Source organism: Pipistrellus hanaki, assembly GCF_964339955.1.
Source record: "Pipistrellus hanaki genome assembly, chromosome: 17".
Taxonomy (NCBI): Eukaryota; Metazoa; Chordata; class Mammalia; order Chiroptera; family Vespertilionidae; genus Pipistrellus; species Pipistrellus hanaki.
Window position 1 is genome coordinate 30,132,425 of NC_140519.1, and position 72,089 is coordinate 30,204,513.

The 72,089-nt window shown below is 39.4% G+C and overlaps 2 protein-coding genes across 2 annotated transcripts; one reads left to right on the plus strand and one right to left on the minus strand.

The window, feature by feature from the left end:
- Positions 1-15,607: 15,607 nt before the first annotated feature.
- On the minus strand, positions 15,608-15,873 carry LOC311611795 (cytochrome c oxidase subunit 6B1-like; the record flags this gene model as incomplete). Its single annotated transcript, XM_084864283.1, has 1 exon — positions 15,608-15,873. Exon 1 carries the CDS (start codon positions 15,866-15,868, stop codon positions 15,608-15,610), a length of 261 nt encoding a protein of 86 aa, XP_084720409.1. The 5' UTR covers positions 15,869-15,873.
- Positions 15,874-22,071: 6,198 nt separating this feature from the next.
- RAD21 (RAD21 cohesin complex component) lies at positions 22,072-50,218 on the plus strand. The gene is made up of 14 exons (XM_084864989.1): positions 22,072-22,282; positions 29,333-29,507; positions 34,378-34,507; positions 35,786-35,885; positions 37,691-37,797; positions 38,936-39,142; positions 39,518-39,640; positions 40,023-40,148; positions 42,599-42,822; positions 43,997-44,153; positions 44,472-44,620; positions 46,611-46,760; positions 47,849-47,932; positions 48,534-50,218. Exons 2-14 carry the CDS (start codon positions 29,364-29,366, stop codon positions 48,723-48,725), a joined length of 1,893 nt encoding a protein of 630 aa, XP_084721115.1. The 5' UTR covers positions 22,072-22,282; positions 29,333-29,363; the 3' UTR covers positions 48,726-50,218.
- The last annotated feature ends 21,871 nt before the right edge of the window (positions 50,219-72,089 follow it).

Below are 72,089 nucleotides of genomic sequence, written 5' to 3' on the forward strand. Positions count from 1 at the left end.
GTATCTCTCTCTCATCAATCTTTCTCTCTCCTCCCCCCATCTTTCACTCTTTCTTAAAATCAATGGAAAAATACCCTTGGATGGGGACTACAGTAACAAAACAAAAAAATCATTTTAATTAAATTTGATTTCAAAATAAATTTGAAGTCTTGGGATACCTCAAAAATAATAATAATTTTCATTGGTGTAATGAATTATGTTTCCTATAAGTGATTGATAAGAAGTAGGTTACAAGACTCACTGTTCTTGGATGCCAGACATGTAGGAATAGGACAAGCCTAGGAATCCAGTGCCGTTGGTCAAATATTTGAGGTCAAGAGTCCCTTTATGTCACTAGTCCCTCCCTCCTTCCATGACAAATGCTGAAGCCTGTTAGACTCAGCTCTCACGGTTCCATCTTCAGAACATTGTGTTGGCCTTTAAAGCAAAGTGTTGGTGACTCCTGGTTTACATAGAACAGAGACCCAGCCTCTCTGAGAGAATTGTAGGTGAAAAGTACTCAAACTTGTTTGAGGGGCAATATAACATTGAAACCATGATCTCCCAAAACTACTTTGAAAGACATACAGACACACACATGAAGGGGGAACCCAAAAGACTGATATGTTGGGAGGCAGGGGAAGAGAGATTCAACAGAGGATCCTCAGATGTTGGGTTGATTTAGACATTTCATAAATGTATGACTTGGAGCCAGTTCCTTCTCTGAGCCTTAGTTTCCCTCATAAAATGGGGATTGTAGTCACCAACTTAGGCAGACTGTGATGGCTAATTGAGACATTACCCACGTAGCAGAACGCTTGGCACATTGTAAGCGCGTTGGCATCCTTTGCACATCTTTATACCCACCTCCACTTCATTCCCTAGGATAAATTTCTAGAAATGCGATTTCTGGTCAGGATACCATCTTTGAATATAACATGAATGATCGTTCATATTTTCTCAGTAAAACTAATTAATTTAGTGATTTAATGATTTTTTTGTTTGTTTGTTTGTTTTTCCCCCACCCCTTTGTTCTTTTTTAGGAAGAGGTCAGTCTCCCTTTTGTTCTTCCCTTTCAGTGGGAGTCAGCTTTCCTATTTGCTTTTAAGAATGTACCTTGGAAACTTGTCATTTCGGTTCCCTCCCACTAGCCCCAGAGTATTCAAGTGCCTTCACTGCCAGAGCCCTCCCATCTGGCTCCTGGAATTATTCTAGAAAATTCCACCAACCTTTGCACATAGTGGGATTTTAGAGTTCCTGAGACTGCGGGAAGTAAATCCTGTTCTTTACTCTGAGAAAGATTATTTGCATTTTATAACTAGAAAATAAGACTTATTATATAGTTTTTCCAAGTCTTAAAACTAGGGAAGAGTATGTGAATGTATGCATGCATGTGGGTATGTGTGTGTGCGTGTGTGTGTGTGTGTGTGAGTGTGTGTGTGTGTAATGATGTGCCAATGTAGGCTCATCACTTGTAACACATGTACCACACTACGACAAGGTATTGATAGTGGAGGCTGTGCACAGGCAGGGTAGGGAATACATGGGAACTCTCTGTGCTTTCCACTTGGCTTGCTGTGAACATAAAACTGCTCTAAAACCCGAAGTCTATTTTTTAAGTGAATAATAATACTCTGTCATTGTGGGATACCCTTTCACATCCCGAGTGGTTCAGGGTCCCAGTTCAGGGTTCGGGTTCTGGAGAAAGGCAGCCCACAAAGGAAAAGAGACTAGAAGAAATTTAATTTGACGATATGGGGGGCCAGGCGGTAGTCCAACTCTAGTGGGAGAACTACTCACTTCCCTGGCCCTGCTATCTCTTTTATTGAGGCAGTGGGGAAAACACTCATAGGCTTAGGCAGGAAATAACAGAAATTTACATAGGACAAACAGAGGTGGAGGCTGCTTCAGCTAACAATGTCTCAACTAAGGGGTGAGTGGTTAGAGCAATTAATGTTGTTGACAGCCTTCCTGGCTTCCTGTCCACATCTCTCTATTAGTGAAACAGTAATTGGTTTCCAGCATGTCATAAGTTTTAAGAAGAACTGAATGACATAAGTGTAGGCCAAGCTTTTAGCACAACACCAAACAGGTAATAACTGCTCAAGCCATGTTTATCGTTGTTGTTGGAGAAAATATAAACAAAGGCAGGAATTGCTTAATCTGTATATCTCCATTCCCTATAATAATAAAATGATCTAAATGCTTGTGTAAACAAAAGAGGAGGGGAGGAAGGTACCATGTGGAGAACATACTAGGAATTAAACCCAGGTACACCCTGCCTTTAAAAGCTTCCGTCATTGAACTAGTTCTTTTCTCAACAGACATGTATTACCCACCTACAATGTGTGAGGCCTCATGGCTGGTGCTGGCAATATAGAGATGAGTGGCACCCAATAGCCCAGAAGGCAGGGCACCTATGAACAAGTTACGTTTGGTCAAGAGTCACAGGGAGGGGAGTCTACATAAGATCTTATTTACCATTTTAAAATATCTGACTCCCAATAATTTAATTTGCCTTCTTTCTCTTCAGATGGATTCCAAGAAGAGGAGCTTCGTGACAATTCAGCCGATCTCCTATTGTCATTCTTCAAATGGAGACATGTTAGCTGCAGCTCGGGGTAAGAAAGAATTTAAATTTGCTGGCTTGAAGTTAAGTCTAATTATAGTTGTGAATTGAAATCTTTCTTTATCTGGAACTCAACTCTGCCTATTCACCTTGCCTTAGATTTAGAAGGCAGTTCCTCTTTTTTATTTGACGTTCACATTTTTCCTCAACCCATGTAATTTATTTTTATGATTGGCATCTTGGTTAGATTAATTTTTATCATTTACTCTCAGATCTGTTAATACTTACATTATTATTTCCTGCCTTGACATAGTACAATTTATGCTTAATTAATGAAATATCCTACCTAGGCTAAGTGATATTCATAGAAAACTGTAATAAAAGTATCAGAGAAATGAAATATATTGAGTTATATTTAGAAAGTGAATAAAAAAAATGTAGTCAAGAATAGCATTATATTAAATATTCACCTCCTCATTGATAATACCGTTTGATTCTTATTACTATTAAAGACGTCACTACAATATCTTTTAATTAGTATAATAAATTATTTCTACTAGATTCATAATCTCAAGTAGTTATTTAGCAAGACAAAATTTTATTGCATAGTCCAAGAACCATAAATATCTACTGAGAGGTACTTCATAATTAAAATAACTCCTATAAGAATACCTTTGGCTTTTAACTTTGCAATTTAAATGGAAAAGTTCCCATTCTGGGGAAATTTTAAAAATATACGATACAGCTTCTTTATAATGCTGGCACTGGAAGAAAGGTTCACACTTGATTAATAAGCTTTATGTATAGAGAGAGAAAGATACTGTAGTAGAGGAAATCTATTTGAATTTCAGTGGATTCCATATAATATGAGCCACAATTTTGCTTTCTCATTGGACAAACAAACAGAGCCACCTGTTAATTTGCAATAAGAAATACAAGTATCAAGCCAATCACAATGTGCGTATCAGCTAACATGTCACCTTCAAAGAATGAAAAATGTCTAATTAGGAAATCAAACTATGAGATCTTTTTTACCCTACAAGGTACCCCTTGTAGTGAGTGAGGTTTTAAAGCAGGGGTCCTCAAACTTTTTAAAGTGGGGGCCAGATCACGGTCCCTCAGAGAGCTGGAGGGCCGGACTATATGAACTACTAATTCCTACTGTAACACCTCGGCTGCGCTCACTGCCCAAAAAACCTGGCGGGCAGGATCAGACTCCTCTGCGGGCCGCATGTGGCCCGCGGGCCGTAGTTTGAAGACCCCTGTTTTAAAGAGTCCAGTAAGTAATACTGTTTTTCTCCATTCCTGAGCTTGGCACCCACTAAGCCAGGATGACTGACATAAACTCTATTGGAAGGCAAGGCAAGGCTTGGAGGTGCAGCCACAGGAACCTTTTTGTGTTTGTTTTTTAAATATATTTTATTGATATTTTTTTTTTTACAGAGAGAAAGGGAGGGGGATAGAGTTAGAAACATTGATGAGAGAGAAATATTGATCAGCTGCCTCCTGCACACCTCCTACTGGGGATGTGCCCACAACCAAGGTACTTGCCTTTGACCGGAATCAAACCTGGGACCCTTCAGTCCACAGGACGACGCTCTATCCACTGAGCCAAACCTGTTTCTTGCCCCGTGCTTGTCAGTGTTCACAAGCACCCTCTGAGGAGTCACTGTACCGTCCCCATTGTACAGAGGAGGAAACTGAAGCCCAGAGGAGGCAAGTAATCTGCTCATGATCAAACACGTGGGAGATGGTGGGGCTAGAAGTGTGAAGTCAGGCAGTCTGCCTCTAAAGTCTACATTGAGAACACTGTCTGCGTCACTTCGCAGTTTTGTTTTGTTTTTATGTCCGTGGGATTCTAGTGGCTGGAGAACAGAGATATATGCAGGAAACGCCTCTGTTGCCCAGCTGGGTCTCAGCCGTTTTGACAACTGACAGTTCATCGGAGAGACTCACTCCTTTCAGTTTTAGCAAGTCAAGTGAAGCCAGAAATCGTAAGGCTTCCCGATAGAAATTGACCACATGATGAGCACGGCTGTCTGTGACACTGGCCACATGTTTGCAAAGGTTCCCTTCCCTTTACCTGAACTGAACCCACCTCTCCTGTCCACCTCACAACTCTCAGCCCTTCCAGACCCAGTTTAAGAGGACTCAGTTTTAGAGTTCCTGAGATTGCAGGAAGTAAATCCAGTTGCCTAATTTTTAAATATATATATATATTTATTGATTTCAGAGAGGAAGGAAGAGGGAGAGAGTAATAGAAACACCCATGAGAGAGAATCATGGATCAGCTGCCTCCTGCAAGTCCACAATCAGGGATGTGCCCTTGACGGGAATGAACCCTGGGATCTTTCAGTTCGCAGGCTGACGCTCTATCCACTGAGCCAAACTGGCTAGGGCCAGTTGCCTATTTTTAAAAGTCTCTTCTGGCCCTGGCCGGTTTGGGTCAGTGGTTAGAGTGACAGCCTGATCAAGGGCACATACCTTGGGTGCAGGTTCAATTCACAGCTCTGGTTGGGACACATGGGGGAGGCAACCAGTTGATGTGTCTGTCTCACATCAAACTTTCTATTTCTGTGTCTCTCCCTCTCCATTCCACTCTCTCTAAAAAGCAATAGAAAATTATCCTCTGGTGAAGATTAAGAGAAAACAAAACACTTATATTAGAAACCCTTCTCTTTAGTCATCTCTTCTATTGTTCAGAATATATTGCTGGGGTATCATTTTGCTAAGGCAAAATTGATTTCCTCACAGTTTTAATATCTTACAGGTCTTTGGGGTCTTCATATTTTTTAACTAGCCCTTACTGGCTAGAAATGTAATATCAATAATACTTGCATTCCTCCTGTTTTGTTTCAACATGCTCATCTGCCCTGTCATAAATGATCACAGTGCTCAAGGGCACCATTTTCCTGACTTTCAATCTGTAGATAACGAGGGTGGAGCACTCACACTCACAAATTCTCTCTCTGGTAATAGCCTCATAAAATACATACCCGTGATCTCCAGGAATGAGGAGATACTAGTAAATGTGGATTCATTAGCTAGACTGTACTGAACCACATTTTTAAAAAATAAATTGGGGTTGTTTATATATATAAGACCCCATTGAAGGAATTCTTACCCATTTGCAACAGCATGGATGGAACTGGAGAGCATTATGCTAAGTGAAATAAGCCAGTCAGAGAAAGATAAATATCACATGATCTCACTCATTTGTGTAATATAATGAGCAATATAAACTAATGAACAAAAACAGATTCAGAGACAGAGAAGCATTGACCAAACCAGCAAACCTGCCGAAGGCGGTTTGGCTCAGTGGATAGAGCGTCGGTCTGCGGACTGAGGGGCCCCGGGTTCAATTCCGGTCAAGGGCATGTACATTGGTTGTGGGCACATCCCTGGTGTGGGGTGTGCAGGAGGCAGCTGGTCAATGTCTCTCTCTCATTGATGTTTCTAGCTCTCTATCTCTCTCCTCTCTCTTCCTCTCTGTAAAAAATCAATAAAAATATTTTTTTAAAAAGAACTCAGAAACTTTAAACACACACACACACACACACACACACACACACACAAAACAAAACAAACAAAAAAAAACCATTAAACCTCAGATGGAAGGTAGGAGAGGATGGGGATAAGGAAGGGAGATCAACCAAAGGACTTGCATGCATACTGTATAAGCCTAACCAATGGACACAGATACCAGGGGGGTGAGGGCATGAGTAAAGAGGTAGAGAGGCAATGGAGGGGATAAAGACACATATGTAATACCTTAATCAATAAAAAAAAAAAATTTGCCCAAACCTGGTATGGGTCAGAATCCTATTTTGTAATATTATTCCAAACCCTGCCTCTGGGAAGAATTTAGTCCTCCTGATAAAATGCATAAACAATTTTCTCATGAGGTCTAATGGGTTTTAGACTTGCCCTGAAAAACCAGTCATCCATCCTCCCAACTGACTCTCAATCAGTGACTGTTATGAAACATCATCTCCTATTTTTCCAACAGAAATAACCATTCTCCTTTCTTGTGGTGGACATTATGTTTTGTATTAGCTCAATATTCCTAAGTGTATTGAGACTAATTATATGCCCCCAACATGCATGTGGTCTATCTTTGATAATGTTCTGTGTGTACTTGAAAAGAAGGCGTACTCTGTCATTTTTTGTCATGGAAAGCTCTATAAATATCGATTATGTCCATTTTGTCTAATATGTCCTGTAAGGATGATATTTCCTTATTAACTTCCTATTTGGATGATCACTTTGTAAGTTATATAAATTTCTAATCGCTGTTTTTGTATACCTGAAATTAATGCAATATTGCATGTCAACTGTAATTTAAAATTTTTTAAATATGGAAAAAAAAGACCAGTGGTTGCCAGAGGTTAAAATGAGGGAGGGTTGAATAAGAAGAGCACAGAGTATTTTTAGGACAGTGAAAATACTCTGTATGATATCAAAATGATGGATACATGCCACTATACATTTGTCAAAACCCATAGAATATACAACACGAAGAGTGGACTAGAATGTAAACTGTGGACTCTGCGTGATAAAGATGTGTCCGTGTAGGTTCATCTATGGTAACATATGTATCACTCTAGTGGGGATGTTGATAATGGGCGAGTCTATACATGTGTGGGAGCAGGAGATATTCAAGAAATCCCTATAACTTCCTCTTAATTTTGCTATGAACCTCAAACTGCTCTAAACAAATCAAATCTTAAAATGAAAAAGAAAAAAAGTGCTTAGAACAGGGGCTGACAAAGCACTGTATAAATATCAATTGCTATTATTAGGGATAGTATTCAGTTAGAAAAAACACAAGATCAGCCCTGACTGATTTGGCTCAGTGGATAGAGCATCAGCCTACAGACTGAAGGGTCCCAGGCTCTATTCCAGCCAAGGGCATGTACCTTGGTTGCGGGCACATCCCCAGTGGGGGGGGTGTAAAAGGCAGCTGATTGATGATTCTCTCCCATTGATGTTTCTGACTCTCTATCCCCCTCCCTTCCTCTCTGTGAAAAAAATCAATAAAATATATATTTTTTAAAAACACAAGATCAGATGCAAACTAATCCACATGCCTTTGAACCAAGCAAGAAACAAACATCAGTGTGATATCCTGGAGGAAGTCTTAGCTTGAAAGTGACTGTTATTCCTGGTCATGTGCAGCAAAGCCATGAGGATGGGAACAGGCGTGATGGGGTGAGGAAGGAACTTCCCACCACCTTACAACAAACAATTGTCCAGCCCCAAAAGGCGATATGCCCAGGCTGAGAGACCCTGCTCCAATGCCTTCTCTCTCTCAGAGGTCTTCTGTGTAATTTCCTCTTCAACCCACCTCTCACCTGTCCCTTTTAATTCCTAGACTGATACATGACTATCATGACAAAGCAATGGTTTGTTTTGTGTTTTTTTTTTGCAACAAAATCACTTTTGTCTTAGCCACAATCTAGTATTCTCAGAATATGTGTCTTCCTTGGCATGCGGAGTATTTTGTTAAAGGAAGATAAGTGTAAGCTGCTGTTTGAACAGAAATGAGTTTATTTTCTCACCAAAAAGGAGTTGTGTGCTAAAGCCAGCCCACTTGTTATTCTCTACCCTGAAGACACATTTCAGGGATGCATCTGACAGCTTATACGCAGACTTTCTTCAGATGTAATCGCTGCACTAGAATAAAGATGAGGCCTGTTGTAAGAACCCTGTAGAAGGCAGAATTCAGTCACGTAACTCATTAATTCTTGACACAAAAATGTTTGATCAAAGACAGAGCTGTATCTTTCCATTTTTCACGATGATAAAATCTGAAAAGGAAAAGAAAAAACAACAACAACAATGCACCAAAGTAGATAGGACATCTTTGTTAGCACAGAACATTATTTGAAAGCAAGTAGCTTCAAATATATCGGTCCTCTTAAAGCTGTTCTTTCATTAAAAAAAAACAAAAAAAAAAAACACATTTATTCGTTTGAATTCTACCCAAATCTTCATATATCCTAGTTTAAGATACACAATGTAGCAAGTCACAGAATTGCTTAAGAAATCTCTGAAGACATTTCTACTTTGGTGTAAGAGAGCTCATCTCCTCACGCACCTACTCCATCCACACTTATCTTGTTGTTCCTTCCCGTCTCCAGGGAAGCGCCTGTCCCAGACCCCTTGCACTCTCTGTTCCCTCTCTTGGGCACTCCTTCCTTCATCCTCTCACTTCCTTCAGATCTTCTTATGAAATCACTTCCCCAGGAAGCCTTCATAAGGTTATCAAATAATGTGTCAACTAATTATATTGTATTTTTACAAACAGTGGGGTTTTTTAATTAAAGATATTTCATGAATTTTTTTTATTTTTAATATGCCACATTTTTTATTTTTTTATTTTTTTAAATATATTTATTGATTTTTTTTGCCCCCCTCTCTCCCTCCCATACATACCCTCCCTCCCCAGAGTTTTATGTCCATTGGTTGTACTTATATGCTTGTATACAAGTCCTTCGGTTGATCTATTATCTCCCCCAGATCTCCCTCCCCTCCCTGCTGTAATTTGACAGTCTGCTTGTTGCTTTACTGTCTCTATATCTATCTTTTGGTTCATCAGTTTATAATGTTCTTTATTATCCATAAATGAGTGAGGTCATGTGGTGTTTCTCTTTCAATGATTGCTTATTTCACTCAGCATGATGTTCTCCAATTCCATCCAGGTTGCTGCAAATGATGAGAATTCCTTCTTTTTATGGCAGCATAGTATTCCATTGTGTAGATGTACCATAGTTTTTGGATCCAATCATCTGCTGATGGGCACCTAGGCTGTTTCCAAATTCTGGCTATTGTAGATTGTGCTGCTATGAACATAGGGGTGCATATATCCTTTCTGATTGGTGTTTCTAGTTTCTTGGGATATATTCCTAGGAATGGGATTACTGGGTCAAATGGGAGTATTTCATGAATTTTTAAGAATTGGTCCAAAATAAATACAAAAGGAACTGTTCCTTTAACGTTGCAAATTAGATAACGAGAAATTGTCATAGTTATTAAAATAAAAGAGAGACACTCTCTTGGTCATCAAACTCAACACTAAATTGCCTTCTGCTCACATGGAAATTAGATCCTAACAACAAAGAGAATGCCCCTAAAATTGTCAGGTTCATATTATATTTAACATACTAGCTTTTTAGGTTTAAAAGAGAGAGGCGAGAATGGGGGGAAAGGAGAGAAGAGGAGAGATGAAAAATAAAATATTTGCTACCATCAATAGAAATTATATTTTTAAAAGGATTTCATATTAGAGAATTCTTTCTCAAGACACCATTGCACAAGATGTTGCCCTACTTATATAGCACATATGTGTAAACAGGTAATTCCCAGAATATACCAGGAAGACTCAGATCAGAGGAGCTGCTGTGAGTGGTCAGGGGTTGGAAAAAGACCCTTCCCTGTGCAGAGCCAGGCGTGTGTCAGTGAAAAAGGAAACCTTGGGGTGGAGAGGTCACATATTTGGATTTTGCAGGATTTACTAAAGGGCCAGAAATGTGCTTTTTTTTATTTATTAGTCATTGAATTTCACAGCCTGACACATTGCCACACACTTGAATGGGTCAATAAATATTTGACCAACAGTTGGATACCGGTGATGTCTGTTGAGCACAGATGCACATGGGCATAAATGGCTTCAATGGTGAAGCAGTGCCTAGAGCAGTCTGCAAACTCATTAGTCACCAGAGCCAAATATCAACAGTACAATGATTGAAATTTATTTTGAGAGCCACATTTTTTAAACTTAAACTTCTTCTATTGTAACACCACTTCTTCAAAATAGACTCGCCCATGGTATTTTGTGGAAGAGCCACACTAAAGGGCCAAAGAGCCACATGTGGCTCGTGAGCCACAGTTTGCTGACCACTGGCCTAGAGCAACAGGCACCTTGTTCTAACTGAGAAGCAACAGCCAGTATTCTAAGGACAGAGCAGACAGAGGTCACAGATATGGATCTTCGAGGCTTTAAGGAGCTGCTTCCTCCAGATGATTTGTTATGTGGGATAATTAAATGTTTTATTGTTTATTACTGAAGCCACTGTTATTTATTATTCAAATAAGGGGAGAATGTCATTTATTACTTGTAGAAAAAACAACTTTCTTCATTGACATACCCCTAAAAAGAAAAAAATTATCTTTTTTTCTGGGTTCTCAAAAATAGCCCCAGTCTGATTTCAAGGCTCCTTCACCACAGCGTTTCCAGCCCAAATGACAAACAAAATCACCTGTTTGCTGATATTTGCAAGTCTTCACTTAAGGCAGTGGTCGGCAAACTGCGGCTCTTCCACAAAATACCACGTGCGGGCTCGCACGTACAGTGCGATTGAAACTTCGTGGCCCATGCACAGAAGTCGGTTTTCAGCTCTCAAAAGAAATTTCAATTGTTGTACTCTGTTGGCTAATTAGTTTGCTGACCACTCACTTAATGGAACACTTTATTAGTATCTAGAAGACATGACATTGTCTCGTCCTTAATTGTATAGCACCCGCTTTGGGCATTGTCTATGGGTGGACTTCAAGAAAGAATCTCCTGTATGGGTAACTTTTTGGCTCAAAAATTCAGATAATCCTTAACATACCTGTTTTTTAATTTATTATGGATTTCTCTGGTCAGCCATTATTAAGCGTTTATTTTCAAATTAACCGCACTATTGTGCATTGCATAAATCACCATCTCTGAAGTGATTCCTCATCAGTCATCTTTTCCTTAGATCCTTCCCTCAGATTATCAATGTATTGTCTCCAGGTCCAAATCCACCTTTTGTCTTGCTTTGTGATTCCGGAGCAGGACTAAGAAAACATTTGTCAGCTGGCGCAATGTTAGGCTTTGTCAGTAGGGGGCGCAGAAGGGACATTGCCAGAGGAAGGGGCTGCTCTCATGTGTGGTTTTTGCTCTGGCAGAACCTTGACACAAGCAGCATATGGATGGGCACCCAGGGGCACTCATGCTCCAGCAAGTGTTGCCAGCACACCTGCAGAGTCTCAGGAGCACCTCAGAGGCTCTCAAAGGGCTGATTCTCAGTTAGTTCCACTGCGGCCCCAACAGGTGGTTTCCAGCCAACCCTGGCTGGAGGCCCTTCAGCAAATTTCTCTGCCATTAAATAGGCACAGCCAGACCCTCTCTAATAGGGTTTGGATGTCCATGTTGTCCTTTTTCCAAGCCCTTTCTTTCCATGGCTGTTAGCCTCAGCTGTAAAGTTAGTTCTCTTTATTGCTAAATTGTAACCCCCTGTAACTAGTTAACCTGTTAATAATTTATACCTTGGTAGTTAATCCCTGCTGTTAGGTCATTATTAGATACTAATTCTTTATATTGAAATGTTCCGCTCAAATTACTGAGTGGTTTCTGTCTCCTGGCTAGACCCTGAGTGACATATCATCTCTTAGGTCAATCAGGAATTCTGCATAGGGTAGCTTCATTTTACACCAATATCAGGTTACTGACTTTTAAAATAAATCAACCTATCAGTTGTAATGTCAGGCATGAAAAGCCAAATTTGTAAGCTTGGTGATTCAGTTCATTAATGTTAATCAATTATGTATTATTTTGCAAAGGCTCACGAATCAGGAAAATGTCAGTCATTGAATTTTTGTTGTGGTGGCCTTTCTTAAACCCATTAACATCTATATATACAAAAGGCTAATAAGTTTAATGTTCACCCATTGGACTGCTATGATGCACACTGACCACCAGGGGGCAGATGCTCAATGCAGGAAGTGCTGAGCTGCAGTGACTTGGCAGTGGTGGTTCTGGGGTGATACACCCCGAAATCAGCGAGGAGGAATCCTGATTTTTCGCAGGACCATACCATTCCACCTTCAGCTATGGGTTATGTAGTTGCTGGGGCACTTTTGGCCCCAAATCTAGTTTACTGCACACTTGCATTTATGTTCCACACCCTGTAAAACAGCAACTTTGCAGAGTGTCCTGTTGCACTCTGGGTCCCCTCGGCAAATGTCAGAGATCCAGTTTCGGCCTGATCCCGCAGGCCAGGTTAGCCTTCTGAGGCTAACCTGCCAGAAGGACCCTGCTCATTCCCCAGATACTGGGGAGGGACCACAGGAGGTAGGCTCCAGGGTGTGTCCAGCCCATCTCACCCAGTCCCGTCACACTGGCCACCTTCTAATTAACTTCCTTTCAATGTGCACGAATCTGTGCACCAGGTCACTAGTTTATTATAATTGTGCTTCCAAGAAAATATTTTGAATATCAGTCTGAGAAATAAATTGCACACCTAAATAATTCAGTGTTTGGTGAAGTGTCTGGTATTAGAAATGGCCTCTGCTAGTACCTGTAACTTAAAGCTTTGAAATAATTTTTATTTCTGCCCTACCCAGTTTGGCTCAGTGGATAGAGCATCGGCATGCGGACTGAAGGGCCCCAGGTTCTATTCCTGGTCAGGGGCATGTGCCTTGGTTTGGGGCACATCCCCAGTGGGGAGTGTGCAGGAGGCAGCTAATCAATGTTTCTCTCTCGTCAATGTTTCCCTCTCCCTTCCTCTCTGTAAAACATCAATAAAATATATATTTTTTAAAACTACACTTCTTTCAATTCACAAAATTAAATACTGTATCAGAACATTTGAGATTTTTAGCTTCTGTGTTATCCTTTGTCAAGAATGACCCATAATAGAGAAAATATTTGCAAATTATATATCTAATAAGGATCTAATATCCAGAATATATTAAACATACATACAATTCAACAACAAAAGTCAAACAAGCCAATTAAAATGGACAAAGTATTGGAATGGACATTTTCCAAAGAAGATACATACATGGCCACAAAGCACATGAAAGGATACTCAATGTCATTTGTCATTAAAGAAATGCACATCAATACCACATGAGATACAACCTCACACCTCCTGGGATGGATAGAATTAAACACACATACACACACACACACACACACACACACACGCAGAAAATAACTTGTGTTAGGGAGAATTCAGAGAAATTGGAATGCTGATACATTGCTGGTAGGAATGTAAAATGGTGCAGGCATTAGGTAAAGAGTTTGGCTGCTCTGCTCGTCAACAATTAACATACGATTCAGCAAACCCATTCTTAGGTATAAACCCAAAAGAACTGAAAGCAGGTGTTCAAACAAATGTTTGTATGCAAATTTTCAGAGCAACACTTCACAATAGTCAAAAGGTAGAAACAACCCAAATGCCCATCAACTGACGAATGCATGAGCAAAATGTGGCATAGCCACACAGTGGACTAATTTTCAGCTATAGAAAGGGAATGAAGTACAGATACATACTATAATGTAAATGAAGCTATAAAACATTATGCTAAGTTAAAGAATCAGGCAAAAAGGGTCACATATTATATAATTAGATTTGCATAAACTATCCCAAATAGGAAAATCTGTAGTCATTTTCAGGGACTGGAGGGAGGGATAGGGAGTGCCTGATGACCGGATATGGGGTTCACTTTTGGGGTGATGAGAATGTTCTAGATTTAGTAGTGGCATTTGCACAATATTGTGAATGTACTAAACACTACTGAATTGTACACTAAAATGACACAATGGTGAATTTTGTATTCTATATATTTTATCACAGTAAAAAGATTGATTTTGAGAGGGAAGGAATTGGAGTTGGAAAACGTGAACAGTTCTTTTAAGAGTTTTGCTGTATTCCGGGGAACTGAGAAATGGTGCAATAGCTGGAAGAAGATGTAGAGTGAAAGAAAGGTTTTTGAAAATTTTGAAGGTAGTACTAACATATAATATGGATCTGGACAATGCCCAACCAACTGAGCCACACCAACTAAGGCCGAATTAGGGCTTTGTAATCTCATGACCTTTTTTTTTTTAACCCCTCCCCTCTGGTCTCCAAAAGTTTGTTCTCTGTATCTATAAGTCTGTTTTATTTTGTTTGTTCAATTTTTTTTTGTGTTCTTTTGATTGTCCATATCAGTGACATCATATGTATTTGTCTTTTTCTGTCTGAATTATTTCACTTAGCATAATACCCCTTAGGTCCCTCCATGCTGTTACAAATGGTAAGATTTCATTGTTTTTTTTATTGCGTACTAGTATTCCATCATATATATAATTTTTATCCACAAATATTAATGGACACTTGCTTTGCTTACATATTTCTGCGATTGTAAATAATGCTGCAATGACAATGTGAGTACATATATTCTTTCAAACTACTGTTTTGGATTTCTTTTTTTTTTTTTTTTTAATATATTTTATTGATTTTGTACAGAGAGGAAGGGAGAGAGATAGAGAGTCAGAAACATCGATGAGAGAGAGTCATCAATCAGCTGCCTCTTGCACACCCCCTACTGGGGATATGCCCGCAACCAAGGTACATGCCCTTGACCGGAATCGAACCCGGGACCTTCAGTCCCCAAGCCGACGCTCTATCCATTGAGCCAAACCGGTCTCGGCTGTTTTGGATTTCTTCAGATATATTCCCAGAAATGGAATCACTGGGTCATAAGGCAGTTCCTTTTAAGTTTTTGAGGGACCTGCTCACTGTTTTCCATAGTGGTTGCACCAATCTGCATTTCCAACAACAGTGCAGTAAGGTTCCCTTTCTCTACAACTTTGCCAACACTTGTTGTTTATTGATGATAGCTTCCTGACAGATGTGAGGTGGTATCTCATTGTGATTTTGATTTGCGTTTCTCTGATGATTAGTGATGTTGAGCAACTTTTCCTATGTCAATTGGCCATCAGTAGTTTCTCTTTGGAGAAGTGGTTATTCAGGTCTTCTGCCCACTTTTTAATTGAATTGTTAGTTTTTCTATTGTTGAGTAATCTGAATTCTTTATAAATTTTAAAAACTGATTTCTTATCAGAGGTATCCCTGGTCACTATGTTCTCCCATTCAGTAGGCTGTCTTTTCATTTATTTTTATTTTTTTTTGACATTTTTCTAACAAGTATTTATTGTTAGTTAAGCCATAATTCAGGATTCTAGGGTGGGACATACCAAGACACCCCCTCACCTCCCTGGGAGAAGAATGGATGACAGAGGACAGGGGTGCATTCAGTTCAGACCTTCCCAGGAAATGTGCCTTCTGCCCAGCGGTTATCCCAGGCCGAAACCCAGAATATCGGGTACAAAGACTTGTACACATGCCAGTACCATTCACACACAGAGGCATCAGCCCCTTTAGCAGTCATTGCCTGCTCACAGCGGTGGAAGTCCAGGTAGTTCTGCCAATATTTCCTGGTCTGGTTCTGGTTGGGGAAGTGGCTGTCAAAAGGAGCAGTCCCATAGTCCTTGATTTTGGTCTTGATGTCTTCTGCCATGTTGCTGATTCCTAAAGATGCCCCTGAAGCAAGCTCAAGGTGACCTTGTCTTTTCATTTTGTTGGTGGGTTCCCTTGCTATGCAGAAACTTTTTGTTTGTTTGTTTTTTTCTTTTGTTTCCCTTGCCCGAGGAGATATGTTAAAAAAAAATATTGCTAAGAGCAGCATTTTTCAACCGCTGTTCCGCGGCACACTAGTGTGCCTCGAGATGTTGCCTGGTGTGCCGTAGGTGCAGACAAGACAAGAATTTTATAATTTTTCACTATTTTGTTTACTTAATATTTCATAATAAAGTAATTATAAAATACTTTCTTTGTGTTTATTTGATTCCTATTCAAGAGAATTACTTTATATATAGTCAATATAGGCACAGAGTTAAATTTTTTAACATTTTCTAATGGTGGTGTGCCTCGTGATTTTTTTCATGAAACAAGTGTGCCTTTGCCCAAAAAAGGTTGAAAAACACTGGCTAAGAGAAATGACCTAGATTTTACTGCCTATGTTTTACTTCTAGGAGTTTTATGTTTCAGTTCTTACACTTAAGTCTTTAATCTGTTTTTAGTTTATTACTCTATATGTTGTAAGAAGGAGGTCTAGTTTCATTTATTTTTTTTGCATGTACCTGTCCAGTTTTTCTACTGCCACTTATTGAATAGACTGCCTTTACCATACTGCAAGGTTTTATTTTAAATTAGGATTGTTACCGTTTTTTGGTGCATAGGTTTTAAGAGATTAACCCCAACCCTGTTTTCCTCAGTTTGCCCGAATATTTTTGAAAGCATTTTTGCAGAATGAAGGGAATAGTGCATACCATCTGATAACAACATGCCTGCATTCTGGAATGGCTAGAGGCGTTCAGAGGAAACACCATCCATCTGCTTCTCAGTAAACATCCATTATTCTCAAAGATGCATCATTATTACAGAAGAGATGGTGGGCTTAAAAATAGAGGAAAGGCACCAGAATAGGCAGTGACAAAAACTCCCAGCTAAAGAGTTAAAGCTGCTGCCAGCATTGCAATGTCGTTAGCATAAGACAGTGGTCAGCAAACTCATTAGTCAACAGAGCCAAATATCAACAGTACAACAATTGAAATTTCTTTTGAGAGCCAAATTTTTTAAACTTCTTCTAACGTCACTTCTTCAAAATAGACTCACCCAGGCCATGGTATTTTGTGGAAGAGCCACACTCAAGGGGCCAAAGAGCCACATGTGGCTCGAGAGCCGCAGTTTGCCGACCATGGGCATAAGACATTTTCTGAGAAAAGTCCAAGCGATTAACATAGAGCCTGAGCCGGCTTCTGCCTCAGAAGCTTCCCTGGTCTCAACATTGGTTCCTTTGTGTAATTTATTAAATTCATTGGACTGACATTAATTAATAAAATGATATAGGTCTGAAGTATATGGTTCTATAATGTATCACCTGTATATTGTATTCTGTGTTCATGCCCAAAAGTCAAATCCTCTTTCATCACCATATGTTTTATCCCATTTACCCTTTACTACATCCTCCCCGGCAGCCCCCTTCCCTCTGACAACCACCGTACTGCCTATATCTGTGTTTGTTTGCTTGCTTGTCTTGTTTGTTGCTTTCAGTTCTATATCCCACATATGCATAAAATCCGAAGGTTCTTGGCTTATTTTTTCATCTGAATTATTTTGCTTAGCATGATATTCTCAAGACCTATCTATGTCGTTGCAAATGGCAGTATTTCATCTTTTCTGATGGCTGAGTAGTAGTATTCCATTGTAGTGTATGTACCCCATCTTCTGTATCCAGTCATTTATCAAAGGACACTTCTGTTGTTTCCATGTCTACTAAATTTTTTTTTAAATATAGGGTGTCCCAAAAAGTATATACACACACTCGGAATACTTATAAAGGCAGTGTTCATTAAAATACATTTCACTTTCAAAGTTGTGCTGTCAGCTGTTAAAGTGTGCATACATTTTCTGGAACACCCTGTCTTATTTGTGAAGAGCACTCCTATGTTCACTGCAGCATTATTTATGGTGGCCAAGACATCCACCTCCATTTTTAAACTCATAGTCTGATGTGGCCCAGACACCTGTAACCTCTGTGGGCTGCTCCTGGGCCCGCTGATTTTTGTTTGCCGACCCAGAATGCAGCCTTGACAGGGATGTTTGCAACCTCTCTCAGGAGCACAGTGCTAACCCAAACCACATGTGCTTTTGTGTGTGTATGAAATCTACCATTTCCATGGCTTACAAAACCCTCTGTATTAAGAATTGATATTTCAATATTGATGCTGTCCTTAGTCCCTTTCCTCATATCATTTCTGTGTCTGATTATAACATTTGTATTATGATTGTTATTCTTAAAATCCATTTCCTTTTTTTTTTTTCCCAAAAATATCACTATCCCTTTAGGGACAAAGAGACTTTGTCATTAGGAGAGAAGCCAGAACCTATTATTATTTTTTTAATCACTGTCTATTTTCCCCTGCTTAACCCCAAATCTTAAGTAGGCTATTCACTCTTTTTGGACTTTTTAAAATCAACTTTGAAACCTCATGCAACAAATATTTTATATTTTGATGTTTCTTTACTTAAATAATTTTTTTATTCTGGTGTAACATACTTAATTCTCAACATTACTAACATTGAAATATCCCTAAAAAAAACCTGTTTTCCTGGTTTCTCTCTCAACTTAATTCCCTCCTACTTGCTATATATATATTTATGTTCTGTTTTAAAGGTTTGGCAATTTACAGGAGCAAGTCTACAAAATTGTATCAATCTTAAACAGCTCTGCTAGTATTCCTTGGTCATCCCTTTCTTCTCACAAAAACTGTTTTGTCCTACACTCAAGACAGTTGTATTATGAAGTTTCAGACATTGATTGAACTAAATCACACTAGTCATCAAGTTAGTAATCAGAAAAGTAGGCCATTTTCAACTGAAGGAAGATTAAATTTGTAATTGGAGTTTGTCCTGCCATGGTTTCAATCAAACAGATCATGATTATTAAAACTTACAAATACACATTTATTAAATAAGTATTTCCAGGTAACGGACATATTGACTGCAGCTAAATTCTGTAGCAAGGAAGCTTCACTCAACATTTTTGTACAAGGGGATGAATGACTGTTGACAGGATGGGACTTTAAGCCAGAGCAGAATATATACTTTGTTCAAAAGAACCAAATCCAGCAGATTGAGGGGACTAAAGTTGTATGTGAAAAAAATTACATAAAAATGCAATGGTATGAATAACAAATATGTAACTATCAACAAGTGAATCTAAAAACCAAGGGAATTTAAAAACCTGATAAACAATATTAACTTGTGAATATAATAGAGTCAGAGGTATGGAAAGGGAGTAGACTGACAATTCTCAGGGAAAAAAGGGGAGGGGGTGTGGGAAGAGACTGAACATAAACTGTACACCTATGGATGAGGTCAATGGGGGGTGAGGAAAGGGCAGAGGGTGGGGTGGGAACCTGGTGGAGGGGGAAAAAATGAGGAACTTTTGTAATAATATGAACAATAAAGATTTATTTTTTTAAAAAAGTTAAAAAAATAAAAAAATGCAATGGTAAGGAAAAGGGGACATCTGTATAATGCTTTCAACAATAAAGAAAATTTTTTTAATGTATGAAAGGGAAGGTGGGCTTAGATGGAGAGCTATTGGTTAAGATAAATGGTTCGGGAGAAAAGAAGCGATAGTTCCTTGGGAGTTCAGTATTGGAAAAAGAGAGATAGAGATAGAGAGGTAAGGAGATAGAGAGACAGACAGACAGAAAGAGGAAAACTTTTTCAAAGAAGGATTACAAAATGGAAATAGAGCAAAAGTATAGTTAAGAGGAGTATTTGGAATATCCAGGTATTTGCCGATGTTCTTAAAAGTTGAATATCTAATATTTGCCATACCTTGTTGCAAACATTTCATTACTCAGAAGGTAGAAGGAACCAGTCTAACAGTCACAATTTATTGAGTACTCAGTTCCAAGCACTATGCTAAGTGCTTTGTATATATGATCTCATTGAATTCTTTCAACAATCATGAAAAGTATTATCCCTGGTTTTATCGATTAAAAAAAAAATCAAAGTCCAGAAATGTTAGGTAAATTACATGTGGTACAACAGCAGGGAGGAAGAAGAGATGAATTTGAACCCCAAGAGCATATTCACACGAGGAATCTATATGCTTACATGTCTGTTTCCCAGCACATTTCTTTAAGATGTGTCTGCACTCAGAAACTACGACAGAGAAGTAAATTATTTCTCCATCTTTTAAGAAATTACAAAGCAGGCAGTTAAAAATAAAAACTAACACATGATTGGGCTGGATTACAAATATAGGTATCTCCATCAAAAAGGTGACCCCTTACTCTGTTCTGTGGTTAGGAGCATTTTGTCTAGTTCTAAGTTCTATTCTCTGAGAACGGAAATTTATAGAGGAGGATAATGGTGACAATGACAATGAAAATAGTAATAAAGAGAAGTTAGATTATATGAAAATTGCCATTGGCCATTCCAAATGCCTCCACGTGTATTAATTCCTGAATGTTCACAACCACCCTCAGGGGGAAAACCTGAAGCTAAAGCTACTTATAGGCAGTAATGGAGGGGGCCATTCTGTTAAGTCCTGAAATTTGTGTGTAGAGGGGGAACCATTTTTTTACAGTCATAGTATTACCCTAAGTAACACAGAGGATGAGGGAAGACCCATAGATGGACCTGGAGAGCATTGTACTAAGTGAAATAAATTATCAGTCAGAGAAAGATAAATATCACATGATCCCACTCATTCGTGGAATATAATGAACAACATAAACTGATGAAGAAAGAGATCCAGAGACAGAGAAGCATCGATCAGACAAGTCAAACCTCAGAGGGAAGGTGGAGGAGGGTAGGGGTAAAGGGGAGAGATCAACCAAAGGACTTGTATGAATGCATATAAGCCTAACCAATGGATACACTAGGGAGTGAGGGCACGAGTGGGGGTAGGGGACAATAGGTGGATAAGGACATATATGTAATACCTTAATCAATAAAGATAAAAAGAAAAAGAAAGGACATTCTAACTAGTAACACTGTGGGTGTTACTAGTTAGAATGTCCTTTCAACTTAATTACACGGGTAGGTGTTTCAAGTCCAGAGACATTTTTGAAACATAATAAATATTTGAATTAAAAAACAGTGACTTTTGAATTAAGATGTGGGAGTTAGACAAAGGAGAAGGGATGGAGATGCAAGACTGTTCTAAGCACATGGAACAGCAAGTGATCATGGTACCTTTGACAGTTTAAAAGGCAGGGTAGCCCAGTGGTTGAGCGCTGACCTGTGAATCAGGAGGTCAGGGTTAGATTCCCAGATAGGGCTCATTAGATCCCCAGGTGGGGCTCATGTCAGGTTGCGGGCTTGATCCCCAATATGGGGCATGCCTGAGAGAGCTGATCAGTGATTCTCTCTCATCATTGATGTTTCTCTCTCCAACTCCCTTCGTGGTTTTGTTTTGTTTTGTTTTGTTTTGTTTTGAAAGTCAATACAAATATATTTTTTAAAATAAAAGGCAGGGTGACTGAAGTACGTTTGGCAAGAGAGGAAGCTGGAAGCAGAAGGCAGGGGCTAGATGGCTGTGCTATCTTAAGCATTTGGGGTAATAATACCCTAATGCTGTGGAAGACTGTATAAATTCTAGAAGGGGAGGAGAATGAGTCCTGCAGGCCTCCTGAAGGCAGGTGCTCTCTGTTATATTCATCCTAGTGTTCCAGATCCTAGCTCTCACATGATGCAGTTGAGAGATGACCATGTATAAACATAGGTTGACTGGCTGAATGAACCCCTACCTTTTATGGAACTTGTTTAAGGGTTTTAAGTTACCTTCGGCGTTACAGAACCATTAAAGTGAATTTTTGTGTGAGTGGCACACAAAGCTGCACAACGTCCGTCCTTTCCTTTAAAAACAACCGCAAGAATAAAGCCAAGCCAATTAATGACTTTATTTTGCAAGGAATTGCGCGTGCGCCGCTTCCCAGCGCAGCCCACCCTCCGGGACCCTCTGACTAGCCAGAGACTCAATCACCTCTGCGCATGCCCAGTCGGAGGCCGCACCGCTGGGAGGCGGGGTCGAAAGAAAAGGAAACGGCCATTGCGCCTGCGTCGCTCCGTCGGGGCGTGACGTAAGCCGCGCAGGCGCACAGGAACCCTTTTTGACCGTAAACATCCTGCCGATTTGAACCGAGAATTTGGGCGGCAGGAAGAGCCGCGGCGTAACGGCAGCCATCTTGTTTGTTTGAGTGAATCGGAAAGGAGGCGGCGGCTGCGGGGCGGCGGGGGCTGCTGCGAAGCTCGACCTCACAGGGGCGCCCCCCTTTCCCCACCCCTTCCCCGACCCTTTTCCCCTCCCCAGGCCACCCAGCCCGCCCGACTCCCGGCGGAAAGCAAGGTAAGGTCCTCGCCGACCCCTTCTTCCCCTCCCGCTCCCTCCCCCCACCCCTTCGCCGCCGTCTCGCGGTTGGGGAGCTGGACCCTGGTTGGGGGGGGGGGGGGGAGTTGGGAGAAGGCGGCACTCGCCGCGCCGCGGGATGCAGGCCGGGCAGCCGCCCAGGGAGCCCCCGAGCGGCGGCGCCGCCCGCCCGCCCAGGCCCCTGCGCTCCGGCCCGCCCCGGACTGGGACCCGCACGGCCCAGGCCCGCGTCGTCGGCCGTGGGCAACAAGCAGTTCCGGTCCGTTCCCGGACCCCCAGAGCCCTTCCTCCGCGGGCTCCGTGGGGAGCGGCATCGCCCCGAGGAAGCCTAGAGGCGCGGAGGGAGGAGAGTTTGAACGAGCGCGCTCTGGGCGCCGGGCCGCCGCCTCCTCCTCGGGGGAAGATGGCTGGCGGGGCCCGGGCGGCGCGGCGGGCCCGGCGGCCGCGGTGTCAGCGCCGAGGGGCGGCGAGCTGGGCTCCGGGGGTCGGAGACCGGCGGGAGGCTGCAGCTGCTCCCCCCCCCCCTTTTTTTTTTTACACGAAAAATGTAGCGCTGGGAAGTTAGTGCTGGGCAGACCCATAGAAAACGCGAGCTAGGAACTCGGCCGAATTGGTCCTCTCCTTCCCCCTCCTCCCCTTCCCTCCGACTCCTCTGGTGATGGAGGCTGCGGAGCGGGGTAGAGACGCCCTGGGGAGGCGTGTGCCTCTGACCAATGCCTGCTGTCATTCTCCCGGCGGAGAAGGGCTTTGCGAGTGTGTGTGATGCTGGGACCCTGTCGGGTTGTGCTGCCAGGCTCGGGGGCCTTCCACTTGGGAAGGGGGAGATGCTGGAGGGTCTGTCTGGCCGTCTGGCCACCTTAGGGTTCCTTAGGCTGCCTTCAGCGTGCAGAAACGCGCTTGCGTTTTTAAGGGTTTCTGCTCAAGGGTTGTGTGTGTGTCGGCTTCTCTTTGCAAGCGAAAGCTAGTATTTTGCTCGCGTTACACGGTTTGAAATAAGTACTCAATTCGGGGCGGAGCGGATGGAACGGGACCATGTTCCTGTGGTGTGTTTTGTTTTTAATGAATGTAAGTGGCAGTGAGCTGTGGGAGTCGGCGGGATTTTGGTGGTAGGTTGGAGAAGCTTTCCTGAGTGGTTAGAGTCATTAAGTTTCTTTGTTTAGTGTTGGAGGCAACCAACAATTGTTTCTGAAGCGAGACATTGATGAGGCATGCGCCATATCCATTGATTGATTTACTTAACAGTTGTAGATAGCGGAGATGACAGTAAATGCATAACTGTTTTTTGTTTCTTTTTCTTGTACACAAGTCAGAATTAATTACGTTGGGAGAGTCTGACCATTATTTGCCTGTGTGTGTGTGTGTGTGTGTGTGTGTGTGTGTGTTTATAAAGGCAACGCATTCACATACTCTCGAATTACGTTCTCCACTTAGAGTGGTATATATGTTTAAAGTATTCTTAAAGTTGAGAATTTCTTTCCTGGTAAATTCCTACTTATGAGAAATTTTATCTTTGTAGTTTGGTACAAAAGAGAAACATCTAATTTCTGAGAAGTACATATTTTGTTTAAATGTAATGTCAAAATTGTTAGGCATGATCATGTGTGATTTTTTTAAAAATTATTTTCATTGACGGAGCTTAGGTATGCTCATAATCCAGTTTTGTAAATATGTTCCCCATTTTATAGATGAGAAAGCTGAGATTCTAACCATTATAAAACAACTAAGGAGTGAGCTGAATTTGAACCGAGAACGGATTGTAAAACTCTTGCTCAAAGAATGCTCTGTAGTGTGCAGATTGGAAATACCTTCTGTCTAAATACCTGAAACACTCCTCTAGCCTCTCCTACACCCCACAGAGATAGTTCCATTCTTATCCTAGGTATGGATATTTTCCACAGGTGGTAAACACTAAATGTCAACCTTCCAGGTTTTTATAGTTAAGGAAAGTGAACTACACAGATAAGCAGCTTACCTCGCTAGTTAATGGAGTGGTCTTGACTCCCAATGTAATTTTACTTTGAAAAGGCGATGTATGTGTATGTTCCAAGGTTTAAATATAGTCCGGAAGGGTCGGCCTCGATTTCCCAGCAGACCCACTTTCCAGAGGTGACCAGTGTCATCACTTTAATTTGCACAACAGATATGTCCTGTTTATGCAAGTGCAGGTAATTTACATAGAGAGCCCTCTTTTTAATACATGCATTATCATTATTTAAGGCTGTATTCATTTGTTAGAAGTCTGTTATTACTGCCCAGGCAGGTTACTGTATTTGTAATCTTTTGCTGTTAAAAGTCATGCTGGCAAGGCAACATAATGTTACAGTTAGAGATGTGGGTTCTGAAGTTCAAGTCCTGCTTACCTTAAACTAGTGACCTTTGGCACATTACTTAGTTTCATCTCCTTTTCTTTGTTTTATGGACTGCAAAATGGGCCAGTATCAATTTATTTTATAGGGTTGTTGTAAAGAGGATACATAAAATACTTAGAGCTTTACTAAAATTTGAAAAATTCGTTATTAATGTTACGCATCTCGATGTTTATCTTTGGCGCTATTGCTGGCAGTACAATTTCTGATTAGAAAGTATGAGTGTTTGAATAAGATGTTGCCAAATTGCCTTTCAGAGAGGCCATATGAATTTATACAAACCACCGTCCTGATGCCTTGCTTCTAACAGATGAATGAAATATTTTAACATCCTTGTAGATACATGACCAGTAATTTGACTTTGGCTTTTTGAAAAGATCTTTTAAAAAACGCTGGGTTACTTGCATTCCTGAATGTGTTCTACACTATCGATCTTTCTGCTGTTTCACACCAGACTTAAATTTATTTTTTAGGATCAATTGAAAAATGTTGTTTGCTGCTTTATAAAGAATTTGAGAAATAAGTTTCTGAATTATTTATAATAAGCTCTGGGATGTTGGCTTTCTGCTAAGAGGATTAGAAAAATTTAGACTCTTCCATCTTCAAAACTTGCAGAGATTAATCAACTTTTTGGTTTAAGATTGGCTAAAGTTTGGTATTATTAAGGGGGAAATGGTTTAAAAGGCAACAATGATTACACTTTCTCCTTTTTTAGATATAAGCCAATAGTTGATCCACCACATACCTCAGGCTTCCTTTACTTATTAGGGTGCTTTCCTCTTACTAATTGTTTCCCAAAATAACTTTAGCTGCACTCTGCTTTAGTTACTCACCTTCACCCTCCCACTCACTCCCCCACTCCACTCCCCAAAAAAAATCCCATGGCAAGAAAGCATCTATTTAGGAATCTCTGCCTCTGCATAGCTGGGACATTTTAGGCTTGGTACTCTAACTAGCAGCTGAAGTGCTGGCCATGAACTACTGACACCTGTTGAGTAGTGCCAGTAGTTTTAATTTCTGAAATCTCCAGAATTATTTACATATGTCAACTGTTAGATCATTTGGTGTATCTCATTTCCTTATTCATTAAGCATATATTTAGTTGTCATTCGGCAGGCAGTATTCTAGGAGCCAAATATTAAGAGTTTTTATTTGGAGCACAACTGTCATGTGTAGTGAACATGAGACTTGTATGATAGTGACTATTCCTAAGAACACCCTGCCATATTGGATTGCTACAAAATGCTGTATAGGAGCTTAATTTTTGTGCTAACAAACTTTAAGGCTTCAAGTAGAAGCATTAATTTGCAACATAGCAAGCTGTCTTTGATTATGACAAATTGCCAAGTGGGGTATAACATACACCAAATTGCCTTTCAGAGAGGCCATATGAATTTATACAAACCACAGTCCTGACGCCTTGCTTCTAACAGATGAATGAAATATTGTAACAACATTGTAGATACATGACCTGTAATTTGATTTGGCTTTTTGAAAAGATCTTTTAGAAAATGCTGGGGGGGGTTTTGTTGTTGTTGTTTGTTTTTGCATTCCTAAATGTGTTCTAAAATATCAATTTTCTGCCATTTCACACGAGACTTAAATTTATTTTTTAGAATCAATTGAAAAATGTATTATTAGTGCTTCTACCTAGGAGTGTTATTAAGGTATTAGTGCTTCTACCTTAGAGTGTTTGATCTGAATTCTTATTCCTTAGTTATTTTCTTAACTACGTTTGAAATAGAGTTCACAACATAGGCAATTGATGAAACCTGTTTTACTTTTTTCTTTTGAGAAAAATTTCCAAGGGTGAATTAATGATCCCCTGAGAGCATCTGTTCAAAGGAGAATTTCAGAACCCTTTGCTATGATGGAAAATGGAGATGAGGCAAATCTGACTACTATTGTAGTAAATTACGCTTGCACCTCCACTCTCCCAAACATGGTTGATAAGCATGAAATCTCTTGCCTGTGAAGCATTTAACTAATGTGTATTTTCTGTAAGTCATTGGAAAGAATGGGTGCAATTTTTCATTGGAAGTACAGTAAGCAAAGTTATTTTAAAATTTAGTGTCTTTGTAAAAACAAGAAAATTAGTTAACTTACTCTGGATCTTTTTTAAGCTAATTCAAAAGAAATTTTACACTAGCAGTGAACAAGAGGTTCTTCTCTATATCCTCATCAGCACTGGTGTTAACATTAACTTTTATTTTTGCTTTGTAATAGGTGTGCAGAGAAATCTAATTAATATTGGTGTTGAGGATCTTTTCTTGTTCTTATTTGCCAACAGTATATCCTCTTCTGTGAAATTTCTTTTGTTCATTTTCTAATTAGATTTTTTAAAATCTGGTTTTGAGAGGTTTTTGTATATTCTAGATACTGGTCCCTGTCCTATATGGGGTTTGCAAATACATTTTTCTCACTATATCTTATTTTTGCATCATTAGTGAACTCCTTTGTAGAGCAAAATTTTTTATTTGATTAAAAACTGATTATCAGATTTTTTTTTCTTTTAATGGGATGTTTTTGGTGTCATCTAAAAAAAATCTTAGCCAAGTTTTAGGTACCGAAGATTTCCCCTATAGTATTTTTTTTAATTTATAGTTTTGTATAAGTGTGGTTTGTTTTAAATTGTTACATAATATGAGGTTTGGGTCAAGGTTTTTTGAGGGGTAACGGGGGGGGGGGGTGGGGGTGGGGGGGGGAGATTGCCTGTGGACGATATTCAATCACTCAAGCAGCATTTGTTGCAAAGACTATTCTTCCTCCTCTGAATTGCTTCTGCTTTGTGAAAAATCAGTTGGGCTTGTTTTTATGGATCTATTTCTGGATTCTCTGTTCTATTCCATTAATCTGTCTCTCCCTTGTAATGTTGACTATATAATAAGTCTTGAAATTGGGTATACTTCTTTTTCAAAATAATTTTAGCTATTCTAGTTCCTTTGCCTTTCCATATAATTTTAGAAAAAAAATCTTTATCAGTTCCAATAACAAAAATATCAGTAAGATTTTGCCAGGAGTTGTATTGAAGTTTCTTTAAAAAATAGACATACACTTACCCATGCTAGACAGAAATCACACTTCAGGACACTTGTCTCAGAAATGAAAACTTATGCTCACAAAGGGTCTAGATCAGGGGTCTTCAAACTACGGCCCGCGGGCCACATGCAGCCCCCAGGGGAGTCTGATCCTGCCCGCCAGGTTTTTTGGGCAGTGAGCGCAGCCAAGGTGTTATAGTAGGAATTAGTAGTTCATATAGTCCGGTCCTCCAGCTCTCTGAGGGACCGTGATCTGGCCCCCACTTTAAAAAGTTTGAGGACCCCTGGTCTAGATACACAAATATTTATAGCACTTTTACTTGCAATAGCTGAAAACGAGACAACCAAAAAGTCCTTCAAGTGATGAATTGCTAAATAAGTTGTAGTATATCCATCCCATGGAATGCTACTCAGCAATAAAAAGGAACATACTAATGGCCATTCAAAAAGTCATATACTATGCAATTTCTGCAACATTTTCAAAATGTTGAAAAAGAGAATGGTGGTTGTCAGGGCTTAGGAACGGCACCAAGCAAGGAATGGGATGGCAAGGGATAGTGTCAGAGAGAGCTCTGTGATGATGAAATAACTTCGTATCTTATGCTTAGGTGATGGTTACATAAATCCACACATGTGGCAAGGAAGTATTGCACACGCTGTGCCAATGTCAGTGTCCTGGTTTTGAAGTACTTTTCATGCGTTGTGATTGTGCTTAAGTTTATTTCTGCAAAAGTACCACTTATGTTTCTTATTCTGTTTGTGGACATTTTAGAAAAAGGTAAAAATTCATTTGGCAAATAGTCTTTTATAAATCACTGAATGGGGGGAAATAGATAATATAAGGGAAATATCGATTTACACAGTTGATACACTCCAAGCTGGAATATTCGGGCTACCTTTTTCTCTTTTATATTAATACATTAGCTTGCTGAAAGAAATAAATGTGAATAACATAGACTATTTCAAAGTTCTTGAGTTTAGAAAACTATAGATATAATACTTTACCTTTTTAAGCTTCATTTGTTCTAAACTACTCACCAGAGGGCCAACCTATTTGTCTTGGTTTGGTGGAATATAAAATGCTTAGCACAGTGCTCATTGTGAGATACAAATTATTGTATAAAGCTGAGAATCTCAGTTTTTTAATGGGGTTCCAACAATGAAAATCTCCAGTGATTAATACTTGTGCCTGAGTGTTTTTCTCCTTGGACATTCTTTTTCTTGCCGTGAAGAAAAAGTTTTCCAGTTTTTGGTCAGAAGCAAATTCTCCACAGTCAATAATCAAAATAGGAATGGAGTTATCACTTTTGAAGGAACTTCAAAAATGACAGTTTTCTGATGACAGTTTCACTTCAAAAGAAAGCAGCACCTTTAAGATGACAGCAGGGCATGCGTGTAATTTGACTCTTCTGTCCCTTTCAGCTTTATTATTTGGGTGTCTTTTTCTACCCTCTTAAAGTAAAGCACTAGGTTGTGCTGTGTGTGTGTATGTTTGATGCATTCTAAATTCAATACTGTGAAGTTCTCATACTAAAAAAATAAACTTTTATCTTTAGACTTCTTATATGTCGTGATAAGCATTTCAATTCTTTAGGGTATTTATATGCACTTTTTTTCCTTTTCAGATTTTCTCCTGTTTCATAGTCAACCGGAACAATGTTTTACGCACATTTTGTCCTCAGTAAAAGAGGGCCTCTGGCCAAAATTTGGCTAGCGGCCCATTGGGATAAGAAGCTAACCAAAGCCCATGTGTTTGAGTGTAATTTAGAAAGCAGCGTGGAGAGTATCATCTCACCTAAGGTATGTGTGATGTTGATATTTTTATTCCTTTTGTTGATCATTGATGTGTAAAATAGAATAAGGCATCTGTGTATATTGGAGTCAAAGAGAATCCATAGATTATCCAGAGTTCCATTTTGATATTCTCATGCAGATATTTTTATTTGCCTATAGTCAGGCAGTACCCTAATATTTTGTATTTGGCTTTCTAGAAGTTTTTATACTAAATTATATGCATGGGTGCTCCTCATTGAAGAATTTACAAAATATTCAAAATAAAGAACCCATTACTTAGAAAAGGTTGCAAGGGCGGATCTGTTTTATCCACTAGCACAGTGGTAGGCAAACTCATTAGTCGTTTACACTGACTTAGAGTAATATGAGGTTTTAGTGTTGCCAAAAAGGACCTTTAAAACACAAGCGATACAGTTCACCATTAGCATTTCACTGACGTATAAACATGTTGACTTCAAAAGTGTACAAAGGATTCCCGGCTGGTGTTGCTCAATGGTTGTGCCTTGACCCATGAACCAGGAGGTCACAGTTCAATTCCTGGTCATGGCTTATGCCCAGGTTGCAGGCTTGATCCCCAGTAGGTAGTGTGCAGGAGACAGCCAATTGATAATTGTCTTTCATTATTGATGTTTCTATCTTTCCCTTTCACTTCCTCTCTCTGAAATCAATAAAAACATAAAAAGGAAAGATGTTTAAAATGTACGAAGAATAGTCTTGAACTAAGGGAAGTCCTTAAATATTTTATGTACATATTTTCTATAATAATATCTGTGTTCTAAAGGTCCTTTCTTATTTCTTATATTTATACATACATGCACTGATTATCCTGTTGTGAAAACATTCCAAATCACAGCTGTCTGGACCAGCATTGGGAGCTTCTCAGAATTGGCAGTTTGGACATGCTGGCATAATGTGTTAAATAAATAAGTGTGAGGTATTCTCAGAGGATTAAATTGTGGATGTTGCAGGGACTTGTTCAGAAAAGTTGTGTGGGAAAATGTATGTTTTAGATGAGGAAAGTGAGAGTTTGTATTTGCAATTAGAGTAAATTTTAAAGTGTCTCCCTTCGTGTGGAATTTTTTGCTAGTTTTACAGTTATAGCTAGTAGAATTTATTGGCTTTAAATGCATTTCTCTCATGTTATATCCAAGACAATACTAACTTCAAAACTTTATTAGAATGAAAACGTGACAGAGGAGAATATGTAACCTAATAGTCCTACCACCTAGAGAAACCATTAGTATTTTGACGTCTAGACTTTCGCTTGTGCATGTATTTTACACATAATCTTTCTCCATTTTTATGCATGTAAACAAATACTGCACATATTAATATATTTTGTAACAAGACTGCATTCAGGAAAAGCTGTGTTCCTAGCTCTACTATCATTTTAATGATTGTATTGCAGTGTCATAGTCTCCATCCACAGAACTTAAATACTGAAAAACAGAAACAGACTTGACCAAAATTGAAGTAAGGTAATTTTAATATTCATAAATTCACTATAGAAATACCAACTTGTATGATTGTGGCAGGCTGCTCTATGCTCCTGGGATGTTTTGGTGTGCACCATATGCACTGCCTTTACCTTTATAATATTCAGAAGCTCTGAATTCCAAAACACATCTGGCCCCTAAGATTCCACATAAAGAATTATGGGCTTATAATTCATTGTTTTGATTGTATTTGACTTATTTTATTAATCTTTTTAAATTATCCATGTTTCTTTCTGAACTTTTGAATTTTAATTCCTCTGATCTTAATGCAGTGCAGCCATTAAAAATTATGATCACGTTGCCCAGTTGGCGAGGCTCAGTGGTTGAGCATCAACCTATGAACTAGGAGGTCATGGTTTTATCCCCAGTCAGAGCACATGCCTGGGTTGTGGGTTCAATTTCCCATGGGGGACATTCTCTCTCATCATTGCTGTTTCTTTCTCCCTCTCCTTTCCTCTCTGAAATTAATAAAAGTATATATTTTTTAAAGAATTTTAAAGCAGAAAATGATGAGTATATACATACATAAAAGCCTAGAAGGCATACCAAAATCCTAGTAAAGATTTCTCTAGGTGGTAGAATTATAGGTTATCTTTATTTTTCTCTTTTTAAGAAACAATTTAATTGCTTCCTAAATCTTTGTTCACTCTGAAAGTCTTTCCTTAAGATTAATGTTTAGGAATGTAATTGAAAGGCCAGGTGATAAACTTACATTTTAGATTTCTGATAGTCATTAACAATTTGTTCTTTGTGGAGATTGTACCAGTTCACATTTGCCAGTCAAATTGTATGGGAGTATGATTTTTACTTTTTTATAGGTATGCTTTACTAAGGTAAATTTATGGAAAAGGAGAAATTTAGCTCTTTTTCTTTAAATTGATATTTGTGGGTAATATGCATAAGCAAATATTGAGGGCATGAGACAGCATGCTTTGACTTTTTGTAAAGGGAGTAGTATGGCTTATGATTATAGAAAAACAAAAGTACTGTGTTTCAAGGTACTTTATATATGTTATCTACCTTCTAGAATATAACCTTGGGAAGTTATACCCACTTTACTTTTCTTAGATCCCTGGAAAATCTTCAAATATTTGGCTTAAAAGGACAATAAATTTTTTTATAATATGTGCAGAGTGCTTTTTACCACGTTAGGGACACTACAAATAGTATGCACCAACAGCCAAAATAGAAAGGCATACATAAGGTTCGAGAATAATTTTAAAAGATTTCAGAGTATATGTGAAAGAATGAACCCACTTTTAAGAACTACTTTTAATTGGATTTTTATTTGATTGATTTTGCTTTATTGTGATAGAATATAAAGATATTTCCCAGGGTAAAGTGGTGGTCTCAGAGTTTTTAATGTTCACTCTTGGTGTGTAATTGAAACTGCTGGTTACTTAGAGCAAGTGTCAGACATATGGCTCAGTTGCACCTGCCTTCCCTGGGTTGGAACAGCCACTGGCAACTTCTGCAGAGATTTCCCCGCATATAGATATAGCCCGTGTTCTTTGTTATACCTGTACTCACCATGAGCTAGCAGCTAAACTCTGAACCATTCAAACTATCCAAAAAGAAAGCCTTTATCCAAACACCACTTGTAAACGTTCTTAATTCTGGACAAGATAATGGCAAGCAAAGGTTTTGGTTTTTTTTCTGACTTCCTTTCTTTAGGTGAAGGTGCAGTCAATATTAATTTTAAATTTTCTCAGCCCACATTATAAAGTATTTCTACTTCCCTGGATTTTTATCATATTTATTATAATTTTAGACACCTAAGAATTTATAGCAGTAAACTTCATAATTTTTGCTGTAACTCGTGTCAAGTGGCTGTAAATAGCATGCAAGTCATTATAAATATAATTTTCTAGATCCTATAAAGAAGGTATATATAACTTCAAAATAATAACATGTTTTAGCCCTTGCTGGTGTGGGAAGAGTGTTGACCTACAGCACATGTGTCAAACACAAGGCCCGCGGGCCAAATCCACCCCTCCAGGCCTTGCAATGTGGCCCGCACCGCGCTGTCATCACTGCACTCCGCTGTCAGTTTATGACGTTGTCAGTTTATGACTGTTCAGTAAACCATTCGGCCCGCAATTTAGGCTGGATTTTAGATTTTGGCCCCTTCTCTGATTGAGTTCGACACCCCTAACCTACAGAGTGAAGTGTCCCAGGTTCAACTCTTCCGGTCAGGGGCACATGCTCGGGTTGTGGGCTCAATCCCGGGGGGGGGGGGGGGGTGCAGGAGGCAGCCAATTGATGATTCTTTCTCATCATTGATGTGTCCATGTCTCCCTTTCCCTTCCTCTCTGGAATCAATAGAAACATATTAATAAATCACGCTTTATGAGGTAACTTCAAATGAATGATAAAAAATATAGAGATAAAGTAAAAACTGCCTTATTATAATTTAAGCAAATGTTGATTAGCATTCTTTGCAACCTTAGAATTTGCTAAGGTTTTATGATATGATTGTGAAAATGATATGGGAAGTTTGAATTCATGTTGTCTCATTCCCTCAAAAAAATTTTTTAGTATAACTAGAGGAATTTTGAATCCATTTACATTGGGTGTTTACTTCTCTCATTCTTTCCCAATCACTGCACCTCATCCCACGTAACCATTGATCAAGATCTACCTTAAAAAAAAGGCTGAGGAGTGTGAAATAAAAAATAGGTACCATTATCCTTTATCAGTATGCTTGCCAGTCAGGTACTAAAAAAAAAAAATACAGTGAAAAATGGCTTAAACAATAAGAAAATGAACAGTCTTACTTAATTAGAAGTTTAGAAATAGGAAGGTTCAGCAGTTCAATGATGTTATCCAAGGATTTATTCTGAGTTAGTTGGCTTCGTATCCTCATACTTTTGGCCTCGCAAGTACAGGGTGACGGCAAGCAGCTCCAAATCCTACCTATTTAAATTAATGCAGGAAAGGGAGAAAGAGAGGGACGTCTAGCATAATGGGAGAATCTTTCTTAGAATATCTCTGATATAGATACTCCATACTTATTAATCTGGCTGGACTGGGTTGCTAATGCAAGAGCAGGCATTAGCAGAGAAGAATGGAACAATCATCCTTCAAGGCTGGGGACCTTTACCTACCAAACAAAATCAGTTCAGTGCAATGGGTCTGGATTGGCAGTCAAAAGAACCACATGCTCCTTAATGTGCTCATGGCAACAATCCGTGGAACACCGTAACTTAATGCCTGCTTCATAGCTGTCCTCATGTCTGTTAAATTCATGAATTACTGCCAGTCTGTCCTGTGGGATACTTGGGGAATTTACAGGTAAAAGCAGTGAAAAGTAAAATAGAGATGATTGAGGTAACTTCAAACGATAAATATAAAGTTAAAACTGCATGTTTTATTAACAGGTGAAGATGGCACTCCGAACATCAGGACATCTCTTACTGGGAGTAGTTCGAATCTATCACAGAAAAGCCAAATATCTCCTTGCAGACTGTAATGAAGCATTCATTAAGATAAAGATGGCTTTTCGGCCAGGTATTGTTGACTTTTTTTATTTTTAAATAATGGATTTTCTCATGTTTGGTGTGAAAAAATGCTAAAAACAAACAAACAAAAAACAACTTTCTATCTCAGCATGTCCTGTTTTATTTTGATTTCAACACAAAGGGCTCTTTCCTGCCAAAACCGGTTTGGCTCAATGGATAGAGCGTCGGCTTGGGGACTGAAAGGTCCCAGGTTCGATTCCTGTCAAGGGCATGTACCTTGGTTGCGGGCATATCTCCAGTAGGAGGTGTGCAAGAGGCAGCTGATCGATGACTCTCTCTCATCAATGTTCCTAACTCCCTATCCCTCTCTCTTCCTCTCTGTACAAAATCAATAAAATATATTTAGAAAAATTAAAAAACAAACAAACAACAACAAAAAAACAACAACACAAAGGGCTCTTCCCAGTACAGCAAGGCTGGGAGAGACTGGTTTGAGAGAGGAAACCCACTTTACTTTTCTACCATGTGATTATGACAATCACCCCTTTGTTCTTCCCTTGGAGCTGCCTCCTTCTTTTAGCCCCTTTGCAGACACAGTCATCAGAGGTTAAACCGTTGAAAACCATGTGTTTATTTGTTCATTTATTTATTTACATACAGGGCTCAGAAAAGGAAGTTGAGGATTTTAATTTTTCCCAAATAATTTTTAAAACATTGGTGAAATGTTATTCTAATTAAAGTAATCTGAATGTATGAAAGAGATGCCTTCTACGGTATTTTCTACTAAGATTATGTTCTGGTACTTGAATTTACTTTACTGTATGAATAGTGAAATGTTTAAGATCTGAGATTTTATTTGAAAAGTAAATATTTAGGGCAGAGGCTGTGATACTTGGATGATTTCTAACACATAGCTTAATAAGGGCATTTTGTTTAAATAACTTGATTTTTTTGTTTTATTTTTGTCTTGAAAGCAATGTATATTTATTACAGACAGCTTGGAAAATATTTTAAAAACTTAAATCTTATCTCACTTTCCTTAAAACACCAACTTCTCTTAACATTTGTGGGACTGATTGGTTTGCAGTAATACATTATATGCTTATCTATATTCTTTTAAAGACTAGCTTCATGCATAATAGTGCTTTGACTTTTTTGTAAAGGGAGTAGTATGGCTTATGATTAGAGAAAAACAGAAATAAGGTACTTTACATATGTTATCTACCTTCTAGAATACAACCTTGGGAAGTTATACCCACTTTACCTTTCTTGGATCCCTGGATAATCTTGTGTAGACAGACTTTGAAGTTTCCCATTTCTTTTCCAGGTGTTGTTGACCTGCCTGAAGAAAATCGAGAAGCTGCCTACAATGCCATTACTTTACCTGAAGAATTTCATGACTTCGATCAGCCCTTGCCTGACTTAGAGTATGTCTTTTTTTTTTTTTTTTTTTTTTTTAATTGTTGACTTGGTCTACAAGAAAACATGTTATTGGCTTCTAAATGAACAGTTTTCCTTGAGAATGTTTTGACATTGAATTAACATTTAGCTAAAATATATACTCTTTCATTAAAGATAAGGTAGCCTAAATGGAAGTATATTTATGTATTTCTAAATATAACCTAAAAGTGCTTCTATAAAAAAGTAGTGTAGAAGATACCAACTTTAACACAAGTAAGATATGAGAATTCTCATGTGATTAGGCCAGAGCTAATATAAACAGAATAGTTGTCTAGGTATATGTTTGACATCATACCAGCAAACTTGAACTATTGCTTTATGATTTTTCTTCAGGGAATATATTAAAGTCATCTAGTAAGTTTTGGTTTGTTTTGCCAAGCTATACTCAGCCATAATTTTTGTATTATTTTTGTATTTTATTTTAATAAACATAGGGGTTAACTTTCTATGAAGAGCATGAAAGGGTCATTGTCCCAGCACATTTAAGAGGAGAAAGTTGTACAGAGATGACCATTATAGCAGAATACTGTAGTATACTGCTTCCCTCCTTAAGTCCTCAAAATCCAGCTATCACAACCATGACACATATTGTGACTGGAAGTTTCTAACTGATTGATTACTACAATTGACAACCAAGAAACCCTCTATACCAAGTCCCATTTATCTTTTGACAAATTTCTCTGCTTTTTAGAATGATCTATGACTCCTAATGAAATTTGAGCTATTTTTATTTCTTAGTGAGTTAATTAGTGCTAGAAAGGCATTATCATTATCTACCTGCTTTAACTGTTTGTTTCCTCTTATACTTGTACTAGAGGCCCAGTGCACAAATTTGTACATGGATGGGATTCAGCCTACTCCCGTTAGGGCTGATTGGGCTGGGCTGATTGGAGGGGGAGGGGGGGCTTGTAGGCGGTTGGCCAGTCGACCCCACCCTCGATTGGGGATGAGAGAGGTGATCAGGGTCACAGTGTGCATCAAAGCAACCATTCATTCTGGCATTCCAGTCACTTGGCTTTCATATATATAGATTTTTTTTAATTTTTTATCATGGAAATTTCTTAGCATAGCTAAAAGTAGGCAGGCCAGTATTGTGAACTACATGTACTGATTATCCAGTTTTAATTATCTATATGCCACTTTTATTTGATATGTGTTTTTCCAACTCATCCTCCAGTCCCCACTGAATTATCTTAAAGCAAATAACACATATCTTATTAAATACTATAAATAACTCAATATGTTATCTCTTTGGAAATAAGAAATTTTAAAAACATCCGTATTAATATACTTTAGAAAACTTAACGTAATTCCTTACTGTATGCCCAATCAGCGTTCAGATGTCCCAGTTGACACACACGGCCTTTTTTTTTTTCTAGCTTTATTGAGTTAGGTCTGTACACAATCTGCATACTTTACTTGGTTGATGTGTCTCATAGTCTCTCAAGAATTTAACCCTCTACATCTCTCATTTTTCCTTGCCATTTAATTATTAAACTAACCCAATTATGTGTTTTGAACTATTTACATTCTGAATTTGGCCAATGATACTGCTGACTGGTGTTTAACATTTTGTGAGTTTTGTGGTGTTTTTTTTAAAATAATTTATTTAATATCTTAAAACAGTATGAAAGGATACTTGTGAGAGGAAGAAACAGGTCTCAGAAATGCCAGGAAACTTTAATTTGTAAATCATTCAGATTTTTGGCCTCCATGTATTACTGTATGTTATGATAAGACTTGACTGAAGTGTATTTGAAATTTTTTATAGTGACATTGATGTGGCCCAGCAGTTCAGCCTGAACCAGAGTAGAGTGGAAGAGATAACCATGAGAGAAGAAGTTGGGAACATCAGTATCCTACAAGAAAATGATTTTGGTAATGGAGAAATCACTAGTCACTAGCTACAATTTTACAATTTGTTTGATACTGCTAGCAATTTAAAAAAGAAAACCAGGCATTTATTACATTCACAATGACAGAATCACTTAAAATTTCATCTCACCTGTTTTTATTAGGAAAAAAATTGCCTTCGTTCCAGTATATTAAGCATTGTTTCCATTTATACACAAAACTTAGAATTCATTCTTTGCCTACTCCTACTTCCCATACAAAATGATAAAACCTGTATATTGATTTGTGTGAAAAGTCTCAGTATTGAAGTGATGAGCACTTTTAAACTACCTATGTTGGAACCAGTTGGTTGCATTGTGCATTCTATTGAAGTTCACTATTCAAAACTTGTAGCAAGCCAAATTCTTTTCTTTTTAAATATATTTTATTGATTTTTTACAGAAAGGAAGAGAGAGGAATAGAGAGTTAGAAACATCGATCAACTGCCTCCTGCACACCTCCTACAGGGGATGTGCTAGCAACCAAGGTACATGCCCTTGACCAGAATCGAACCTGGGACCCTTCAGGCTGACGCTCTATCCACTGAACCAAACCGGTTAGGGCCAAATTCTTGATTAAAACCTATTATAACAGCCGAAACAGGTTTGGCTCAGTAGATAAAGCGTTAGCCTGTGGACTGAAGAGTCCCGGGTTCGTTTCCGGTCAAGGGCATGTATCTTGGTTGCAGGCACATCCCCAGAAGGGGGTGTGCAAGAGGCAGCTGATCGATGATTCGCTCTCATCGATGTTTCAAACTCTCTATCCCGCTCCCTTGCTCTCTGTGAAAAATCAATAACATATTAAAAAAAAAAAAAAAAACCCAAACCTATTATAACCAAGTTTGTCTGAATGTTAATGCCACCTAATAGGCATACCTGATTAGATTTACTTAACATATTTAAGATAACTTAAGTTTGGATTTTAACTTTGAATTTACCAATCTTGCCTCAGATTCAGTTTATGAAGTACAGATGTTAAAGTTTTAAACTTTAACATTATCAAAGATAAGCAAGACTTCAATAAGCAAATGTGACATCATCATTATAAATCAATAACCTTTTTTATTTTGTATCAGTCATTTTTCTTACTTTTTTCAGTTAATGACTAACTAAAATTTATTCAGGTGACTTTGGAATGGATGACCGTGAGATAATGCGAGAAGGCAGTGCTTTTGAGGACGATGACATGCTAGTCAGCACTAGTGCTTCTAACCTCCTGTTAGAGCCTGAGCAGAGCACCAGCAATCTGAATGAGAAAATTAACCATTTAGAATATGAAGACCAATACAAGGATGACAACTTTGGAGAAGGAAATGATGGTGGCATATTAGGTAGGTCAGAGTGTTTATTCTAATATAATTTCTTTATGTTAGAACTATTGCTAATTCTGTGTCTTGAGTAACTCTAGGCATACATGTGTGAATTCTGACCATTGGCTCAGTAAATGTTCAAATTTTACTAGTTCTTAAAACTGCTCTATTTGTGTATACCTGTGTTGTTATATTTTAAAGAGATAAGAACTAGAGAATATAAGGAATGAGAAATATTTTTATATACTAAATGTTTTATACTTGCATACACTATCCTGAAGAGAAACAGATGTAAATTGAGTTTAATCCATTTTAACATAATTGTATTTTCCCAGTGGTTGAATATTCTTTTAGCATTTTTTTTTAATAAAGTTTAAATTATATTCCCTATTTCAGATGACAAACTCATTAGTAATAACGATGGCGGTATCTTTGATGATCCTCCTGCCCTTTCGGAGACTGGGGTTATGTTGCCAGAACAGCCTGCACATGATGATATGGATGATGATAATGTGTCAAGTAAGCATTTCATGTTTACTGTCCTAGGCATGATTGTATGATATCCAGAGAGATATTTAACATAAAGACCACACACTGAAAATATTCAAGCTTTTAATGAACAAACTTGTAAATCTTAAAAACAGTGCTTTTGATTGATCACTAGTTCTGGGTCTCTTAGATGTTTAACCCTGTGCCCAACCCTTTTTTGGCCAAAGATAAGACTTCAAAGGGTGACATAATCACATGGTTTGGTTTGGAGGGACTTTCTCGGATCTAGAAAACTTTTTTCTTGGTACCAATGGGTTTCTTTTTTTTCCAGCTTTTTCAGAGGAATTCTTTTCCCATCTGTAGGGTATATGTTAAATAACCAAGCCTTTTGTGTCCAAATTTGTTTTTATAGTGGGTGGTGGACCTGATAGTCCTGATTCAGTGGATCCTGTCGAACCAATGCCAACTATGACTGATCAAACAACACTTGTTCCAAATGAGGAAGAAGCCTTTGCTTTGGAACCTATCGATATCACTGGTGAGCACACATTTGCCTTCTAAAACTTATATAAAGTATAGAATAAGTTTTCTGCTAATTATATAGTCTTCTTGGATTTTCAAAATGCTAGCAGGTCACATGTGTAACAGGAAACATTAGGTGTTTTACAGTAAAATACAGGACTGGCTAATCAGTTATCTTCCAACGTTCTGTACAGATGGGCTACAATCTAGGAAAACCTAAAAATACTTTTTTCTTTTTAAATGTGAACTATCAGAGGTTCTAAAAGCAGTGTTCTAATTATATAAGATTATCCTGTATAATAAAAGCATATAATATGCTAATTAGACCAGATGTCCTTCCGGATAAGCGGGGCTGCAAATGCCAAGGCAGAGGCAGCCACCACTGCGGGTGGGGCCGAGCCCTTTGCACGATTTCAGTGCATCAGGACTCATTATATAAGAAACATAAGAAACCAGCCTGCTGTTTCTGAAAGAAGCAGTTTGAGATACATAATTTGGGTGTGAAATTTTAAAATTTGTAAGTAGTTTATGGGTACAATGGGATAGAATACTTGAAATCAGTTACAGTATATTCAAGATAAGTTGTTACTTTTAAATAGAACAAGATTAACCTTTTAAATAATTAATAGTGGATGGTGAGCCTGATAGTCCTGATTCAATGGATCCTGTCAAACCAGTGCCAACTGGTTTTGCTCAGTGAGAGCGCCGGCCTGAGAACTGAAAGGTCCCTGGTTAGATTCCGGTCAAGGGCATGTACCTTGGTTGTGGCACATCCCAGTAGGAGGTGTGCAAGAGGCAGCTGATTGATGTTTCTCTCTCATCAATCTCTCTCATCAATGTTTCTAACTCTCTATCCCTCTCTCTGTAAAAAATTATATATATATATATATATATATATATATATATATACACACACACACACACACACACACACACACACACACACATATATATATATATATATATATATAAAATTTTTTTTTTTTTTTAAGGTTAACCTTTTGGTTTTTCTACTTGGGCTTCTGGTTTATGATGAGCACTTATTAAGTACCTGACAGTGTAGGAACTAAAAATGTAACAATGAAACAAATCTTTATCTTCATGGAACACTAATTAGGAAAACATGAATAAATAAATTATCTACTATATTAGTGACGGATATTACAGAGAAAATTAAATGAGGTAAAGGAGGTAAACTGCAGTGTTTAAAATGCTGTTGTAAGAATTTGAACTTCGACTTTTAGGGAAAGGAACTCTGAGTAGCTGGAAGACAGGGTAGACAAAGGCTTGTCAATAACATCTTTGAATTTTAAACCACATAAATAATTGTATATAAAAATTTGTGGGGGTCCTGACCGGGGTGGCTCAGTTGATTAAAGCATCATCCTATGCACTGAAGGGTCGTGAGTTCAGGCTGTATAGGGGAGGCAACCAATCGGTTTCTCATGTCTAGTTTCTCTCTCTTCCTCTCCCTAATCAATAAAAACATGTCCTCAAGTGAGGATTTTAAAAAAATAAAACCTATGGGATATAACATGTATGACAAGATAAAATCTTAATGAATTTACTTAATCCCAAGAGCCTTTTTTTGTTGTCATTACCTTTAAAAATTGAGGTAATGCTATATCTTCTTTACAGTTCTAGTAAGGTTTAGAAATTAATATACATGCCTGTGATGGAGTTCCAGGTGCATCTGATTGGGTTTGGGCTTGTTTCACTTCATCAGGCTGCTTGTACAACAGCCATATATGAATTGTAACTTTTCCAATAAAAATCCTAGTAATTGCAACCATTTATGGACTCAATCTATGCCCAACAGTCTTAAGCATTGCACAACCTTTATAAGTGGATGGCCATATTGCAAATAAGAAAATGAAGAGGTAAGCAAGATGAAGTCAGCTTCTCTTAATTTGAATTCAACCTTCACTCAACTAATAAGGCAACTTAGAACTTGAGCCTAAGTGTGATATGTTCTATGTTTACTGTATAAAGTTACATGCATTAGTGTATTGGCCCTTGAATTTACTCATTTTGTACTAAATCCATATTCATTTATTCAGAAAATTATTACTGAGCGCCTATTGCATGCCAGCCTCTTTTCTGCATAGTGCTTGGGAAACTTAATGAAAGAGAGATTCTGACCCTTGCTGGTGTTACCCAGGTTGCCTGCTTGGTCCCTGGTAGGCAGTGTGCAGGAAGCAGCAGATTGCTGCTATTTCCTTCTCACCTCAACATTCTACCCATCCTCCCATTCCTTTCTAAAAATCAATTTTAAAACCTTTAAAAGAAAGAGATTCTGCCCTCACGAGGTTTAACTTTTCTAGTGGGTTTGTAGAAAAGCAAGGATATAATGAGACCAAGTCTGGGCACTATGTGCTTTTTTGCTATGAGACCAAGTCTGGGCACTCACTATGTGCTTTTTTGCTGCCTTCTTGGAAAACGATTTTCTTTTCTTTTTCATTTCAGTCAAAGAAACAAAAGCCAAGAGAAAGAGGAAGTTAATTGTTGACAGTGTCAAAGAGTTGGATAGTAAGACCATTAGAGCCCAACTTAGTGATTATTCTGACATTGTTACAACATTGGATCTGGCACCACCCACCAAGAAATTGATGATGTGGAAAGAGACTGGGGGAGTGGAAAAACTCTTCTCTTTACCTGCCCAGCCTTTATGGAATAACAGACTACTAAAGGTAATACAGTTGGCAGAATTTATTATTTCATATACATTTTGACTAATTTTAAAAATACTTTCAAAACCTTTGTTTGAATAATTTTTGATAAAGTATTTTTCAATTATATGGTTTTTTTTAAATCACAATATACTGAACTTACCTTGATCTGAAAGACGATGATGAGTGACACTTGCATTTCTAAAAGATGTAGAATAAACATTACTTATACAAAAGCTACTGGCCTTTTTAATAGTTCTTCAGTCTCCTCTGATAAACTATTAGTTCTGTTGCTTTATTGTGCACTGTGCTTCAAATCTGCAATCTTTAGATGTTGCTTTCTGGCTAAAACCATGCAATAGTTATACTTTTTCTACTGGTTTTATGAAAAGAGGCCCTCTCTGTTCACTTGAGGTTCCAAAGTACTCAGTACTCCAAAACAAGATTCTGGGGCATCTAATGAGTGACAGAGCAGTGTTGATAGGTGGTTATTCTTAGTAAGGTTGAAATATGCATAGAACCAACTGATTGTACTTTATTCATTGTATTCTAAACGTAAAGTGTTTCAAAGCAGCAAGACAATGGTAAAACTGCTTTTTATTGAAAGCATGCTCCTATAAAATTTTCATCTGGAAAATTTATATTTTTTGACTTGGTCTTCTTACAGGAGTTTTTTCTAAGGAAGTAATTCAAAATATGGAAAAGCCATTTCTTTGAAGATGTTAATTACATTGTTGCTTAGTTAATTTTTTAAAAAGAAACTTAAAATGTTGAAAAATGTTTGAAGTGAGAAATACATATATCTCCTCGATGGAATATTTTGTTAAAATGATAGGTGATAAAGCACTATTTAAAGTTGTTTGATATAATTCCAGTTGGATTGAGTATCCATATGAAAATAAACTTAAACAAATAAACGGAAATTTATCTTTTATATCTGAGTTACAAGACAGTGGATTTAAAATTTTCACTTATTTTGAAGTTTTTAAAAATTTGTTATAATTTTAAAGCCTGTATTTAAAGTCATTTTAAGATGGGATGAACTATGAATGTTATAACCTTAAGTAGAAATTATGCTAATTATATATACACTGATTACAACTATATTAAAACTATGGAAAATAGAAATGTCGGCTTTTTCATTAATAATATGGCTTATTTTATGATTGGCTTTTTTCACTTAATTTTTTTATAGCTTTTTACACGCTGTCTTACACCTCTAGTTCCAGAAGATCTTAGAAAAAGGAGGAAAGGAGGAGAGGCTGATAATTTGGATGAATTCCTCAAAGAATTTGAAAATCCAGAGGTTCCCAGAGAGGAACAGCAACAGCAGCAGCAACGTGATGTTATCGGTCTGTTCTTTTGTGGTAGTTCCCTAGTGACAATTTTATGAACAAGATAATATACTCGATGTTTTTGGACAGGGAAATACTTGCCTTACTATATTGTGATTGCTTTGTTAGATATGACGCTTTCTGTTTTCATGATTGGCTGTGTGATAGTCTGCTAAAGGATTATCTTGCATTGAACTGGAGGTGGGACGTTAGGTCCGTTCCCACCTTTAAGTGTATTACAAATTGAGCATCTCCATTAGAGAAAGTTCCTATATCTTAGTATTAAAAGTAAATGGGTCAAGACTGACCTTAGTCTTTCCATATGGCCAATTGCAGATGAGCCCATTTTGGAAGAGCCAAGCCGCCTCCAGGAGTCAGTGATGGAGACCAGCCGAACAAATGTGGATGAGTCGGCCATGCCTCCACCACCACCGCAGGGAGTTAAGCGAAAAGCAGGACAAATTGACCCAGAGCCTGTGGTCCCTGTAAGTAAGCACATCTCTCCATCACAATGTTTTATGTATGGGGGTGTTCTCATTTTAAATCCCTAGTATTATAAAGTGTCTTGGTTTAGGCAGAAAATACAAAGGCGCCTGGGTCCAAAGAGGAAGAATGGCAGCCAAGGGTATGAGCACAATGTGCCTTAAGTGAGAGAAGATGCTCTGGGGAATTTCAGTCTTTCTGTCTCTTCTTGGATAGTTTTGCTTCAGCATTGCCTAAAGTGACCACCCTTGACCCTGACTTTGGTTCTGGTTTTACTTTTCTCTCTCAAATATTAATCCAGGGTGAACCTGATAATTCTAGATAAAACAAGAAGAGCAGTATATTGAACCTGTAAAATTCTACATGTACTAAGTATTTTGTGAGTAAAATAAAACAAACTTTCTGCTAGACAGAATTTTTATACATTCTAGGCCAAGTGTGAACAGGCTGTCATTTATCCAGTGTCAGACATCTGACCTCTTTATTTTGCTTTGAGCAAGATCTAACTTGCTCCAGTTTGTCTGAGAAATAATTAACATTGTATTAGTTTAAGGTGAGAAACAATGAATTGATACATGCTATTAAATGATTACAGTAAGGCCTGTCCTTTGCCCATTGTATATTCTTGGCTCTTTTGTTGTAATATAATTGACTGGTTATGTATGGATTCATTCCTGGACCCTATTCTGTTTCGGGTTCTGGTTTAATCTTTAGCAAATATTCTTGCGTATCTCCAATAGTAGGCAATTTTAGGCTATTATTAAATGACCCATTAAATATTAAATAATCAGTATACTTTCAAATTGCTGAAAAAAGCAAATTAACATCTGGCTACTTCATTCAGACTAGCTACCATTAGGGTCACTAAGGATAAGAAAACTAAAGAATGTAAGGTCAGGTTTAAGACTTCTCAACCTTAAGTCTATAGAACCAATAAATCTGGTTCAGCCTCCATCAAGAGACATTAACAAGATACTCTGCCAGTTTTAAGAACTAGTTCTCTGCCCTCTGGTGGTAAGAAGTTGTCTAAAAAGAGCATTTTTCTCTGAGCTCAGAATAGTAACATGTGAATCGATTATTCTAGTGCCTCTCCTGGTAATTGTTCCTTGACATTCCTTTGGTTACAGATTTTTTTTGTTGTTTTTTATATTAAAGCCTGAGAGGAAGGAAATTTAAAGGGGTTTGACCTCCAAAATGATCTCTTTTCTCTTTTCTATTTGCTGCTGTAAGAGCTTCAAAGCTTTTTTTTTTTAAGAGCCCAACTTAGTTGGATAAGCCTTAAAGCAATTGTGTGCATAATGGTGATAGTAGTAGGCTAATTGAAGGGTTTATGTACTGCCCTGAATTAAGTACTGTTTTGTGTGTTTTTTCCTAAAATGTTACTACAGAAAGTTTTTATATATATATATATTATTGATTTTTTTATAGAGAGGAAGGGAGAGAGATAGTTAGAAACATCAATGAGAGAGAGTCATCTATCAGCTGCCTCTTGCACACCCCCTACTGGGGATATGCCCGCAACCAAGGTACATGCCCTTGACCGGAATCGAACCCGGGACCCTTCAGTCCCGAAGCCGACGCTCTTACCCATTGAGCCAAACCGGTCTCGGCAACTACTACAGAAAGTTTTGAGGATGTTTACCATTGACGTGAGAAATTTGCAAATAAGAAAAACCATAGACTTGTGGAAGTTTTTTACTCCTAAAAAGTATAAAAAACACTTATTCTAGTATAATAAGATAAAGGATCTGTTTCTTTTGTAAACTACAATACTTTAATGTTGAAGCTTTACTTGTGTGAGAAGTTTATTTTTGTATTCTTTTCCATCTGAATAACTGCAAGCTTACTTTTGCTCCCACCCTGTATAATCAATTTTTGGTTGTTAGGAAGTATGCGATATTGCCCTAGTCTTTTCATCTTGAAAACTTGAGCAAATTTAAAAGAAGCCACCCTTAAAATGTGCATCTTAAATTGCCTTATTTTTGTTTTTAGCCTCAGCAAGTAGAGCAGATGGAAATACCTCCTGTAGAACTGCCCCCAGAAGAGCCTCCAAATATCTGTCAATTAATTCCAGAGTTAGAGCTTCTCCCGGAGAAAGAGAAGGAGAAAGAGAAGGAGAAGGAAGAAGAGGAAGAGGAGGAGGTAATATTTTGAAAAATCCCGTTCCACCTTTAGCAAAAATCTTCCAGCTTTTTTAATTTTCATATTAGAGATTAATAAGTTCATTGATGTTGAACATCAGAGTGATGAAAACATGTTTAAACATAAGCAAATTTTAAACCAATGTTTAGTGATCTAATTCTCATGTGTGTTTTGTGTTTATTAGACTGGAGTAGGATGTGTCTTTGAGTGAAGGCTAGAATGACTCTTATTTTTTAAAAGTATAGAGATGCTTTAGGAATGGATTTCTTTTTCCTGGGGTATGCTTTGGCTCTTAAAGTATTTGACATCAAGAACTTTATTTAGACCTTTATTTTAAATGCCTTCCAGGTGGCACTGAAGCTTTTAAATTTCTTCCAAGACTAAAAGTTATGGATTGGATACATTTCATTAGTACTCACTGCTTAAGATTTAATATGAGTACTACATTGTTTTAAAGTTGAAATTTAGCCCCAGAACTATTATACTTTAGCCTTATGTACTAGAGTGTGCCATTACTAATTCAATGCTAAGTCTGAGATAAAAGTCATTGTGCTTCCTCTTACATGTAAAGCTGTTCACTTCTGACTTTTTGGGATGTGGTGATAGTCTATCCTGGGAGATAGGGGGCTCAAGTAAAATATATATAATGTGTCATAGCCCACTTCTTTTAAAAAATACCATATAGACTAAGAACTACTTACTCAGCGGACCAGTATAAATGAGATTTGGAGTCTGCCAGATTGTAAGTCACCTGGAATATCATGGTCCAAAAAATAAGACACAATATGCTGTTGATCTCAAAAGGGGCCAAATAACCAACCAGCAGTAGTCCATGGACCATGGTGTATAGAGTACATCTTTATAGACCAGTACAGAATCTCATATTCAGCCAAATGTTTGCTCGCAGGTACAGAGGACTTTTTGTAATTAAATCTATTGTGAAGTCTGTCTTTAAGTGATTTTTCAGCAGGATCAAATATAATTTTCTATTAGTCAGTTTAATTTAGAGCTTTCAAGAAATAAAAAAATAGAAATTTCATTTTGTAGCAGATTTTTATCAGCTTACTTGTGGGGTCATCTTCATTCAGGAAGAAGATATTCCAGGGGGTGATCAGGATCAAGAAGAAAGAAGATGGAACAAAAGAACACAGCAGATGCTTCATGGTCTTCAGGTATGCCGGGGCAGTCTTAGAATCCTCAGGAGACACTTGTGCCATTACTCCCTCAAAAGAAAGTTACATGCTATAACTAGAATGCCTATTTTAAACTATTACTTTTCTATGATTACAAAGCAGAATTGTGATGGTGACTTATGGTACACCTTTGTGTGTCATCTTATTTTTGGTTGAGCAAATTTAATCTCTGAATAATTCAATTTGTCAAATTGTTGTAATGTCACTTCCCTTGGGCCTAAATACCAGATAAGATATCTTAAGCATCTATGACATACCAGGGAAGTTGCTCATGGTTTCCCAAAATAAATTCAGAGGATAGTTGGAATCAGTTGAAATAGAAGTGCTAGATTTTATTATTGTATCACATTAGATGTCCAAATGAGTCATTTTAATATTTATTGGATTTATGATTTTATATATACCATAATCAACTTTCTTTTCACCTTCTTGATTGATGTGAGAATCACTCTTACTATTCAGTCTTCTCCCAACAGAATATACAGTATTACAGTATACTTTTTTTTCTCAGTATCCCCAAATAGCATGTGATTATACAAATTACTTTTATTTTAAATTCTTTTTTTTTTTTTTTTTTCAGCGAGCTCTTGCTAAAACTGGAGCTGAATCTATCAGTTTGCTTGAGTTATGTCGAAACACAAACAGAAAGCAAGCTGCAGCAAAATTCTACAGTTTCTTGGTTCTTAAAAAGCAGCAAGCTATTGAGCTGACACAGGAAGAACCATACAGTGACATCATTGCAACACCTGGACCAAGGTTCCACATTATTTGAGCAGCTTAGAAGCATTGTAGCTAGTGTTCATTTCACTAGTGTATAAAAATTGCCCCCAATGTGTAGGGCACACAAAACCCTTTAAGAAATTTGTCTGTACAAAGTCTCTGCATTTTTCTTTATTTTTTCAAGTATTTTAAATTTATCAGTTTCATCTTTAAGGGAAACTGCTTGTGTGTGGGTTGTGTTCTGATGGAGAAAACAAGCACCCAAGATTAAACAGTTCAGAATATATATGTGCAATATTGGCGCATAAATAATGTTGAATAGCTGTCAAAAGTCAGGATTTTTATCTTTGTTCTCCATTACTGCATTGGAAAGGACAGCTAGCTTGTCAGGAAAAATGTCTGAACTAGGGTGCGAATCTTAGAAAGAATTTTTCTTTTCCCATCAGTAACACTGACAATCTTGGTAACCACTGTTCTTTGGGATGTTGCCCAAAACAGATTGTCCTCAAGATATGTAAAGTGTAATTCCATTATGACCAAGGGGGTGTGTGGAATTGTGTTGTAACTCATCCCCTTTAGTTACAAAAGGATAGAACTATTTTAAAAGCATTCCATGAATCATTTTAATGAACCTTACTATCCTGAAATAGGTTGTTTTAGTGAGGCTCTAAAATGAGCAGAAATACTTTTAGAGTAGAATGAATTTAAACATTCATAAGTTTCCAGGAGCTAAAAATCAAAGTTTTAAAAAAGATGTTTAGGTATGTTGAAGTAAGTATTCAGATCATGAAAATAGAAATTGCTATACCAACTGAAAGGACAAGACTGATGGGAAATCATACCTGATTGACTTAACCTTTCAGCAGATAATGCTGTAAAAACTAATGGCTTCTCTGATATTTATTATAAGTTTTATTACTGACCTCTTTTTCCAACGCTGTACACTCTGTGTTTGGAACTTTAATAGCTTTGCAACAGAAATCCTGTATCCAGTTTCCTATAATTTAAGAAAAACATCCAGTAAAGGTTTTATAATTAACAGACCAGATAGCACCAGAAATCATGTGACTTAATCATTATCAAAATGTCTTAACTTTTAGGGGAAAATTACACAGAGTTCTGGCTTAAGTGGTGGCACTTTTGTTGGGGGGGAAAAATCACTTTTGAAACTCAGACTTCAGTGTGTACCCAGTAATTTAAAAAATAAGTGAAATGTTTTAAATTTGTGAAAGCGTAATCACTGTTTTGATTATTCCTTTTCTTGAGAGTGGTAATTATTCCTTTTCTTGAGAGTGGTAATTGTATAAAATTGCTATTGCAGCTTCATTTTCCATATAATATGCCTGTAAACCATTGATTTTTCTCCCTTTGTAAAAAGACATTGTAGATAATTGAATGTTTGATTATAGAAAGGTCATTAGTTTCTTGTTACACATTTTGTTAGTCTGGTTTTTGTTGCTTTATTGGGTTTAATATTGTTCTTGAAAATAGTTGATGCTATGTTATGTATAACTTTTCTAATAAAAGTTGTGTTATAAGCTATAAGTGTGTTTTTGAGGTATTGGTTATACAGATGGTGGTGTTCCCATGGAAAACACTGCTAAAAGAAAGTATTCTAGAGAAGGCCAACAGAAGAAGGTAAGGAGTAATTATCCATGCAAATAGCAAATGGATTTTTCAATGTGTCCTATCTTAAACTACTCTACTCTTTCATATTTAGTCTAACAGAAGACCTGACCAACAAATGGGTGCTGCTGAAGAATCTTTGGGGCACAGATATATTGCTGTTCACCCCTCGGTACGTAGAAATTATGACATGCTTATAGGTGTATATACTTGGGCTCCTAAATAAATTTAGCTGAAAAGCATGTTCTGGGGATTTCCTGAGTTCATCTTAAGGCCTACTTACTGAAAGCCGGGGGCACTCAGTAACCTTGAATAAACCCAAGTTTATATTGAAGCTTAGGACTTGCCTCATTCCCCACTGTGAGCTTTGAGACAACTAACACTTGGAGCTGTTTTTAACAAGAAAAACTGTTTACTAGTACCAATTATCTTCAAATCCAAAGATTTTAGTTTAGGGCTCACCACCTATGGCAAAAGAATAGTAGTAAAGAATTAAAATATAATCTGGAAAGGTTAGAAGCTTAGAACACAGTATGCCAAAGTTCCTGAGAGTAGTCCAGAAAGCATTCTCAGATAAAAGGCTTTTGCTGAAATTTGAACTATGGCTCAGCATAGTAAGTAAAGTGAAATGGGTTTCCTTTTAGATACAGTAGAACCATAAGTGTTTGATTTAGGACTTAAAAAGCCTAGACAGATACTTGGAGAGTAGAATCCTGTTTTAAACAGCTACCAAAGGGTGCAGTAGAATGAGGAGTGGGCCAGACGTCTGGAAACTGTTTCTCATCTTGATTTTGAAGTCTCAAACTTAAACTTTATCCTCCATCTGGGACTACTTCTAAGATAAAATGAAAATCAGGTCACCTCCATTTCCAAGAGTTGTGAAATCCTTTGAGCTAATGAAAACAATTTTAAGAGCATCTAACCTTTGTATGACAGTGATTACATACTTTTTTTCAGGTCAAGTTCTTAATCTTTCTAATCCCAGGGTATGTCTCCACATGGAGGGATGACATGGCACTTCAGTCCATCTAAAATAATTCTGGTTAGTCCTTCAGACCCCCCTAATGCCTCTTCTTGGTGAGTAGCTCCTTTACTTGCCACATCTCCAGTGTCTTACAACTCCAATTTAGACTAGCCACATTTCAAATATTCATTCGCTATAGGTGACTAGTGTTGCACTAAAAGTCACAGAATCTCAAGAGAATACTCCTAAACCTATGTGAGGTGCTTAGAGTCTAAGGATGCACAAAAACAAGCCAGGTTCTCTGCTTTCATTAGTCTCCAAGCTATAGAATGTAAACTCTACAAACAATAAGCATAAGTCAAAATTGATAGCTTGCAGTACTAATAGGGTAGTCAGAGTAAGCCTCATTTAGAAGGCAAAGTTCTGTGCAGACGTGAATGTTAAACAAGGATGTACAAAGGGAGAGTGTATAAGAAGAAAGAAATGGGTATGGCAAAAACGGGGACATATGTGTAGACCTGACACATTCAAGATAAGGCAAGACCAGACACTGAATAGAATAAAATGGGAGATGACAGCCTAGGTCATGTACAGCAGAGGTTCTCAACCTTGCTGCCCTTTAAAATCACCCAGGAAGGTTTAAGAAATACATGCAGATGTTTCTTCAGAACAAAATAGGTGAGTGGTTGCATGGGCAGAAGGGTTTAGGAAGTAATGGATCTCCCACCACTGTGGTATCTTATTTACTGTGTGTTTTGAAGTGATTCCTAACAGTCTACCACAGTATCTGATGTGAGAAAGACTGGTCAAGTGAGAAGTAAATATATTTGCAGTAAATGGACCAGGGTTGCCTTGCGATTCCATTTACTCAACCATAAATTGGAGCTATTGGTTCAGAACTTGGAGCCTTGTAAAGATTACATGAAATAGTGCCTAAAACAGTGGCACTTGATAAGTGGTGGCTAGTGTAAAATGTGTAAAGCAAGGGATTCATTTTAGAAAAGGAATTTTCAGAATATGACTGACAGAGTGGGGTGCAAAATAGCACAGAGACTAAAAGTAGTAGTTAACACGAATCTGAATATTCCCTGACAATACCTAATCTTCCTTCTACCTGGGCTGCAAAGACGATGATAGAAGGTTTCTGGACTCCCACTTCCCATGGACACCCCAAATGGAGCTATACATGGAGCAATTAACTTTGAAAGAAATCCAGAGACTAGCTGTGTGGCTCCTACACATTGGGAGAGTAAGAAAAGACATCAAAACACAAAAGGCTGTCATGCCATAAAGCCCACACCCAGCTTCATGGGGAGGGAACTCGAGCCCTTTCCCTCGAGTTTGTGCAAAGTCTCCAGTTTCCCCCCTGAAGAGCTTGACTATAAATCTGAGATACAGTTGTTGTGGCTGTTGCTTAAGGAAAAGGCTCCCAGGTCACATGACTGACAGGCAGGAGGCCTTGCATTTGAAGTCCCACAGAATTGTAGCAGATATAGGCTCGCTCTTAACCAGCTCAGGAGTGCGCATGTGAGTACACACACACCTCACTGCTATAGACCCAGGCCACATCAGAGGAAGCAGACAAAATCCCCACCTCCCTCCTTGGTCTTGGAAGGCCTAAATTCATACTTTTCCAGCTGCTCCCTGAGGCTTCAGCTCTCAGCAAGCCTGAATCGGGCCCTGACTGTGATCCTCCTTTTGGGACAATCGCAGACAGACCTGGGCACACCTTCAACTACTGGCAGCACTGAAAACAAGGCAGCTTGGACAGTCACAAAGGTTTCAAAGACACTAAGAGCTTGGGCCAAGCTTATTGATGCGAATGATTTTCTCAATTTCAGAGAAGAAGGGAGAGGAATAGAGAGAAACACCAATGATGAGAGAGAATCATTACCGGCTGCCTCCTACATGTCCCCTACTGGGAATCAAGCCCGCAACCCAGGCATGTGTCCTTGACCAGAATTGAACATGGGATCCCTAAGTCCGGAGGCCAACACTCTATATCCATTGAGCCAAACTGGCTAGGGCGCAACTTGAATTTTTAACAAGCATTCTTGTAGCTCTGAGGCAGGCACGTCCCTTAGGGCGTCTTGAGATACCACGGTTTAGCCTCATCCTCGGAGCTGCCATGTTGAACCCTGGGCCAGCATCTGGGGGCCTGGCTGGTGTGTGGAAGAGCCCTCCATGAGCTACGATTTATGCTCTACGACTAATTAGTTCTCTGTTGGCCCATAGCTGTTCAGTGGGAAATCCTCATTCGATTCAAGGATAGAATGAAGCTCTCAAAGTTGAGCAAAAGGGTCCGGTGTTGTTTCCAGAGGGCATCTGGCCAGGGGGCTCTCATTTCCCATTCTAATTATCCCAGCTGGTGACGGTCTCCTGTGTGCTAGGAAAATGGACAGGAGAGCCAACGGACAGATAATAATCCCATGAACAGCAATAATCAAAAAGGCCAAGGATCCTCTTTATGGAGTAAGTTTGGCCTCGTGGTAGAAGGCAGTGGACTGGAATAAGAGGCCGGTGGGTTTGGAATCAGCCCTGCCTCTAAACCAGAAGCCACAGTGAATATCATAACTTCTTTAAGTCTTGTTTCCCTCCTACAGAAACTCATAAGGCTCCTGGAAAGATTAGAGAACACATTGCAAGAAAAGCACTTAGCATAGCGTCTGGCCCATCCATGGTAACTACTCTGTACCTATTCGTTGTTGCTCAGGCCACAACTATCTGAGTGCAAGGCACAATTCCAGCCGCCAGGTGTACTGATTGAGCGACATTTCTCATAAGTTCAAGCTTCTCCAAAAAAAAAAAAAAAAAAAGTAATAATAATAACCATGCCCCAGAGAAATCATTCTGCTTCCCTTTTCTGTCTCCACACATTTTATTTTACCTCTTTCATGGGACTTATCACAAGATACTGTCATTTACTCGCTTACTCGTGCTGCTTTGGACTTCTCAACGAGGATCTTTTGGAGGATTTGTCTGTAATCTCAGACTCCTAAACCCAGTGAGTGACTGTAATGAATTTTTATTGTATTCAGCATCACGAATGGCTAAATGATGGAAAAAATGCATCAAGCCAGTGTCTGTGTGGGTGTATTAACAGTCACCTGAGGATATTTTTTTTTTCCCCCCCAGAGAATAGAAGGGAGGGAGGGAGGAAGTGAAGGAGAGAGGGAGAAGAGAAGAGACAGAGAGACACACAGTAGTTGCCTCCGACAACACCTTGATTCGGGGTGTGGAGCAAACCGCAATCCCGGTAGGTGCAGTTGACCGGGAATCAAACCACTTACCAAAGTGGTTGATGCTCTAACCACTAAGCAACACTGACCAGGGCTCTTATGGTTTTTAAAGGCTCATCTTGTCTTGAAAAACGAGGAAGGGAGAATAATTGATCTGCCAGCTTCCATCTCCCAGGGGCAAAGGTTTACTTCATGGGACATTAACCATCCACCACCCCTTTTGGGACCAGCACACAGCTCTCCTGCCTTACCTGCATGGAGAAGCCCCAGGCAGAGGCAGAGGCTGGAGGCTGCAGGATTTGTTCTTGTCAAATTGGTTGAGAGACCACTTAGCAAAGGTGATTGAATCAGAACAAATAGCCGAAGGGCCCAGATACAGGTAGTCATACACTGACCAGTTTGGAAGAGAGCCTCTCAGAGCTTAAATACAAGAGAATGTTTGATTTGGGATTCCAAATCCCCACAATAAATTCTTGGTATGGAACTGCTTTCCAGGAAATAATGCAACCTTTTTCGTGCTGTTTAAAAGGTAATAGCAGCTAATAAGTCCTGAGTTTCTTTCCCAAACCCAAAGGTGTGAGTGCATGTGTGAGTGTGCATGAGTGTATGTGCGAGTGTATGCACGTGAGTTGGTGCGTGCGTGCGTGCGTGCGCCTGCGCGTGTGTGTGTGTGTGTGTGTGTGTGTGTGTGTGTATTTGAATAAATGTTAACTGAAGATGGGGATTTTTGCTTCATTAATTCATATATGTGTCTCCAAGACCAAAACAAATAATCCTGAATCATAGTAGATACTTGCTAGAGTGGAGAGGCAACTAATAAGACACCCAATGAAGAGACTAGAATGACCACTTTTGCAGAGCTAGAAGGGCCTCCCAAGTCAGGATAGATCCAAGAACATCACACAGTATTTGTATGGTTTTGCTGGGTAACTAATAATCACTAAAAATCTAGAGGCTTAAGACAGCAGCCATCTAGTCACAATTCTGCGGGTCAGAGGTGTAGCCTTGATTCAGTTGAGGATGAACCACTTCCGCCCCATGTGGTGTCACCTTTGCTTAGTCATGATTCTGTGCCTAGCTGGTGGTCAGGGGCCTCATTAATCCGTCTGGCTGTTGGTAGGGACAATGGATGTAACTAGGCCATATGCTACACTCCAGCGCTAACCCAAGCTTCACAAGGTTCTTAAGAGCAGCACGTGGGAGCAGGCCCCCGGCCTCACAAAGCTCAAGCCTCCGTTTTGAATCATGTTTATTCGTGTCTCCTTGGCCAAATACAGTCAAATTGCCAAGCCTGGAGTCAGTATGGGAGTGGGTGGGTGGCGGTGGGTGGGGGAGAGGGGGTGGGTGGCGGTGAGTGGGGGACGGGGTGGGTGGCGGTGGGTGGCAGTGGGGGAGTGGGTGGGTGTCAGTGTGGATTCAGAGAGGCGGATATAATGTGGACATTTTTAAAAGAGCATAACATGGTGCTGTTAAAAATAGACTAGTTGGAAGATCCCATATTATAATTCTCCTCAAAGTAATTTAACTATTGTATAAGGGTAACACCAGAGACAGGAACTTCTTCCTTGAGCAATTTTTCAGGAAAACAAATTACTTAAAATACTTTTATTGTGCAGTGCTTATATATTGCTTTTGTCTCCCTAGCATCCTCTGCTTGAGTGAACTCACCTCTCATTGATGGTTCTAGTGGGGTTACCAGTTATAGTGCCATATCCTGGTCCCTTCCACCCACCCTCAGGACCCATATCTGGCTAAGACTCAGAGGCTGGCCCAGAAGAGAACATATGACCAATCAGAACCAACCAGATATCTTCCCTGCTTGTGATATGGATCCGGTTTGGGGGTTAGGATGGGTAGTGATGGGAAGCCCGTTGCCTGCTAGAGGATATAAACCTGGGCTGAATGTCCGTAGTCATATCTCCCAGCACACAAGGAAAGCCTGTCTGCAGAATGAAATGAATCAAGAAAAAGACAAGTGGAGAAAAGCAAAGTCATGGCCCATTGGCCCCATATTCTGGTTCCTGCAGTAATTCATTCCATTCTGCTTTACCCCAATATCTTTTTCTGATAAGCGTCCCAATAAATTCCCTTTTGCTTAAGCTAGCTTGAGTTCAGTTTCCATCATTTGCAGCCAAAAAAACTCTGACTGGTTTGAAACCCTGTAACAGCTATTAAATAAAGTCATCTCTTCATTCTAGCCCAATAACCATCTTCGGCTGTCATCCCTTGAAATGCTTCAGAAGTTCACTAGAACCTGCTGTCATAAACGGAGCGCAGAGGAGGGAGGGCAAAGAGCCTGTGGAGAATGAATGGACCACTGGGATCAGGAGAGAGACTGGATGAAAAATTACCACTCAGAATGGCCTGACAGAAGAAAAAGGAGACAGATAAATGGGAGGCGTCTGGCAGCCAAGAAAGTATAGGAAAGGATAAAAAAAAGATGACACAGAACTCTAAGAACAGTATTACCTGAAACACCCATAGGAGTAAGAACTCAGAACAATGGCTTTGGAGTTGTCAGTCGTTGTCTTTTGGAAAAATATACTTAGGATCATCATGAGAAAGAAAAAAAAAAAGAAAAAGTGATGAGCAAACTACCATCCAGCACATTAAAGTGAAAAATGAGAATTCTTGATAGAAGCATAGCCCTGTTAGTTCTAAATGTTGATCTTCTATCCAAAATCCATTGAGATGATACAGGCTCGTCCTCACAAAGGAACTATATTACATGCCACTTTCCCCAAGGATCAGATATTGTCAAGTATAACTCAGGACAATGAGGTTCCAACTTCCTGTTCCCTTTGGCATAGAATTCAGTCCCATTTCAAGTTGCCTCTCTTGTTTTCTAGCACCACCCTACATTTTTTTTTCCTCTCCAACTTTTCCATTTTTTTTTTGACAGAGTTTTCCATAATCTCAATGCCCTTTTATACTCGTCAACTAACCGGATCCAAGCCAAATTTTTACTTTCAAACACAACAGCCTTGTTCCTACAGCCATTTCCATGATGACACACACCTAAGGTAACTGCTCTGCCAGACTGAGTTTCAGTATGTATACTATCTACCTAATAAAAAAGCAGCATGCTAATTGACTGTGCCTTTGTGATGCCCACCCGCCAATCAGGAATGAGTATGCAAATTAACCAAACAGAGATGGTCAGTTAATTTGCATACACAGGCGCTGAGTTGCCAGGGTGTTCTACACCACCCCAGCCGCTCCGGGCAGTGTGGGAAGGTGCAAAGGCGGCTCTGGGTCAGAATGGAAAGGCAGCTCCAGCCAGAGCAAAGGTGGTACCGACAGCCAGGGTAAAGAAGGCCCATTCTTGAACGAATCTTCATGCATTGGGCTTCTAGTTATCTATATAATGTGTTTATGTTTTAATTGTAGAGGAAGGGCTCTTAAGAGGCTCAGAAAAGCAGTTAGTAATCCCAGACCAGTTTTAAGTACAGAATCTCTGCTTATACTATTAAATTCATTTGAGCATGAAATAAAGTATGTGCCAAATAGTTTTAGAAAATAACTCCAAGATTAAATGAGTCATAATTATTCATTAGAAGGTATTTCCTACCTTTATTTGTTCACTCAGTATAGTTTGTTACCAAATTACATGCAAGTATTTCATGATTAGTGACCTTCCAGATTTATAGCACAATAGTCCCACCTCATCTGCCACAAAATGTACCTCCAGACATCATGGAGATGTGTCCATCACACCTGCCCTAGCCCCAGCCTCATTGTAGCTCTTCATGGCAGGTGACCCAGCATCCAGACAGAGCTAGACCCTCCAGTATTCCTCTCAGCCATTAACCCCACCCTACATACTGGCTCTAGCCTCAAGAGACCTTACTTGGACAAGATACTTATTCAAGAAGATAGAGATATCAACATATAGAATAGAAATAGTATGAGAACCAGCATTGTAAGGAGGATCAACTTGGGGCCCAAGGATGAAATGGGAGAAAACCCTGGAAAATGGAAAAGCTTCACAAAGTTAGTGAAAAGCCATGGGCTTGCGAATCAGAAAGTCAGATTCCTATCCTATCTCTGCTGCTTATATGCTCTGTGCCCTGGCACATAATAGCTGCTCAATAAATAGTGGTTGAATGAATAAACCAAGTTAACCTAATTTTCACAGCTTCAATTCCTCATATGCAAACTCTGGGTGTGAATATCTCCTTCAGAGAGCTGCTGTAAGGTAAGGTAATGTATACCAAATGAGCAGGAGAGTGCCTGAGACAGAATTATTTTTCAATCAAGAGGATCTACTACTATCACAATTATTTCAAAAAGGATGAAAGAAAACATATTCCTGATTCCTTTATATAGTTGGCCCAGATGACAAGTAATTCAACATAACTAAATATCTTTATATAAGAAACATGATAGCAAATAAATTATCAGAAAATTTTAATCTCCCATTTTTGCCTGGAGGCTATAAAAATATTAACCCAACCTTACATCATCATGATCTTACTTTAAATATTCTCAGGAAAAAAGCTAATTCTATGAAATGAAGGCCATAGTGGAGGAACAATGTCCCGGATACAAGAAACCAATGCCTAAGCTCTGATTTTGTTTCTAAATGTCTCTGTACATTTTGGTTTTTCAAATAAAGAAGCTGGAAGCAGGAAAAGAAAATGCCTTCTCAAAAACATTGAATCATACCCAGGTTCCTTTCAGTGTCAGTCAGGATGTGGCTCTGTGAATTAGCCATGGGTGGTGGGAATCAGCCCTGATAGGTGCCTTTCTCATTGGTGAATCAACTAACAAGCCACTTATTACAAACTCTGAAGGGACCGTGTCCACCCACCTGGCTTGGGCTCTCCTTTTGTCTTACCTGGATTTCCTAGCACCTGTTGTTCAAGAAGCATTAAGGGAAAGTAAAGTCTGCTCTCCATAGAGGATGTCACAGACAAGGACTATGATATTTAGTCAGTGAATTCCTGTTCAAAATGAACTGGGGAATTGAAGAAAAAAAATTACAGGTTCCTGGGGACAACTCCTGAAGGTTCTGACTCAATGGATCTGTGGTGTAGCCCAGAATCAAGTACGTTCCAAAAGCTTCCCAAATGTTGGCAATGGGCATCCAGATGTGGTAACAACTGTCTCCACAGGGAATCACAAGCTCAAATTCCTACCAGACCCAGGTCCATCAGGGTAAACATCTTACTTTCCCACTTATGAGGCAGAGTGAATTTAAGAATTATCTTCCTTTCCTCTTTTAACTCAACTATAAGAAAAACAGAAGAGCTGAATACGATTTGGCTCAGTGGATAGAGCGTCAGCCTGCAGACTGAAGGGTTCCAGGTTCGATTCTGGTCAAGGGCATGTACCTTGGTTGTGGGCACATCCCCGATGGGGGATGTGCAGGAGGCAGCTGATCGATGTTTCTCTCTCATCAATGTTTCTAGCTCTCTGTCCCTTTCCCTTCCTCTCTGTAAAAAATCAATAAAAAATATTTTAAAAAAAGAAAAAGAGAATATTAAATGATAATGCACAGTAGCCTTAATACTGGAGAGCAATAGGGAGAAGTAGGTAGGGACCACCACTACCTGGCTAGTTCACACTTCATCAAAAAGAGCACCACATACTAGTTCTAGCTAATCGTTGCCTAGCAGTAGTATGTTCTATCTAACAAGACCTTTTAACTCATCCAAAGTGGAGAAAATTCAGGAACCTAGATTTTCATATAAAATTTCAAAGTGTTAGGAACGTGTATGAATTCTTTCTAAAACAGTGAGAGAAACAAGACCTATATGCAGAATACAAAGAGCCAACAAGTATCAAGTTTGAGATGTCCGATCTCTGCCCATTTGCGCCTCCCTATAGCAGGAAGTACAGGACAGGGTGGAGGGGGACCTAGCAATGCCTCTGGAGGCAGAAGTCCTAGCTTAGCTCCCAGTTCTAGGACCTTACAAAGTGTCTCTTTTTAAACATATTTTTATTGATTTCAGAGAGGGAGAGAAGAAAAGGAAGGAAGGAAGGAAGGAAGGAAGGAAGGAAGGAAGGAAGGAAGGAAGGAAGGAAGGAAGGAAGAAAGAAAGAAAGAAAGAAGAAAGAAAGAAATCAACGATGAGAGAAAACCATTGATCAGTTGCCCCCTGCGCAACTACAATGGGGATGAAGCCTGCAACCCGGGCATATGCTCTGATCAGGAATCTAACGGTGACCTCCTGGTTCATAGGTTGACACTCAACCACTGAGTGAGTCTTGAAACCTTCAGGGCTCAGACATCTCATTTATCCAATGAGAGCAAGAAAACTTGATGTACACAATGCCTGGAGGGTAAGTGAAATCATAACTAAGAAAGCACTTCACAAACTGTCAGATGTGAGCTCCCGGTTCTGCAGTTAAAACAGAAAAGAGTTGCATGCAGTCAAGTGTTTTCTGGTAGCAGAAGCTGATGCTCTGTCTTCAGGTTGGTCTTAGAAAAAGAGTTCTGGCTCAGAGAGTTTTGTGCTGAAAAGAATGACAAGATCAGAGATGTCAGCTCAGCATGGACTTTGCTCTTAACCTGATTTTGCTTTCATTCTCTTTTTGTCAAGCGGTGAAAGCTGATAGCTTCTCGCCAGGGGAGATGCAGGGTTTGGATGCTGAAATCTCGCCAGTCTCCTGGCATCATCACCTGCCGCAGCTGGGGGGTGGATGTGGACAGAGGAGGAGGAGGGCAGAGGCCGAGTTAGGACAAGAGAGAGGATACAGGCCCTGTGCCTGAATATAATGGACACAGAGACAGAGGACGGAATTGGTGCTGATTAAATGAGAGGGAGCCCAAGCCCGGAATGTCCAATTTCCCTGCTGTGGGGAGTCAACCTGGCTCCAGCTCAGAAAGAGAGAAGAGAGGCAAATCTGTCATCAGCTAAGCCTACGGTGAAGTTTCAGGCCCCCAAACCCAGGAAGCGTAGCTCCTGGTGGAAGCTGTCAGGTCAGACGGGGAAGTGCTGGGCTCCTGCCATTTATTGAGCCTGAAGGGAGTGTAGAAGGTCAAATTCTCCGGGAGTTAAGTTACATCCTCAAACCTCCCAGCTGAGGAGGAGCTGGAAAGGAAAAGTGAGGAGCTGGCTTATTGCTATCTCGTCTCTCCTAGAGCTGACTCCAGCCAGGAGTTAGACATAGGCTAACACTCCAGGGGCACTTTGGACTATCTACTGAGGTCTCAGACTGCCTGTCAGAATAAGATTTGTAAGTGTTGCCGAAACCAGTTTGGCTCAGTGGATAGAGCGTTGGCCTGCGGACTCAAGGGTCCCAGGTTCTATTCCGGTCAAGTGCATGTACCTTGGTTGCAGGCACATCCCTAGTAGGGGGTGTGCAGGAGGCAGCTGGTCGATGTCTCTCTCTCGTTGATATTTCTAACTCTCTCTTTCTTCCTCTCTGTAAAAAGTCAATGAAATATATATAAAAAAAGATTTATAAGTGTTGAAAATAAAATATGAATACCAAGAAAACTAATTACATTAAAATATACATCAAAATACTTAAAATATTTATCATATAGTAATAATAGTGCTTCTTCATTAATAAATTAACTAGATCTAGCAATAAGTCCGAAAACTGCCATAATTGAAATGATCAATTCAACTCCCTTAATACTACAAGCTATGAGCAGCAAAGAGGATCCATAGTATGCTGAACTCCCTGCAGCACCCGTGTTGTGATATGAAAAAGCACGTTTTCTATTCTGGATGAAATCACAGGTATCGCTGATACTCCTGTGGTTTGTTGCCTACATTTATAATAGAAGGAAATTCTGTATTTCAATTAGAAGTCAGTAGTCATCTTTTTTATCAGGCCAGTTCAGTGATCCCTAGGGATCTAAGGACTTCTACTTAAAAACTCCAGTGATGGTGTCCATTGTCCCTCTCTGATGGCTTCTTTGGGTTCAGTTGCTCTGTGCTGATTGAGACACAGACATTTTTCTTTATGTCTAAGTCCTTTCCTTCCAAAGGTACCCCATAGTTATTGCCGTCTAAAGCCTTCTATCTACCCATGATGGTTCTGTCATACATTTCCTTCAAGGCCATAAAGTATAGAACAGTCTACCTGCCCCAGTGTGGAGAAAGGGAAAGAAGAAAGGATAATAGGAGGGAAAGTTAATATCTAAAGATATTACCCAGCTACATGTTTCTAAAATTCCAGTTTGGAATCAACTTCAGGAAAATTGTATGCGTTTGACATGAAAACCAACCTCTTAACTACACAGAAACTTTGCGATTTAATAAAAATAATCATTACTCAATTTGTTGTTCTCCTCTTGTTCACCAGATTTTATTCCAAATACTTTTAGGCGATTGGCAAAAATAAAATCCACTCTCAGCATGCAAAGAATTGCAGCTCTGAGGATATTAAAAATAAAGCCACAGGAAGGCCTTCCTAAATACGACTCAAAAATCCAAGTGTAATAAAGGGAGATATTGGTAAATTTTACTACATAAAAATGAAAACCATATGCATGGAATAAAAACATGACAAGCAAAGTGAAAACACAAACAAGACACTGGAATAGTTTACAGAAAAACCGTGGCTAACCATCAGATCTAAAGGGCTCCTAGAAATAAAGAAGGAAAAACACCAACAATTCAGGAGTAGGCGGGGAGCAAAGGATAGAAACATACAGGAAAACAAAGGAAATTTAAGTCACCCTTAAATATAACACAGATTCTCATTTTCACACATAATAAGAAGAGTGGGAGAATAAAACCTCACCGAGCAAATGTCTCCTTCTGGCCAATATGGAGCATAGGTATTGAATTTATCCTCCAACCATGACATTTAAAATAACAGACAAAGTCTATGATGCAAAAGTTTTCAGACACTGAGCATCACAGCCCAGGAGCGTGGTCCCCGAGAGAAGGGAAATAAATGAGACGAGCCCTTTGACTGCCCAGGCTTACTACTCGGGAGAGACTTTTTATGCTCTTGTGAAGGGAGGGGAAACCCAAGTGGAACTTGACTGTCTCCCCGAATTGAAAAAAATGGAGTTGTAATCTGACAAGGTCAAGGTGCTGAGAATTCACAGAGCCACTTGCGAGAAGAGAACTGCAGTGAAAGAACTCAAGGATTCCGTAGAGGGTCCCCTTGAACCTTCAGTTGAATACTAACTAATCAGTGAGTGTCTGGGAGCAAATTACCTGAGACTCTGAAAAGAACCACACAGAGAGAGCAGGGTGTCAATGCCGAGGGGTTGTGCAGGGATGGGAAATGTGTGTTTCACCATCCGCAATGGAAATCTTCGTGTAAGGGGTGACTGAGAAGCATCCTCAGAAAAATTACTGCCCTAAGAAATGGAGAAAAGTAAGGCTGAGGCAAAGATTGTTCTTCATGTGCCTAATAAAGTTTAAAGGCAAGGCTCAAAAGGAGCTAACCATTCCCAAGGAACAGTACTGCATCCTATTTTTTTTTTTTTTTAAGCTCAAGAATATTGGAATACAAAAGTATCCAACAACATAAAATTTGTAGAGGCTAGAAACCAATCCAAAAATTCTAGGCTGAAGGAAGAAAATGCAATATACGACAAGCCATAAATGACAAAGGTTACAGAGTTAGTGGACAAAGTCACTAAAACAGTTATATTTCATAAAAGTAGATTAAATATGTTAAATAAAGATGTAAACTTTTTTTTTTTAAGTCAGAATGGAACTTCTAGAAGTGAAAAATACAATTATCATAATGAGGAAGTCACTTGATGGGAGTAACAGGTTATTAGACACTGTAAAAGGAAAGATTTGTGAATATGAAGACATAGTAATGGAAACTAAAGAAAATAAAACACAGAAAGATGCATATAAGTACAACCAATGGACATAAAACTCTGGGGAGAGAGGGTATGTATGGGGGGGAGGGAGCGAGGGGGGCAAAAAAATTCAATAAAATATATTTTAAAAAAAAACACAGAAAGAAAAAAATAACTGAAAAAAAATGGAACAAAGCATCAGTGAGCTCTGGGGAAAATTCAGACAGCCTAATATATCAATGAAGTCACTAAAAAAGAAAAGAGGGCAGAGGATATAGAGTGACCGGAAGTCTCACTCACTCTTGGTGGGATTGCAAAATGGTACAACTATACTTTGGAAAACAACTTAGTTTGTTAAAAAGCTATACATATATCTATTGTATGTTTAAGTAGTTTCAACCAAGAAGAATGAAAGTATATGGCAATGTGTTGACTACATACAAAAGTCCCCAGAAAGTAAATTAACAATGGCTCTAAACTAGATTAAAAAAAATACCCTACTCTCCATCAACAGGTGACCAGGTCAACCAATTGTGCTATGCTATGCTATGGAATACTATTCAGCAATAACGAAGGCTTAACACATGATTGCACAGGTAAATCTCAAAATCAACTCTGGCTAAGTGAAAGAAGATATACACAAAAGAGTTCATACTGCATGATTCCGTTTATATAAAACTAGAGGCCTGGTGATGAAAATTTGTGCAAGAGTAGGCCTTCCTTCCCCAGGCTGCCAGCCCTGGCTTCCCTCCGGCCCTCAGCTTCCTCAAGAAGGTTGTCCAGAAGACCTCCTGTCTAATTATCATATTACCCTTCTATTAGTATATATTCTAAAAATCTAAAAATGTAAACTATAGTGACAAAAAGCTGATAAGTGGTTGCCCGGGGCTGTGGGCCAAAGACAGAATGGATTGCAAACGACCACAAATAAAATTTTTGTTGTGATGAAAATTTTCCTGTTTCTTTCTTTTGGCAGCAGTTTTACGGATGCGTGCCTCTGTCATAATTCATCAAATCCATAGTTTAAGTTCAATTTATTGTATGTAAATTATACCTTGCTAAAAGCAGTCCCCACCAAACCTCTGATGGCAGCCTGGTGAGAAACCCCAACACAGCGACATCAACTCATCTGCTCCTAAACTCTTGACACAGAAACTGAGATAATGTTTGTTATTTTAAGGCTCCAAGTTTGGGGGCAATTTTGTTCCTCAGCAATAGATAACTACCACAAAGAGTGAAGTCCTGAGAAGGTAAATTCCTAAAGAACAGAAATAATAGTCAGCAAGAGAAGAGAAAAGATAGTGTCTCAGAGGATATTGGGAAGATAAAGGACTTTCTAAGGCACATTTTAGGGAATCAGTTGACAGCCAAACTCAAGTTGACTAGAACCATGGTCAGCAAACTGCGGCTCGTGAGCGACATGCCGCTCTTTGGCCCCTTGAGTGTGGCCCTTCCACAAAATACCAGAGCCGGGGCGAGTCTATTTTGAAGAAGTGACATTAGAAGTTTTAGAAATGTGGCTCTCAAAAGAAATTTCAATCATCGTACTGTTGGAATATGGCTCTGTTGACTAATGAGTTTGCCGACCACTGGACTAGAACAACATAGTCAGTGGTCTTAGTAAGAGCAGCAGCTGATTGTCACAAGTGTCCAGGAATCACAAGTGTCCTCCTGGTCTTGGCAAGTCAGTAACTACATCACTTTGGGGGCAGGGGATCGTCTCATTTTCCCACTGGCTTGAATCTTCAGTTAATCCCATCAAGGCACAAAGCAATGGCTTTGTTCCTATAAGAATTGTCAATGCAAACAGCCCGAGTCAGTGCTCCTGTATCAAACACAATCTCTTTTGACTCACAGTTCCACCGAGAGCAATTTCATACTAATTACAGCCCTGTCTTAATTTCCTGTCATTGTTACTGATTGTATGAATGAATGTCTCACACAAGGTGAAGTTCAGTCTCATCCTTGTTTCAGTAGTGGCAAACCATGGTGTTATCTGACATCATTTTTTTAAAGTCAGAATTTGCTTCAGTATCATGCGTAGAGATCTTCCCCCTGTTGTTATCGTGAGAAGATCAAGGGCAGGCAAGAGCTCTCCCTTAATTTCTCTGCACGTCAAATCCCTGCATAATTACCAGTTATCCCACCTGGTGCCCTGTTACAGAAGCAGTGGCAGCCCTCCACAGTGCTTTTAACCCAGGTCCCGTCTCCCTTTGCTGAGCCATCAATCACTTCCTCTCAGTTCTTCCTTTCCACGTGTCCCTTCCCCTTAGTCATGCAAATTCTTCCACCCACAGTCATGTTCCCCACACTGATGCCCCTTACAACTGTCATCTATATCTTGCCTTCTCCTCAGCTGAATTATTTCTTGACTTCTCCACTCTTCAATCCAAATACATTTGATTCTACACCTACCATTCCACTACACTGGATTCAAAATCACCACTACAAGCAGAATCATGAGCTGCCAGCTCTGGTAAGCTTAAAGATACTCCCATGATGCATCCTTTCTCTCATTCAGTGCCCATCTATTCACCGCTTCCCATGTGCAGGCACTGTTTATATTTAACAGTAGGTCATGGATGTGCCAGGAAGAAACAACGCTAGGGATACAGTGGTAAGCAAAGAAGACAGAAATCTCTGCCCTCTTGTGGTTGACATGCTAGTGTGGCGAGACAAACCAAAATGGAAAACAGAAGTAGGGGAGGGGGCTTCACAGTGCAGTGAGGGGGAGAAATGGCGAGGCTAGGACTTTGTAGGGAAGCATTAGGCCACAAGGGCTGGGGAGAAGACTCTGGAGCCAAAAGATGTAGGTTCTTATTCCACCTCCCCCACTTTCTAACTATGTCCTTAGTCAAGTCATTTATTGCCTGGTGCCTTAGTTTCCTCATCTGTGAAATGGGAAGGATGCTGGAATCTACCACAGATGGGGCTGTTGTAAGGATTAAATATATTTACTATGTATAAAGAATTATTTATTTATTTATTTATTATTTTATATTTTATTTATTTTGTACAGAGAGGAAGAGAGAGAGTTAGAAACATCAATGAGAGAGAGTCATCAATCAGCTGCCTCCTGCACACCCCCTACTGGGGATATGCCCGCAACCAAGGTACATGCCCTTGACAGGAATCGAACCCGGGACCCTTCAGTCCCCAAGCCTACGCTCTATCCATTGAGCCAAACCGGTTTCGGCGGTATAAAGAATTTAGAACAGTGTCTGAGTTCACAGTAAGAGCTCAAAAAAAGTTAGCTTTTTTTGGCTCAGTGGAGAGAGTGTCGGCTTGTGGACTCAGGGGTCCTGGGTTCGATTCCGATCAGGGGCATGTTCCTTGGTTGTGGGCATATCCCCAATGGGGGCTGTGCAGGAGGCAGCTGATGGATGTTTCTTTTTCATCAATGTTTCTAACTCTCTCTCCCTCTTTCTTATTCTCTGTGGAAAATCAATAAAATGTATTTTTTTTTAAAAAGTTAGCTATTAATGTTATTATTTATGATTATTTACCTAAGCACCCAATAACCTGCTTCATGCTGTGAAGTATTAAAATCATGAGATGTCGCCGGGACCGGTTTGGCTCAATGGATAGAGCATTGGCTTGGGGACTGAAAGGTCCCGGGTTCGATTCTGGTCAAGGGCATGTACCTTGGTTGCGGGCATATCCCCAGTAGGGGGTGTGCAAGAGGCAGCTGATCGATGACTCTCTCATCGATGTTTCTAGCTCTCTATCTCTCTCTCTTTCTCTCTGTATAAAAATCAATAAAAATATATTTTAAAATCATGAGATGCCTTTCTGGCCTCTCAAGAATAACTGAGGAGTACATGCACAGAGCCACAACTCGAGCTGGAGTAAACCCTCTCCGCTTTCACAGGGGGGCGTTGTCCCATTGTCCCTCTTTACCTAACCTCAGGGTGCTCTGAAAACATCTCCTCACCCAGGATCTCCTTAGCCTGCTATCACCACAACCATGAGAAATACTATTGCCCCATCACACCTGCTGGAGAGCACACACAGACATAAACCAGATCTCTATTCAGCAACTTAGTGGCTCAGCCTGGAGGTGCAGTGGAGGTCAAATGACAAGTGCACTGGCTCAGCCTGTGACCTGTGGGCCTGCACGAGCCTCTATTTGGATCAAGAATAACAACTGTGTGACCTTGGACACATGACTTCACCTCGCAGAGCCTCAGTTTTCTCAGGGGAAGATGAGGACAACTACTAGTTCCGGATGCAACCGGTTTCCTGCCAGGATGCAATGAGATGATGTGCATAGAGCACTGTATAGATCAGGCAGCCCCTAATAAGAACCCAGTCGATGGCAGCTTGAACAGAAATCAAGACAGAGCACCTCTCTCCGTCCTGCCCACTAGCACCTGCGGGTACTTTTCATGAAGCCTCCAAGTCACCTTCAGTTTCACAAGCCGACACACACACATGCCAACGTGCACAGAAGGAAATACGGGAACCAGACCCGAGGCCAGGAGAACGCATTCCTTGCCAAACCAATAATGCCATGAGCTGCTCATTTGCTTGTCATTAGCAGTACCAAAAGACCATTATTTTTTATATAGATGTAGAAAAGTTTTTTTTTTTCCAGATTTCTACTCAAGCTATGCTAAGCAAGGATTTCAAAAACAGTGATTTCTTTGCTCAACATATGAGCACTTGAAGAGTTTTGTGTAAATTGGGTTTTGTAAATCATCTCAAAGGTTCGGGGGAAACTTTCAATATAAAGAATCTTGGGAGTGAATTCTTTCAGAAAAGCAATGGATTGCTGCTAGATTAATCCAGTTTGTCTATTTTATCTTTTTTTTTTGAAAATATATATTTTATTGATTTATTTGATTTTATTTACAGAGAGGAAGGGAGAGAGATAAGAGTTAGAAACATCGATGAGAAAAACAACAATCAGCTGCCTCCTGCACACCCCCTACTGGGGATGTGCCCACAACCAAGGTACATGCCCTTGACCAGAATCGAACCTGGGACCCTTGAGTCTGCAGGCCAACGCTCTCTCCACTGAGCCAAACCGGTTAGGGCTATTTTATCTTTTATGAAATTATTTTCAATATCTGACTGAATTGAAGGGGCACACCAGACTTGGGTGAAAGCCAGATTTCTTTCTCCAAGAGAATAACATGTGACCACAGAGGGCACTAGTATCGCACGCGGGAAATGTGTTTCATTATTCAATGGCAGACCTGAAGCGTAGGAAAATTCCACCACCTTCGAAAAGTGTCTGTTGAAGGCTTTTTTGGCTGGAATACCTTCTTAGAAATAGGTCTGCTCTGAGATTATAAACAATGGCCCGTGATGGTGCAAAGTTCTCAGATTTCAGCATCCTGGAAATGACTTGAATCAGTAGCTCACTCCCTAAGTTTCCCTCAGTGTCTCGCCTTGCAATGGAAAAAGACAGTAATAGTAATGGTAATAGTTGGCACCTATATCAGACAACCTGTGATGGTGTGCATCAGAGAAAGCTTGGGAAGGACGGCACGGCACTGATCTGAGCCATCAGCAGCACCTGCAGGAATGTAACTGAAAGGCAAAAGGCACGACGGGGCCTGACATTTCCCAGGTTCCAGCAAAACGTGAAGGCGATGATGTGGAAATGGATAAGCGGAGTATGCAGGCAATGTGTATTCAAAGCACATTCTCCCCCAAGTAGCTTTTATGGTTTAGTTCAACACAGCGAGGCAATTGCCGTTCAAAATAATCTTTTCCAGATTGTATTCTTATATTGTTTTTGCAGCCTGCTAAATTGGATCTTTTGTTCCTAGGCTTCTATAAATAGAGCTAAATCTTGAGAAGAAGAGATGAGGGTGGGGCTCAATTGTGGTGGGCTGGGTCATCACATACCAACCAGTTAAATCACTGAGACCAGAAACCTCACAGTCACTTTGAATCCCACCTTTTCTAATACTCCCCAACCCATGCTCTCCCATTCTGTATAGATCTATACACGCTATATCGGAGATTTCCAGCCCTATTCTTGCTTCTCTCCTTTCAACGCCACTGTTTTTATTGTTTAAAATTTATCTTAATTCTTGCAAGTGTTATAGATGCCCCCTCTTTCCCATTGAACCCCTCCACCCTCCACCTGCACCCCCACAGTGCCACTGTTTTAGCTCAATTGCTTATCAATTTCCTTTTGGATCATTGGATCAGCCTCCTACCCTTTCTCACTGACAAAATTCTTTCCCCATTCTTATTCTCAAGAAGTCCATTTTCCTCATTGCTACTGAAAAAAAATCATCCTAAGATTCAAGTCTGACAATGCTGAACCTCTGCATAAAGCCTAGCATCTATAAACTCCTTAATAAGGTACGCAAATCCCCGTATGTTCTTCCCACACTCTTAGATATAACAACACATGCATTGGTAAATGTTGTTTCCTCTGTCTGGAAAGCCCTCTCCCCCCAACATAACCTTCCCCATAATCTTCACCTCATACAGCCTTCATTTGGAAAGCCTTCCTCAGTCATTAATGCTCAGCTCAAACATCACCTCCCCTAGGAAGTCCTCCAGGATTCCCCCATTCAAAGTTAGCTGCCTTCACTTCTGTGCCTATAATGGCCAAATTGTAACTTTTCCGCTAATGCTAGCACATAAGCTCTTTAAGGTAAGTGCTGTGCACACACAATGTTTTCTCAGCCCCAGGACAGTCTCTGGCATCTAGTGGGAGCTCAACACATAGTTAGCATATTATCACAGTGCTATCACATTGCAGTGTCGTCACTGGTTGATGTGTCTGCCTCCTCCACAGGGACGTGAGCCCCTGGGGCAAAGAGTCTCTTTCACCTCTGTATTCCAACACCTGTCACAGTGCCTGGCAAAAAGTATGTGGTCAATGTTGGTTGAATGAACTCCTGCACAGGCCGATAAATTAATAAACTGCACAGCCTTCCAGGATGTCCTTGCCTGTCAGCCCAGCCTAAAGTTATGTTAAGGGGTAAGCCTAGTATGTTGAGTAGCATGTCCAGTAACATATATTACAGCATGTCTCATGCTGTTATAAAACAAACCAGATTCCAAGAGACCAAAGGTGCCTCGGTTACATGTGTCATAAATATAAGTAAAAATATGTCTAGGTAGAATTCAAATTTTAATTTAAGAAGCACAATGTCCTTTGCTGTGTGCCTGTTCAAGCCAGACTGCTTCATCAAAGGGAACTCGAAAGAGCTGTGATTGATGTGGTCTACAAAGCACAGAAGTCCCCCTCAGAGTAGCTTTATAAGAGAAATCGTTTTCAGGCGTATTCCTGGGAACTTTCACATTCATCACGTCATCTCCCCGTGAGGTGGGTGTGAGGATCACCACTATCTATAATAAAAGCATAATATGCTAATTAGACCAGACAGCTGAACGACCATCCAGACAAAGCCAGGGCTGCGAGGGCCGAGCCCCTTGCATGAATTTCATGCATCGGGCCTCTAGTTGTAAATAAAGAAATTAAGACAGCTTTAGGTTATCGAATAAGCCTCCAGTGTAGCAGACCTAGGGGTCCCATATTACGTCAGGGTGTCAGTAAACCAAATGCATCCAGTTACATGCAATGATTCTAACAAATCATCAGACCTGCTTTCCAGCACAGATTCTCTAAGGGACATTTGATGGGAGTTGGGGCCAGGGATGGGTGGTGCAGGGAGTGGTAAAAAGGACCCACTATATTATGATACCTGGTTTTATTGATCTTATCAACAGCTTAATCTCAGCCCTGGGTTACCCAGCGCCTCATAACCTTGACTGCACATTGGACTAATCTAAAGCCATTTGGGAAGCTACTGACTCTCAGGCTCTATTCAACCATTTGAATCAGAATTTCTGGGCCTTGGCCAGTAGCTCAGTTGGATA

What these genes read in the sequence shown, in the direction of transcription:
- RAD21 (XM_084864989.1), top strand. Translation starts at nt 29,364, where the DNA reads ATGTTTTACGCACATTTTGTCCTCAGTAAAAGAGGGCCTCTGGCCAAA. An exon ending in GGATGATGATAATGTGTCAA is followed by an intron (nt 39,641 to 40,022) that starts GTAAGCATTTCA and finishes TTGTTTTTATAG; the next exon opens with TGGGTGGTGGACCTGATAGT. An exon ending in ACCCAGAGCCTGTGGTCCCT is followed by an intron (nt 44,621 to 46,610) that starts GTAAGTAAGCAC and finishes TTTTGTTTTTAG; the next exon opens with CCTCAGCAAGTAGAGCAGAT.